General features: G+C 34.9%; 5 protein-coding genes across 12 annotated transcripts in view; 3 read left to right on the forward strand and 2 right to left on the reverse strand.

Annotated features, from left to right (window-relative positions):
- Positions 1-8,450: 8,450 nt before the first annotated feature.
- LOC127879485 (pyroglutamyl-peptidase 1-like) lies at positions 8,451-23,271 on the reverse strand. Its single transcript, XM_052426337.1, has 5 exons — positions 23,112-23,271; positions 16,695-16,757; positions 13,222-13,391; positions 12,654-12,886; positions 8,451-12,258 (listed from the first exon to the last, which is right to left on the reverse strand). The coding sequence occupies exons 2-5, from the start codon at positions 16,735-16,737 to the stop codon at positions 12,093-12,095; spliced, it is 612 nt and encodes a 203-aa protein (XP_052282297.1). The 5' UTR covers positions 16,738-16,757; positions 23,112-23,271; the 3' UTR covers positions 8,451-12,092.
- Positions 20,174-21,688, forward strand: LOC127878594 (uncharacterized protein K02A2.6-like). Its single transcript, XM_052425120.1, has one exon. It carries the CDS (start codon positions 20,174-20,176, stop codon positions 21,686-21,688), a length of 1,515 nt encoding a protein of 504 aa, XP_052281080.1.
- Positions 23,224-50,768, forward strand: LOC127879478 (poly(A) RNA polymerase gld-2 homolog A-like). Of its 4 annotated transcripts, none has more exons than XM_052426328.1 (14): positions 23,224-23,375; positions 30,979-31,124; positions 32,370-32,538; positions 33,310-33,424; positions 38,149-38,263; positions 39,059-39,150; positions 40,219-40,282; positions 41,618-41,684; positions 42,297-42,373; positions 44,808-44,936; positions 45,656-45,702; positions 46,490-46,620; positions 48,497-48,609; positions 50,126-50,768. In XM_052426328.1, exons 2-14 carry the CDS (start codon positions 30,986-30,988, stop codon positions 50,263-50,265), a joined length of 1,398 nt encoding a protein of 465 aa, XP_052282288.1. In that variant the 5' UTR covers positions 23,224-23,375; positions 30,979-30,985; the 3' UTR covers positions 50,266-50,768. The 4 variants fall into 4 exon arrangements, with proteins under 4 accessions (XP_052282288.1, XP_052282290.1, XP_052282291.1 ...); XM_052426330.1 differs by having other exon boundaries at positions 45,659-45,702; XM_052426331.1 differs by having other exon boundaries at positions 32,376-32,538.
- Positions 50,769-56,435: 5,667 nt separating this feature from the next.
- Positions 56,436-72,089, forward strand: part of LOC127879488 (uncharacterized) — a 43,590-nt gene continuing 27,936 nt past the window's right edge. For 2 of the 4 annotated variants that reach the window (XR_008049119.1, XR_008049118.1), the window contains exon 1: positions 68,509-68,676. Coding sequence is in view for 1 of the 4 variants with exons in the window: in XM_052426339.1 (XP_052282299.1) it covers positions 62,461-62,494 (34 nt within the window). In the remaining 3 variants the exon portion in view is untranslated. Of the gene's footprint in view, positions 56,734-62,331; positions 62,495-68,508; positions 68,677-72,089 lie in introns of those variants that run through there. The other 2 variants (XR_008049120.1, XM_052426339.1) reach the window with 2 other exon arrangements.
- LOC127879482 (alpha/beta hydrolase domain-containing protein 17B-like) lies at positions 57,864-66,764 on the reverse strand. 2 transcript variants are annotated; one of them, XR_008049114.1, is made up of 3 exons: positions 65,826-66,764; positions 63,406-63,958; positions 57,864-63,095 (listed from the first exon to the last, which is right to left on the reverse strand). XR_008049114.1 is itself a non-coding variant. In XM_052426334.1 (2 exons), the coding sequence occupies exons 1-2, from the start codon at positions 66,470-66,472 to the stop codon at positions 63,739-63,741; spliced, it is 867 nt and encodes a 288-aa protein (XP_052282294.1). In that variant the 5' UTR covers positions 66,473-66,764; the 3' UTR covers positions 57,864-63,738. The 2 variants fall into 2 exon arrangements, 1 of the variants encoding a protein (XP_052282294.1); XM_052426334.1 differs by having other exon boundaries at positions 57,864-63,958.

Raw genomic sequence — 72,089 nt, forward strand, 5'->3', positions numbered from 1 at the left:
GACCTTGACCTTTGACCTAGTGACCTGAAAATCACAAGGGGTCATCTGCGAGTCATGATCAATGTACCTATGAAGTTTCATAATCCTAGGCATACACGTTGTTGAGTTATCACCCGGAAACCATTTACTATTTCTGGTCACCAGGACCTTGACCTTTGACCTAGCAACCTGAAATTCAGTAGGGATTACCTGCGAGTCATGATCAATGTATCTATGAAGTTTCATGATCCTAGGCATAAGCGTTCTTGAGTTATCATCCGGAAACCATTTTACTATTTCGGGTCACCGTGACCTTGACCTTTGACCTAGTGACCTGAAAATCAATAGGGTCATCTACGAGTCATGATCAATGTACCTATGAAGTTTTATGATCCTAGGCCTAAGCGTTCTTGAGTTATCATCCGGAAACCATTTTACTATTTCGGGTCATCGTGACCTTGACCTTTTACCTAGTGACCTCAAAATCAATAGGGCTCATCTACGAGTTATGATCAATGTACCTATAACTTTTCATGATCCTGGGTCTAAGCGTTCTTGAGTTGTCATCCGGAAACCATTTTACTATTTCGGGTCATCGTGACCTTGACCTTTGACCTAGTGACCTGAAAATCAATAGGGGTTATCTGCGAGTCATGGTCAATGTATCTATAAAGTTTCATGATCCTAGGCATAAGCATTCTTGAGTTATCATCCGGAAACCATTTTACTGCTTTAGGTCACCGTGACCTTGCCCTTTGACCTAGTGACCTGAAAATCATTAGGGGTCATCTGCGAGTTATGATCAATGTACCTATGAAGTTTCATGATCCTAAGCATACACGTTGTTGAGTAATCATCCGGAAACCATTTACTATTTCGGGTCATCGTGACCTTGTCCTTTGACCTAGTAACCTGAAATTTAGTAGGGATCATCTGCGAGTCATGATCAATGTAGCTATGAAGTTTCATGATCCTACACATAAGCGTTCTTGAGTTATCATCCGGAAACCATTTTACTGTTTCGGGTCACCGTGATCTTGACCTTTGACCTAGTGACCTCAAAAGGGGGTCATCTGCGAGTCATGATCAATGTATCTATGAAGTTTCATGATCCTAGGTATAAGCATTCTTGAGTTATCATCCGGAAACCATTTTACTATTTCGGGTCACCGTGACCTTGACCTCTGACCTAGTGACCTGAAAATCAATAAGGTTCATCTGCGAGTCATGATCAATGAACCTATGAAGTTTCATGATCCTAGGCATAAGCGTTCTTGAGTTATCATCCGGAAACCGTTTTACTATTTCGGGTCACCGTGACCTTGACCTTTGCCTTAGTGACCTCAAAACCAATAGTGGTCATCTGCGAGTCATGATCAATGTACACATAAAGTTTCATGATCCTAGGCATAAGCGTTCTTGAGTTATCATCAGGAAACCATTTTACTATTGCGGGTTACCGTGACCTTGCTCTTTGACCTAGTGACATCAAAATCAATATGGGTCATCTGCGAGTCATGAGCAATGTACCTACGAAGTTTCATGATCCTAGGCATAAGCATTCTTGAGTTATCATCCGGAAACCATCTGGTGGACGGACATACGGACCGACATGTGCAAAACAATATACCCTCTCTACTTCAAAGGGTGGCATAATAATACAATAGAATGGACCAACAAGGGAGGCAACTTGTTATGTCACAATTTGGCAGTGTATAAAAAGTGGTACTTGATTATCTCGCTTAACATGAGTCTAAATTATGTTTAAAAGCTATTTTCTGATTGGATGAAACAGTCCGAAATCATCCAATATCTAAAGTCGAGATATTTATCTTGCCGAACATGCAATGCCATGCCGCATGCAAGCTATTTATAATGTAAATATCGTAAATCAAAAAGTTTGTTATGTTTTTTTTTCGCGGTCATAGACAGTGCTCCTGGCTGAAAACGATGCAATATTACTTTTAAATCATTCATGCATTAGTTTTTAGCAAGAAAGAGGTAGAATATTAGTGTAAAACATATTTTTTTATTTAAACTTGTGTCTGCTATTTTAACGAGTGGTTACGGAAATTACCGATTGTACAGATGTATCGACAGACATATGCAAAACGAAAGAAAAGCTTGCATATTTCAAGTTTATCAGCCTTGAAATTACCTATTAATCAAGTAAGAATCGAAATTATTAAAATATAAACCAGTAATGTTCATTAACACCAAAATCTTTGGGCACAACCATCATATTTTTGGAAACCGTGACGTATTGTTTTTCAGAAACCGACGATCGGTAATTTCCATAACCATATGGAAAATTTCATCACTGACAAGTTTCGTTTCTAATGTTTTTCTCAAATATTCTACCACAAAATTATTGTATACCATTACACAAATGAATGACAAGTAATAATTCCTTGATTTTGGGGAGTGACACTGTCTATAAATGCTAAAACAAAGCATAAAGGCTAAACTTAAGTGCATACAATATTGAAAAATAAATCATAATTCAAGTGTAGACAAGTGTTTGTTTTATCCGATATATTCATTCATCCACATTGCTCAGACACTCAATTACGGTATAATGGAAAATATTAAGAATATCTGACAAAAACTTTCATTATTTATTTTTATCTTTAAACTTCCATTTCATAAATGTTTGTTTTTTTGATAAACGTCGTCAATTATTAATTGTATATAGATTGCTCTATAGTTTGAAAAACATTTAGGCAAATATTTCTCATGAAAGATAAAATGAAAATAATTAATAAAATATTCCCTTTTAATCAGTATGTTGGTTTATCGGTCAATAACAATATCACTTTGAACATTGAATTATTTAAAAGTTATAACAAACATTAAATGTTCTCCGAACAAATGATTCATAACACATATTACAGATTGATAGGAAGATATGAACAAATCAAGGTTGCTAGGTTGCCCGCCTAGAATGGTCCTGTTAGTATGAAAGTACTTGATATATAAATTTATTAGCCTGTCGGTGTTGTAAAGACATAAAATATTTTATGAATGTCTCAAAGTAGAATTATTTTGCATTTAGTAAAAGAAAGGCAACATATAACCCTTAAGTGGCTGACAAGAACTTGTGGCTGAATACGACTATAAAGAGGCATTATGCTTCTTGAAAATAAAAGTAAACATCATTATATATGAATTTTCTGATCAAAAGTGTTATTTTTAGTGAATAGGGGAAATACATTTTCAAGAATAAACAATATAATTATAAATGTTTTGGCGAAGTGCATTATAGTATTATCATAGTACCAGTTTTGGTCTAAAAATCCAGTAACATTTTTAAAATTTCATGACCCCTTGTTGCAAAAAAAAATCATGAAAAATAGAATTTTCAGAGTAACTTATTAAAATAAAATAAAAAATGCTTTATTAGACCCTTGATATTATTTTTGCAATCATTTTTCATCAATTACAAATGTTTAAAAAAAATTGTTTCATGCTACTCATGGTACCAGTTGTTTGTCGGAAATTAATTACATTTTTTAAAAATGCGTTACCCCTTGTTGCTAAAAAATTCATAAAAAAATATAATTTTCAAAGATATCCTTTAAAACAAAAAGAAAATGCCTTTTTAAACCGTAAATATTATTCCTTCAAGCATTTTACATTAATAATTATTTATGTTTGAAAAAATCATTGGTTCATGCTAAATACTGTTAGATATACTGTAAATAATGTAACTACACATCCAAGTAGTGAGTCCATCAAACTATTGCAACCGAAACACCTGGTGTGCCAAGGCACCAGCCGAAGTCAAATGCCTTCAAGTGCATTTTACTATTAATATTTGTATGCATTTGTATATGTTTAAAAAAATGTATAATCTTAAATGACATCTTCTGACCATGCATGTCCTAGATTTCAAAATCCAGGCCCTGGTCCGACACATTGGTAACATTAACGTTAAACTGTTACCAGGCTTCTGAATTTAATTAGCCAGGTCACAGGAAAAGGGCAGTCTAATCAGTATCCAATTAAACTATTTGCCATTGTCAGAAAACCGCTCTTAAGCAAACAGCTTTCAAGCAACTGCAGGCTGAACTGGATCTAAACTGGCCACAATCGCCTTAATGTCTCTTTTACTGGGATACAGTTCATTTAACTTTAAAGGGATCTTTTCACGTTTTGTTAAATTGATAAAAAAAGGTGAAAAAAATGTATCGGATTCGCAAATTTTCGTTTAGGTTATGTTATTTTTAGGAAACAGTATTACTGAACATTTACCATGGTCTAATATAGCCATTATATGCATCTTTTAACGATATAAAAATTATAAAGCGTTGCAACGCGAAACGATTGAATAATATGGAGAGTTATGTTGTTGTTGTTTAATTGTGTGAAACTACGAAGATTGCTTATATTAGGTATAAAATACGTCAACCATTTATACTTGGCAGAAAAGTCGAGCAGGCTAATGCGTTTGTACTCCAGGACTAAGGGGGTCACTGGTTCAAGCCCAGCGGCGGACTACTTTTTTTAAAAGAATTTTATTCTGGATTTTTAACTGGAGCTTTTAAGATCCAATGTTTACATTTATCAATATAAAGCATTTAATGACTAACTTCAAAACAGGTTAAAATCTGTGAAAAAGCCCCTTTAACATAATATCTACTCCTATAAATATGAGGTCGATATACATGGACTAAACGTAAATTTCGTCTAATTATTTGGACTATGATATCAACTACTTAAATAGAAAGAAGAAAGAATTCATACAAACCAGTAATTTGAGTAAAGAGTTAGTAATCAATGTTGTATTTCAGGACAGCTTGGTGATATGCAAATCCCATATGAGCTGTTGATATCGGGTATCATAGCCATTCAATAAGTCGCAAAATGCTCGAACAAAATTTATAAAGCAAAATGTGACTTAAATTGATAACTAAAAATACCAGTATCATCAGTATGCCAGTTTTGCCTTGTCAATCTGTCGAGATCCAGAAAGTGCTTCATTTCACATTGAATATATCCTTCGAATTCCATTTATTGTTGCATTACTAAATAGCGAAACAAGCCGATTTAAGCTGTAAGAAAGTTTTGACACGAGTGTTATCAAGCCTCTCATGGGCGAAGCCATTGTTGTAGAAAGTGATCTATTCACATCGAATATATCCATCGAATTCCATCCATTGTTGTCATTAGCGGAGATTTAGTGAATAAATAATTAATATATCATAAATGACAGCTTCTAAATAGCGAAACAAGCCAATTTATGCAGTAAGAAAGTTTTGAATCGAGACTCTCATGGGGGCGGCCATTGTTGAATGTTGAAACACGAACGACAACTCTGCTAGGAGAATGTTATCAATGAAAATCAGCGAGCAATCTCCTACGCAGTTGCGAATACCCAATGGAAGTAACTGAAAAATCGAGTTATCTGAATCGGACTGGCTCGGTCTTTTACATAGGTCGCCATTGTGAAGAATTTTTTGATGGTTATCATACCTTAGACGATGCTGTTACAGCATCGTCAAAAAGTGTGTTCATTATATATGCGATCACACTCATGTAGAGTTAATGTAAATGTGTGAAACTCCGTGTAAATGTTGGGATGATCATTTGCCGGTACAAAGCAGTTCACAATAAATGTCGTCTTGTTTTGCCAAAAGAAATACAGAGCTGGTGATGTTCCCAAATAAAAAGAATTAACGGCTTCGCACAAAACATTCCAAAATTACATGAAAAGAAAAAGCAAAAATGTGGTAGTTTCATGTTTTAGTATCAGAAGCAATATGCTAGCTAGTAAAACTTTTATCTTAACTATACCGACAGTTTACAAGATTAGTGAGCACTGAATACTAGTAAAAGGTATTAATTTCGTCATTCGCGGTTGAAAGTCCCTTTAATATAACAATTAACATTATCAGCAACTCCGATGTTGCATGTTCATGTAAAATGACCCAGTCTTCATTTCCTACCATAATAGTTGGTTTTGATTTTCTGATGCTTTAATTAACATATCTAATAAGTGAAAGGTTGTGTTTGTATCTGCCTAGTAATGCTTTGTCTGCTCTGTCAAGTCGAACATACAGCTATATATTATGTTTTTCATCATTCACCTTCGTTTAGTTTCCTAATATACGTTCCTAAAAATGTTCTGCATTCTCAGAACGGAATTGTAAGAGTCACAGAATGTCTTTTTCTCCATTGTTTATTTATTGTTATTTCTACAAATAAATATACCTGACACCGACATAAAAGCAACTTATCCAAACTAACGTGCACTACATTTATCATAGATGCACTGTGAATAGTATTTGACACTTATTCGTGTATTTCTGCTTGAAACTTTAAGGTAGCGCACCTCTAATGGGCACATATCCAAATATAATTTATTTAATTATTTTCCTAATCAGCATCATTTCACTGAACAACATGCACATTTGTAGGTAGGCTTTCCATGCTTTTATAAAAAATATACCGATTTTTTTCAAAACCACCATCACGCTCGGCTTTTGTCCAGTTTATTTTCACCCCTGGGGTATATAAAGTTCCATAATTCATTCAAATTTCCAAATATGGGCATGCAGTTGGTGTGTACAGATGCAGTAAAGGTGTTTAAAGTTTAAACAAGATGAAATAAGTATTATTTTACAGACATTTATTTTTTACAAATTTTAATCTATGGAATAGCGCCATGAAATGTAAGTGATTTCAGCCAAGTAAACATTGGGTCGGTTAAAAACAAAGTGTCATAAAATTCAAAATAGTATCATTTAAGTTATATTTTAAACTTAGTTTTTATAGAAACACTATATACAGCAAAAAAACCAAAAAATAGACAGATTTACTGTTTACTTTTTGAAATAAAAATGAAAATGCAACATGCATCATTCGCATTTTCAGCAGTAAATTAATCAATTTAGCCATAACGTTGTTTTAATTTTAAAATTGAAGGATGTACAATTTTCAACATATTTAACAATAAACATAGCTTATGTGCTATAATAATCAAATTACGTTAGAAAAGAAATAAACCGCGTCGCAAAAAGTATGCGATGTCGGCAGGAATCGAACCTGTATTCCCAAAAGATTTATAGTCCATCGCCTTCACCACTCGGCCACGACAACTTCAAATCAGCGCAAATTTAAATTAGATATCCATAAGTAAACAGATAAAAAGGCTCACTCGATCTTTGAAGAAATCGCGAAAACGTATTTTTCTGATGATAATTTGATCAAAGTCAATATTTATAGTAAAAATAATGTATTCTAAATGAATAAGTTAAACATATATCAAAATTTGGAGTTTGAAAAAAATAAAATGCATCTCTCGGAAATAAGCGATCATTGAAGATCGGCAATGATCGTAAAATAAATCGCGGGAAATCATTAGAGGTGCGCTACCTTAATACTGAACATCTCTTATGTCAACACGGTCTATCTCGACCATCCATGTCCACATTACCCACCCCAGGGCCATTGATAAAGGTAAAGGCAGCTTGGTTCCCGTCCTCTTTCAAATTTATCGAGAGGTCCACGGGTACTACTTCCCCGTACCCCCAAATTTTTTTTCGTACCCACAATTTTTCGTACCCAATTTTTTTTCGAACACAATGTATTTTCTGTGCCCAAATTGTTGTCGTATCCAAAAATTTTCGTACCCAATTTTGTTTCGTACCCAATTTTTTTTTAAGTACCCAATTTTTGTTGTACCCAAATTATTTCGTACCCAATTTTTTTTTCGTACTAAGTTTTTTCGTACCCACATTTTATTTCGTATCCAATATTTTTTTGTATCCAAATTTGTTTTTCGTACTCAAATTTTTTCGAACCAAAATTTTATTCCGTACCCATGTTTTCTAACCCAATTTTTTTTTCGTACGCAAATTTTTTCGTACCCACATTTTTTTTCGTACCTTAATATTTTATCATACCCAAATTTATTTTCGTACCCAAATTTTGTTTTGTACCTTAATATTTTATCACACCCAAATTTTTTTTCGTACCCAAATTTTTATTCGTACACCAAAAAATGTGTGCCTAAATTTTTTCGTTCCCAAATTGTTTTCGTACCCAATATTTGTTCGTACCTTAATTTGTTTTCGTACCCAATTTTTTTTTCGTACACTATTTTTTATTGTACCCATTTTTTTTTCGTACCCAATTTTTGTTTCGTACCCAATTTTTTTTCGTACCTTAATGTTTTTTCGTACCCAAATTATTTCGTACCCAAATTTTTTTCCTACCCATTATTTTTCGTACCCAAAATATTGATTTAGCATAACTTCTTCATTTATTCACATATTAACTTCAATTTAATACTGAACATCTCTTATGACAACACGGTCTATCTCGACCGTCCATGTGCACATTACCCAACCCGGGGCCTCACAAGTATAGGCCCCATCCAAAATTGCCTTTAATATAACATCTTTTCGGCTTGGGGATACGCGTCAGCCTCTTCCGCACCACTCCTATTGTTAACATTAAAACAAATATTAAAAATACATTAAAATTTAATTTGGTCGTAATAAATGGTAAAACGTAACACATACATGATTTAGACTTAATATAAATAATAAATTGTTTTGCTTTAAAAACTGGATACTAAAATATTTACAACAAACCACGTAAAATGCATTGGCAGATATCCATTTCATTGTTAGTCCTATACATACAAATTAGTGAGTCTATTGGCATTCAAGACTGAAATATGTGAAGCGTTTCCCATTCGCACTGCATCTCCGAAGGCAAACTATTGTGTACGATGCTGGTGTACGTTTTTTTCAGACGAGAACAAGAAAAAACTTAATTCATTGACATAAAAGATAACTTTTTAAGAGTAGTTTTATTTAACAATCCGAAACATTTACTCGTACGTTGCTAAGAAAACTTTAACCTTTTCCTACTCAGGAAATAATCTTATATTTTTTCGACATGCGTCTTTTATTATTTAGTCTCTTGTTCTTAATCGGCGTGATTTTATTTTGAACATAAAAACAATACAATTTTAGTAAAACACAATTTACAGCAATTTACATCTTCGAAATCTTGAATTAGTTATAAAAACACGACATAAAATTGTGTGTTTAATATCTGCGTTTCATAAATTATGCATTAAGTCGCCGTTAATAGAAATAGAAAACCTCACTGTGGGCCCTATGGCAGAAAAGTGACCAGCAAAGCAGCCCCGAATAGTATATGGAGCGAACTTTTTTTGTTCAGATAAATGTAAATAGGAATAAAAATAAATAACACAATATAAGTGCCATCAATATTTATCCGTTACTACTAAAAATATGTAATGTATTAATGTGTTGTGCGCAAGCGGAATTTGGACAAGAGAGAGAGAGAGAGAGAGAGAGAGAGAGAGAGAGAGAGAGAGAGAGAGAGAGAGAGATAGAGAGATAGAGAGAGAGAGAGAGAGAGAGAGAGAGAGAGAGAGAGAGAGAGAGAGAGCGAGAGAGAGAGAGAGAGAGGATGAGTTCGAAAATAATTATGTTTGCTTGAAAAACATGGCTTCCAAGCGGCGGGGCATTTTCCTTATATGGCTATAGTAAAATCTTGTTAACACTGTAGAGGACACATTTACTACCCGATCTTCATGAAACTTGGTCAGAAGATTCATCACGATAATATCTTGGAAGATTTAAAAAATGATGCGGGTTGGTTGAAAAACATGGCTGCCAGGGGGCGGGGCATTTTTCCTTATATGGCTATTGTAAAACCTTGTTTTCACTCTAGAGGCCACATTTATTTTCCGATCTTCATGAAACTTGGTCAGAAGATTTGTCCTAATAATATCTTGTTATATTAGATGAGCGACTTTGGGCCTTTCATGCCTTCTTGTTTAATTTTCCCAATATATTGATAAAATAAACAATCTAACCCAATTTTTTTTAGAGGTTGGATGTGTTCTCTATAGTGCTTACAAGACATTTTCTACGATTTGAAATTGTGATTGATTTTGTGAATGCACATGACCCAGATTTAAAATCGACCTACAAGTAGCTATTGTCCAGATGATCATTCTAACTTAGTTTCGTTGAGATTTGAATAAAACTATTGTTGAGTGTCTACAAGCTGAAAGATAACAGACCACAACTAAGGACATTGGGTGACCACACATCATGCTCCTGTGGGCTTAACAGTGAATATTTATTTAAATATTTGTTGTAGCAATGGTTATTATTAAGATGGTGCAGACAAAAGTTAGCTTTGAAAAATATTGTGTACAAAAAGAGAATAATTCTGCCAAATTGCAGATCGGAGAATAGGAACATGGTCATTGAAGTTTAAATTGAATTCCTGAAGTAGCAACTTAATCTAACCATAAAAAATAAACAGAAACCAATAAATGACATATGTACCTGCAGTTTTATCATGGTGCACATGTGGATGAAAGTATGTCAACAGTAATGATTTTATAAGCTGTGTAAACGGTCCTTTTAGCTCACTTGGAAAATCACTAGCATAAGGTTCCGGACTGGCTGCACACTTATTGCCACTCAGTGATAAAATATAAATGACATTATTTACAGCAAAATCGAACCCATCAACCTTGATATAAATAATACACTTCTAATTGATCTTATTGAGCTTTACATACACCCTCTAATTGCAATTTGCATTGCCGCATGGGTTGGTTAATTAATTTCTGGTTGAGTTTTGGATCATGCATTTAAGCTGAATTCGATCATAGTCACTATGATTGTTATAATGTTTGGTTCATTAGATCATTTTCGCTAAATAAACTTTTATTCAATGAACTAAAATAACTAAAAAAGAAAGTTAGAGATCCAGAAGATTTCAGCATGTCATTGTCTATCCTTATTAAACGTATTAGAGACATAAAGTTATCATAAACAAAAAAGTTCCACGGAAATACCAACCCCTTTTGCAATGTTAGTGGAAACAGATGATGTTTTGAATAGGCCTAAAATGAATTTTTTAAAGTTGGTTTACATACAGTTATGAACTTCTCAAAACAATATATAGCTTTAGTATAGAGTGTACATGTGCATATGATCAATAATATAATGGTACAACAAACTATTACACATACAACATACAGTATGTGAGAAAGCTTTATTTTATTGTAACTTTTTGTCTGCATGCTCTAACCAAATTATTCTCATCTAACAAAAACAAGTTTTACCGGAGAAGTTAATATCTACATATCTCTAAATAATAGGCATTTATTTACATGCATATGATAAAACCATAAATAATAGAAAAGGATAAAACAAGGGCTGTTTGTAAAACATGCATGTCCCCAACATGGGCTGTCAGTTGTAGTGGCAGCCATAGTGTGAATATGTTTTTTTTTGTTACTGTGACCTTGATCTTTGACCTAGTGACCTGAAAATCTATAGGGGCCATCTGCCAGTCATGATCAATGTACCTATGAAGTTTCATGATCTTAGGCCTAATTATTCTTGAGTTATCAACCGGAAAACCATTTTACTGTTTTGAGTCACTGTGACCTTGACCTTTGACCTAGTGACCTGAAAATTAATAGGGGTCATCTGCAAGTTATGATCAATGTACCTATGAAGTTTCATGATCCTAGGCATAAGCATTCTTGAGTTATCATCCGGAAACCATTTTACTATTTTGAGTCACTGTGACCTTGACCTTTGACCTAATAACCTGAAAATCAATAGAGGTCATCAGCCAGTCCTGATCAATGTACCTATGAAGTTTCATGATCCTAGGCATAAGCGTTCTTGAGATATCATCCGGAAACCATTTTACTATTTCGAGTCACTGTGACCTTGACCTTTGACCTAGTGACCTGAAAATCAATAGAGGTCATCTGCCAGTCATGATCAATGTACCTATGCAGTTTCATGATCCTAGGCCTAAGCATTCTTGAGTTATCATCCGGAAACCATCTGGTGGACGGACAGACCGACCGACAGACCGAAGTGCAAAACAATATACCCCCTCTTCTTCAAAGGGGGGACATAATAAATAACAATCTAACAAGTTCTAAACAAAAACAGCATTTGGTATAAACATGTAGACTAAAATTATGTGTGTATGTTAAAGTGTACTTAAGTAAGTTGATAATGTAGAAAATCTCTGTAAATGTTTTTAGTTTCAAAGGTTTAAAGATGAAAGCGTTCACAGCGAGATCATGTCGACTGTTCCACTTGTTTTAACATTGCTAAGATGGCAATCCGTAGCCCTTCTGCCATCTCGTGTACTGTATATGGCGTGTTCAAGGGAGGCACATGCACAAACGCGCACCTGTTGCGGTCTATATGTAGCGATGAGTAGAAAGAAAAATCACAAAGGTATCTGAAACGGTAAAGTATGGAGCAGCAGACACTAAAAATGTTACCTTCATTGTAATCAGTCAGAAGTTAATTGCTGCTAACCATTTGCGATGTAACATTATTGGAGCAAATCATTGAGAAGTAAACTGCCAAGCAACAGCCTTACATCCAAATGACAATATATTTCAGTTCCAATAATATTGTTTGATATTAATTCATTACCAGCGGTTCCAGTCATGAATAAAAGAGAAGAAACACAGGACAGAGCTTGACCACGTACAGACAATTATAATTATGATATACCAGTAATGTAACGAATATACATTTAGTAAGATAAAACTAATATACAAATCATTGCCCATATTGAATCACAATATAATGTGATAAATAGCATTATGATTTAAAAATGATAATAACCTTCCTGCGTCATTTGATATAACGGCTTTAACTTTGATGTTAGCTTCATTCAGTTCTTGGCAGACGAGAGCCATATTTATACCAGACGTGATGCAATCGTCTGCACCATCAACACAACACATGCTGTCTGCTGGGCATCCATCTACATCCAGTCTGTGGTATCCGGTGTTGCGTGCCGTCTGCTCTAGTGTTAGCTCACGTGCAGAACCAGATACGCCTACGTGAACCACAAGCTATTAAAACAACAGCTATCAAAGTTAGTCATAAAAACAACATCAGTTCCGTTTTCTGTGGCCATCTTCCAAAATAATGTTCAAATTTACGCCATTGTGGTTTGGCTCAAATGCTATTGGCAGAAGAAAAAAAGAGCAGCATATGTCTTCAATAGTAAACTCATCTTGCAAGTTATCATGAAGACCTGTTACACAAGAAGCTTAACATAATGGTTTTCACACTGTATTAGACCAACGTTTATATATTAGTGTAATATAACCATGTATGATGGTTAACAATATAACATCTTAAATCATGTATGCTAAAATGTAAATTAACAACAATTTGCTCTTACATCCGGCTTGTGATCAGCCCATATTTCCGGAACTTTCTTCTTCACAATTGTGTAAACCACAGGTAGCTCATGAACAAATAGCCTGATGTCATCGCCAAGCGTCATCTCTTGAAGACATTTAACGCATTCCCAGCTGGCATTGACTGTGTGGTCTCCGAAAGGGCCAAACCCTGTAAGTTTAAAATAACATTTGCAGTTGTATGTGATGCTATTATGTCCTTATAAAAATGTTTTAACTGAAAGGTAAATCAAGCGTTCTTCATAGAACTGTACTAGCTCCAGGAATACCCAGAACAAAAACCAGAAAGATCAGAAAATGTTTGTGTTAAAATTAGAAGCAGTACTCTTTTAAAGTATCTCTGCCTTAGCTTTCACCAAGGTGCCTGTACCACGTGACTTTTTCGGCTATGTGTGGGACAATCGGATATCAACAAACCATCGCTTCAGGTAAAGTTTTTAATAATTTCTTCATAAATTCAAAACTATTTAAAAAAAAAAAAGACGAGCGCCCGGTCATTGTCAAAATACACAACTGTGTTAATTAAGTATTTTTTCCAAAAAGTGCAACCGCGCGTTTGAAAAGACACGAATAGAAATGCTATGTGTGGTATATTTTTTATTCAATCAAGAAAAACGTTCATTTTAATATTGTTAAAGGTTTAAAAAATAGGGCGGACATTGTAATTCTTCATAGAGAAGCTACATAAATTGTATGTTTGCACAAATACTTCTGATTCGGAGTGAGTGCTTAAAAATGCAATTATGCTATGTGTTGAGAATCAAAAGATTGACATAAACATCAATAATATTTTAAGTCTGTCTAAATAACAAAAGTTGGTCAATAAAACATTGTTGGTACTGTTTTGCGTGCTTAAAATATGATAATCACGACGTTCATGTTACTCAAAATTATCATGATTGTCGATAATTTATATTCATATTTTTTACTTGTAGAATGCCATTTGTTTGGGAACAGTGTGGTAGAGAGGTCAAAACACAGTCGGGACTCTCCAAACACAAAGCCACCCACGCACGGGAAGGAAAATATTTCTGTTGTGGCAAACCTTTTCTTGTGAGTTTCTATAAAATTCATTGTTACAAAATGTTAAATTTTCAGTGAATTGTTACTTCCAACAAAGGCACTTGTTTAATACACAAAATCGTAAGGATTGTTTGTGCAAGGTGTCATGTGAATATAAGTGTAACAAAATTACAAAAAGTGTTACTGAACTTATGGTTAAGTGCTTTTTATCAGGAATGAGTAAACATATAAGACTGTAACGAGAGTTATTAAATAAGCATAAAGAGATAATACAGCATTATTTAAACAAATAGACAAAAGGATCAATAACTTATTTTTCTGAAAAATCATGTATTCATATCTAAATCCTATTGAGCTATCTTATATATCACGCATGACAATTACATTATTTTATTTTATTTTTAAGTTTTACAGTTTATTGCATGTGTATTTTGTTCTTTTCAGGGAGATTAAAGTATTTTTGGAAGCGCTGCACCTTCAAGAGAGTACTGATATCTTGATCAATGAAAAGTTGTCAAATATATAGTTAATGTTCAAAAGTTTAAAAGACTGTTTGTTTTGTTACCAGATGGTGCAAGTATTGATGTGAAAGAAAACAATGAAAGTAAACATTAAATACACATTTGACAATTCAACAAATTGAACAACATGAATTGTTTATTACTTGGTGCGGTGGTAACAAGATCTTGCAGCCCCTTTCATGACCGGGTCGAATGAGTATTTTCATTAAACATCTAACACTATTTTCAGTTATTCAGATTTCATTTGAAATTGAGTTCATGAAGTATTAATACAATTAAATATGTTTGTTGGTATAATAAACCCCCAAAGCCTAGACTTTTTTGCGATGATCATTTGTTACGTGTTAATTAGACAATTTATATGTTTGTATAGCAAGATTTGTTACTTTGCGAATACTGATGTACTTCTTTATGTACTTGGTGCTTTAATTTCCATTGTAACATGTGCATGCTGGTTATAAAGCAATGTTATTATTAATGAAGTGTTTATTTTGATATACTTAAGATATTCATATGGAGATGATATTGGAAACTAAATGAACTTAATAGACCACAAACAATCATCATTGGATTTATATTGTTATTTGTTATGAAACAATTGTTTTATTAACTAAGATTTTATATTCATCAAATCAATTTCATTAATAACATTGATACAAAACACATAAATATACACAAATATCAATACATACACTTTGTTTTGATTTTGCCAAAATACATATTAAATGGTATGTTTGCATAGTTAGTTGAAATAGCTTTCCATAAACATCACAGAATGAAGCTGGGTCCGTCTCTGTCACTGTGGTTTTTATAATTAACTTGCCGCATAACACCTTCCATGTGGTTTGATGGTGTTCATCTAATTCTAACACAGCTTCGCGCCTTAAAGCGTTACAAATCCTTCAAATTATCCTTGTCAAGTCTGAAAAACAACAGAAGTAAAACCTATTTTAAAGCAAGTGCTTTTACTTTCTTTGTCATTCATTTATAAAAAAAGGACCGAATTTAATAATCAGGCAGAAATATTAATCATGATATTTATTTAAAGACAAAAAGTAAAAAAAAAAAAATATATATTATAGTTCAACATAACGTGTTTGTTAAAAAAGATCATTGGTTGGATAACAATTATGCAGTGTATTTTATTTAAAATTTATGTTCAATTTAACATAAATTGTTTAAACATTACACAATTACATGTACTTCAGTATTCCATCATGTAACATTTGGTTTATTTGATATATTTGCAGTACAGACTGAAGTATATGTTTTAGATTCTTACAAAACTGTGTTAAGATTAAATGCAGAACTGACAGGAACATTCTTGCATACCACACATAGCATTTCAAAAATGTGTCCCACACATATCATTATTGCATTTTTATACACAGACTCCGAATCAGACGTATATGCGCAAACATACAATATATGTAGCTTCTCTATGAAGAATTACAATGTCCGCCCTACTTTTTAAACCTTTAACAATATTATAATGAACGTTTTTGTTTGTTGATTGAATAACAAATATACCACACATAGCATTTCACTTTGTGTGTTTTTAAACAAGCGGTTGCACTTTTTGGAAAAAATACTTAATTAATTTTGTGCAAACTTAACACAGTTGTGTATTTTGACAATGACCGGGCTCTCGTCTTTGTTTTTTTATAAATGGTTTTGAATTAATGAAGAAATTATCAGAAATGTACCTGAAGCGATGGATTGTTGACATCTGATTGTCCCACACTTAGCCAAAAAAGTCACGTGGTACAGGCACCTTGTTCACAATACCTTAAATAGCTTGCACATACAGGATTGTTATTCTAGTTTCTACACCCTGGATAATAAAGTAATTGAAAGATTAGCATTTTTTATGTTTGTAGATACACAGGCAATATGAAATTTTGCTTCACCTGTCACAACCACGGTTTTTGATGGCATAGAATGGCTTCCCATTTCTGAAAGCTCAGAGGATTCTGAAACATTTTACAAGCGAATTAAAGGGTGCCGGTCAACTTGTACCAAAGTCAACTCCTACTGTGCTCAATGCGTAACTATTTTGGTGAACTTGTACCTATTCTTTGGTTAACTTGTACCTATTGAAGTCATCCGAAACACAAAAATAATAGAGACCATGTCTTCTTTTCTCTACATGTTTCCACTTGAATTAATAAGCAGATGTCAATTCAAGGCCAGATATCTCAATTCCTGTCATTGTACTCTAGTACCAAATGAATAGTTTGAATAAGGTACAAGTTGACTACAGTATGATTATGAGTTGACCAAAACTGGTACGTGTTATTAGGTACAAGTTGACTGTAAAAATGAAACAAATTGGAGCTTCTGGTGTATTCAACACTTTAAAAGTTAACAGTGTCTTGAAACATAGTCAGTCCTTTTATGTTAAGTAAAATTATACTGACAGGATCGAGTACATGTTTGGACAAATTAATGTTACATGCAGCATGTCCATACAACAAAAGACCTCTGCTTAAAAGGGCTATGACATTTCAGTTCTGTCATGTATTGTAATGTAAGGGACACAACTCGTATTGTCTTGTTAAAGCATGCAGTCATGAGTTACTTGTATTGAGATTTATATATATATGTGAATCTATGAATAAAGCCAGTTGTGAGTTACCCACCGAAGAGTTCAGAGTTATTACATGGTGTCAGAAATCTATTAAAAATCGGCGCAATCAGGCGATTGCATGACAATCGTACGTTGCAAATCTGTTGTTAAAGGTTCATTTTATACAACAGCGAAATGGCTTCGAAGGGAATCAGGCCATTACCGGAATTTAACCCGTCAGAAAGTGCATCAAGTTGGGAAGACTACAAACGGGACTTCATAATTCATTTGGACGCGCTAGGTCTGGACGACAAGCCTGGAAAAAGAAAGGTTGGTGTCCTACTTGCCAACATGGGGAGAGAGTGCGTAAAAATTTACGATTCGTTCGCGTGGGCGCCGGAAGTTGTTGCCAATCAGGATGCTGGAATCGCAGCAGTGCCAGCCGAGGATAAATACCATCTAGAAACAGTTTTCACAAAATTTGACAGACATTTCGGAGTGCATAATTACCGTAACATTAAAAGACAAGAGTTCCTCAACACAAAGCGTGGTAACCTGTCAATAATGGATTACATTTCGGAATTAAAAAGAAAGGCCGAACACTGTCAATATGGGGAACAAAAAGAAGGGTTAATATGTGACATGATCATTAATGGCGTGAATGACACAAAGTGTAGTGAAAAGCTAATGGAGATACCGGTTACACAACTTACCATCGAACGTGTCGTGCAGGTTTGTAGGCAAATAGAATTGACCGCGTCTCACATCAAATCACTGGGCGAAAGCCCTCACGTAAACATCGCTAGAACGCATCAAAACCCTCATAAGCAACAAAAATACTGTGCCAAGTGTTGCAGAAAACATGAAGTAAGGAAATGTCCCGCCTATCAAAAACAGTGTGACAATTGCGGTGAGTTTGGCCATTTCAAGGCATCCAAATTATGTCCTGCAGTCGGTGGGACATCGCATCAACAAAAGGAGATATCACACAGAGGGGCACGTGGCTATGGATGTAGACTGCGTCATCGCGGAAGTGATCGGGGAATCCACCGTGGATATCGGGGCCGTGGAGGTCAACGACGTGTCAACTACACCGAAGCCCAGGAAGACCAGGTCGAGGAAATGTTTAACCAGTTTGAACATGCGGATGTGAACGACGTATTTATCGCAACATCGAGTGAAGATAATCATGAATGGTCCGCTAACTTGAAAATAGGGTGTAAAACGATAAAATTTGAAATCGACAGTGGCGCAATGTGCAGTGTCATGTCATATGGAACAGCGAAGCTATTTGAAAAGGTTGCACCAATCAAAAGGAGTGATGTTATTATTAGCGGTGTCAATGGGCCAGCAGTGAAGGCGCTAGGAATGATTACATTGCTGTGCGAGCATAAAAATATCAAGCGTTCGGTTAATTTCCAGATTATGAACACTCCAAGAGGCATAAACTTGCTTGGAAGGAATGATTCAGTTGATTTTGGGCTGATCATGAGAATACACACCGCAAGACTTGAAACAGAATCTATCATTGAGAAATACATGACATCCCCTTTTCTTTCTTTCTTTTTTTTTTTAAATATAACATCATTGAGAAATATAGTGACGTCCTTGGGGAAGAGATTGGGTGTATACCGGGCGAGTACGAGATTAAAATCGATAAGTCAATAGAACCAGTAGTTCATGCACCAAGACCGGTTCCAGTCGCGATTCGTGAACAATTGCAAGCTGAACTAAAACACTTAGAGAAATGCAACAGTATTGCTAAAGTAACAGAACCTACGCAATGGGTCAGTAGTTTGGTGTGCGTAAGGAAGAAAAACGGAAGAGTGCGAATATGCATTGACCCCACAGATTTAAACCGCGCAATCCGAAGAGAACATTACCCAATGAACAGTTTTGATGATGTTGCCACAAGATTGAATGGGAGTAAATACTTTACAACGCTAGACGCGAATATGGGTTATTACCAAATAAAATTAACTGAAGAGAGCTCGAAGCTCACAGCGTTTAATACTCCGTTCGGCAGGTACCGATACCTGCGGATGCCGATGGGCGTGAAGTGTTCGAGTGAAGTGTTCCAACGGTCCATGGAACAGAACTTTGGTAACATTGACGGGGTAGAAATAATTGTTGACGACATTTTGATTCATGGTAGAACACTGGAGGAACATAACAGGCGCTTGGAAACGGTGCTTCAAAAGGCACGTTCAATTAATCTGAAGATGAATAAGAAAAAGTGTATGTTTGCCAAGCCGGAGGTGGACTATGTAGGTCACAAACTGACTGGAGACGGAATTAAACCGACAGATCAAAGAGTGAAGGCGATAGCAGACATGAGAGAGCCAGAAAGCTTCAGTGAGCTGGAAACCGTGTTAGGCATGCTATCGTATGTGTCTAAGTTCATCCCAAATCTCAGTGAGTTGAATGCACCACTGCGCGATATGAAAAGGCTAGAAACGTGGAGCTGGGGTGACGAAGCGAAGCGCGCGTTCAATAAAATAAAAGAAGCTCTTGTTTCAACAAAAGTACTTCAGTACTACGACTTGAAAAAACCTGTCACACTCACAGTAGACGCATCAATGAGAGGCCTGGGAGCCGCGATAATCCAACAGGACCGTGTTGTGGCATATGCGTGCGCTCACACCGACAGAGCAACGGTACGCTCAGATCGAAAAAGAAATGCTAGCCGTTGTATATGGCTGTGAAAAATTCCACAAACTGCTATATGGCCGAGATACTTTCCTAGTGGAATCTGATCACAAACCGTTGGAGTCGATTCTAAAGAAAGAAATACATAAAGCTCCGCTAAGGATTCAACGAATGATTTTGAAGCTTCAACCGTATGACTTCAACCTCGTGCACAAAAGCGGCAAGGACATGGGTCTAGCAGACTGCCTCAGCAGATTACCGTTAGAAAAACAAGATGAGAAAACTATCGATGAAGAGTTGATGGTTTTGAAGCTCGACACGTTGTCGTGTTCAAACCATGACAAAATTGCACGCGCAACGCAAGCGGATGAACAATTCCAAGTACTGGCAAAGGTTATCATTCGAGGATGGCCAGAAACGAAGTGCGAAGTTCCAGTTGAAGCCGTTCCATTTTGGGATTACCGCGATGAAATATCAATTTACAATGGAGTTCTGTACCGAGGGGAACGCGTGTGTATCCCGAAAGAAATGAGAACAGAAACGTTGAAAGCGATACATAAGTCGCATTTAGGGGTAGTAAACTGTAAAAAGAGGGCGAGAGAGTTAGTATTTTGGCCCGGCATGAACAAACAAATTGAAGATCTTATTGGCAAGTGTAGTGCGTGTTTAATGCATCGCAAGATGAGCCAAAAGGAGCCAATGATCATCCAACCAGTACCTGAGCTACCCTGGAGCAAAGTTGGAATGGACTTATGCGAACTAGAGGGTAACAATTACCTAATCATTGTAGACTACTTCTCCAACTTCATTGAAGTAGCACCATTGCAAAGAGACACTCGAACGAGCACCATCTTAAAACACATCAAGCAAAACGTGGCTCGTTATGGAATCATGGACTCAATCATCTCGGACAACGGTCCACAGTTCACCAGTGCTGAATTCCGAGAATTCATCGAAAAATATGGCATCACCCATATTACGTCGTCGCCTTTGCACCAACAAACAAACGGCCTTGCTGAAAAGGCTGTACAAACCGTTAAAAATCTAATTAAAAAGTGTAGCGAAACAGGGGACGACATCTACTTAGCCCTGTTAGAACTAAGAAACACACCACGCGATAACATCGGATCACCGATGCAACGTTTGATGGGTCGACGCGCAAAAACACTAATACCTATGAAACAAACATTGCGACAACCAGAAACAACCAGTGAATATGTCGCACCAAAGTTGTTGGAATTTCGTGAAAAGCAAAAATTCTACTACGACCAACACGCGAAGAGCAAGGACAATCTTCAGCCAGGGGACGCAGTAAGAATTAAAACCCCATCTGGTTGGAAACCGGCAGAGTATGTGAAACCGTCCGAATACCCACGATCACATATCGTTAAGGCAGGCGAATCGGGGCGCGAATATCGCCGAAACACGGACATGCTAATGAAAACAAAGGAAAGACCACACATTATCACCACAAACAATGACGTGTACATACCGGCACCCACAGCGCCAACAGAGACGGTAGCAGAACAACCATCAACAACTCCAAATCACAAAAACAGTGCTAGTGCGAGATCGAGCGAAACTCGAGACAAACCGGGGAAAGAGAGTGTACAAGACACTGTTAGAAAGAAAACGAGGTCAGGAAGAGAAGTTCACAAACCGATACGGTTAAATGACTATGTGTAAGATGTGAAGTGAAAAACATGTGTCATATGACTGCCTTATTGTAGTGCAAAATAAACTTATTAATTAACTGTTTAATAACTATCATTCGGTAATATTGGTATTTGTATAAGTAAGATGTATTGTGGTGGTAAATGCATAATGTTCTTGAAACTGTACTATCATAACGAGTAAGGAACAGTTTGTACATATTTATTTTTATCATATCAAACTCTTGGTTAAGGTTTAAAGATTCAGTGCCTTCAGCGCTTTGATTTTTCTTCTAACAACTAAATGTTCATGAAATTTTCTTCTCACAAAAATCCAATATTAATTATTTTTGGGTGTATCTACTTTCTAGCTTGTTTTCGGTGTTATAACAGTCTGTTATCATTTCCTAGCTGAAACCCGACATTTACTGTATCTGGCATTTGTCATTTTGTCCTGAACAAGCTTGAATCCGAGATAACAGAGACAATTTTTTGGAAAGTTAGCAAACATGTATTTTAGTGAATAATTTTGTCTTACATGTTGTTTTATTGTTAATTTGATTTTATGAAGTTCAATTGCATATTTAATTTATAAGAAGTTCTTCATTACTTAGAGTGCATTTTATTCATATAGAATATTCTATTTTCAATAACAATTTAACACTCAGAGATTCCCACTATGGTTTTATAAAAAGAACAGTTTATAATGTGTTACTACAGGTTATGTTATTTGCTTTCTTTCATAAACCTCTTCGCATATGTAACGATAGAGTAGTTGGTGTATCATGTGTTTATATTTTTTTTAAAAAGAAAGAAAAGGGGATGTCATGTATTGTAATGTAAGGGACACAACTCGTATTGTCTTGTTAAAGCATGCAGTCATGAGTTACTTGTATTGAGATTTATATATATATGTGAATCTATGAATAAAGCCAGTTGTGAGTTACCCACCGAAGAGTTCAGAGTTATTACAAGTTCTATTTCAAACAGCGGAGTAGTCCAGTCCTCCAGCTAGGACTTAATCGAAGGGCGCCGCGCCCTGCCCTCCCGAACCTCTGCCCTGCTCCCCCTCCCCTCCGCCCTGCCCCCCCTCCCCTCCCCCCCCCCCCCCCCCCCTCCCCCCCCCCCAAAAAAAAAATATATATATTTTTTTTTTTTCATTGTAGACAGTATATTTGAATGGTTTAATAATAATGGGATTAATACAATTATTTATAACATATAAGTTAACATGCAATAGGAAGCATTCCAGAAACACCCGCGCGCTCATACGTGCCCTTTTCACAAAATACTGCGCGTCGAAAGTGCCCTTTTCACAAAATACTGCGCGTCGAAAGTGCCCTCTTGAATAATAAGCCCCCCTGCCCTTTTCAAATCCTAGCTGGAGCACTGGTAGTCGTTTATGACATCAAGATTTCATGCAAACATCGCATTATGAAAACAGAAAATCTTATTACCCCACTAGCACTCAGTTATTTGTGTTCACTATTCAAACGAAACTTAGTATACAATTCAGTATATTGGCAATAATGAATTTATAAAAAGTACATAAAGAACACTTCCTTGTTTGCCTTGCGGTTTTTATGATGTAAAAGAATTTCGCACCGACATATTGAGCGAACAAGAAAGTGTGCGCCTGGCAAATTTTGTTTATGAATACTTTCAAACTTTAATCGTTTCATTAGCTTATAACTGAGTAAATGTATCTATAAACTCAAATCGTAAGTACATCAATTCTGTTGTTCTTATGTGTATGTAGTTTTTTGTTACATCAAACTTTTAACACTAACAGATGAAAAATAATAACTTTTCGATGTTGTTGTTTTCAAAATACAGAGCGTTGACGTTGTCGTTGATATGACTCGACGCTTTGAATTGAAGAATGTTTCTTTTGCAGTTACAGATAAATCAAATAAATGCTTTAAATTCAATTCGATTTGGTTGTTTGCCTCGCACTTACCATCATCTAAATCACAATGTATGGGATTCCACAGGGGAAACCCCTTAAATGATGATTATGTAGACCTTGGATTTTCAAAACAGTTAAGCAGAGCATAATAGAGTTTTTGTGAATTCTCAGTTGGGGAAAAGTCGCATCACTTTTTATGGGGCTTGATACTTAGGTAAAAAAAACAATAGACCATTTGAATGTTATTGTTTACATTCGGGATTTTCCGCGCATGCGCACTGACTGGTTGGCAAAAACACTGGTTACAGTAACGTAAAACATGTATAAAGGGCTTTTGTTTAGTCAATAAATTGGTAATAAAACCGAAATAAACATTAAAACTCTTAAAAAATAGTGCAAATATAATATTTAGTACCAAATAAATGTATATTCACAAATAAATTTCCTCTTCATAAAAATACAAAGTAATTATAAGCATAGAGTAAACGTGATCAGAAGACTTAATACTGACAATTCCACAAAACAAAACAATAAATTAGCCTTATTCTTTCTGATAGTAACTTACTAAGACTTAAGACTTAGTAAGACTTAAATAAATTATATTTCAACAATAATAAAACATATATTAATTGTATTATAAATTTATTATTATAATTTATGTGGATAGTGTTATTTTTCATCAGCGATCGATAGTGTCAGAGATGCATTTAATCAATTATAAAACAAAGCTCTAAAAAGCGGAATACATTTCAATTTTTTAATATTGTGGGTAATTTTATTTTACATTGAATGAATTTTCGTTTCGTTTACATTGAATGACAATATCAATACAATTTTGCATGCAAACGGAAAACCCCTGCATATTATGCAAATTGAACTCTCTTTGCATGTATATTGAAATCTCTTTACTAGTAATAAGGAGTGATAAAAATCTAGCGTTATATGACAAAAGCATATATGTAATTGTAATTTATTTAACGCAATGATTTTTTACCCTATTGTGATTGCTTGTGTTCATGATAGTGTTTCGTACACTGCAGTAATTAACAATCTTTACACGTAATAGCGAAGTTTACTTTTGCCTGTACCCGTTAAATACCTTAATTGTGCAGCAGTAAAATTGCAAATTATTTTAAATGTATAGTTATTAAACAATGTATTATTATGATCAGACTGGCTAATATGTATATATTTATATATATATATATATATATATAATAAAAGTAAAAACACGTGTCTGGGATTTTAAATATATATTGATTTAGCCAACGCGTTTCGCATAGCTCATCAGGGCATAATACAATATATTACAACGTCAAAATGTCATGGAGATAACGTCATATCAATTATGACGTCATAACGTCAATAAATATTAAATGACATTTAATTTGGGTTTAAATACATGTATAAAATGTTGTTCTTTTGCTAACCTAGCTGAAATATTGTTTGACAATAGCTTATAAAATGGAAATATTTTAAATTTTGGTTCATTATGTGAACATTCATCTAAATGTTTACTTAAAGGCATCTGTCTTGTTGAGGGGTCTCGCATTTGTTGTTCATGGACAGATCGCCTATTTCTAAGTTTATCGCCAGTTTGGCCTATATAATATTGTTTGCATCCATTGCATACTAATACATAAATCACATTTTGTATATCACATGACATATTAGTTTTTATTTTGAACATTTTGCCATTAAAATCAAAAGAATTCCCTTCAATAATATAACCACACAGGGCGCATCTAGGGTCATTACATTTGGATACTCTTGGTTCTTGAGATGAAAAGTAAGATTTGGTTAACAGACGTTTTAAATTAGGTGGCTGTCGCTTACATTTTATTATCTTCTGATTTGAAATTATTTTCTTCATAACCGGGTCTGTTTGTAAAATGTCAATGTTGTTTTTTAATACGCCAAACAGTTCTTTATTTTTTGGATTTTGTGTTGAAAGCATTTTGTGTTGTGTAGGTTAGCAAAAGAACAACATTTTATACATGTATTTAAACCCAAATTAAATGTCATTTAATATTTATTGACGTTATGACGTCATAATTGATATGACGTTATCTCCATGACATTTTGACGTTGTAATATATTGTATTATGCCCTGATGAGCTATGCGAAACGCGTTGGCTAAATCAATATATATTTAAAATCCCAGACACGTGTTTTTACTTTTATTATATAATATTCACAATCTGGATTATTACATTTTACTTATATAACTATATATATATATATATATACACACTAGTTCCTGTTAATCCATTTCCGACAAATGTATTCTCTTTTTATCCCCCGCCAGAGGCGAAGGGATATTGTTTTGGCGTTGTCCGTCCGTCCGTCCGGCTGTCCACTTTTGTATCCGGAGCCATATCTTGGAAGTGCTTTGGCGGATTTCATTGAAACTTGGTATGAGTATATATATGCATAAGAGGATGATGCACGCCAAATGGCATTGTACACCATCTGTTAAAAACAGAGTTATGGCCCTTTGTATCTTGAAAAAATGCTTTTTACTAGAGGCACTTTTGTGTCCGGAGCCATATCTTGGAAGTGCTTTGGCGGATTTCATTGAAATTTGATATGAGTATATATATGCATAAGAGGATGATGCACGTTAAATGGCATTGTATACCATCTGTTAAAAACAGAGTTATGGCCCTTTGTATCTTGAAAAATGCTTTTTACTATAGGCACTTTTGTGTCCGGAGCCATATTTTGGAAGGGCTTTTGCGGATTTCATTGAAACTTGGTATGAGTATATATATGGATAATAGGATGATGCACGCCAAATGGCATTGTACTCCATCTGGTAATAACAGAGTTATGGCCCTTTGTATCTTCAAAATAATGCTATTTTAGTGCCAAACATAACACTTTTGTGTCCAGAAGTATATAGGCGGGGGATATCAATTCAACGAATTAGCTTGTTTAATGTTAAAATATTTCATTGTAGCAACTGTTCAGTATTTTAGCTTTTAAATTTGGCTTAAATGACTGCTCAATATGCCAAGAGATGACATATGGAGGTATCATAATTTGTGTTTTATGACCAGACACTGATCTGCCACATGTGGTTTATGCAGGGACCCAAGTATAGGTCCCTATGTTTATGACACCATGTTTTCTTTGTAATTGTTTGGACTGTATCCGATCATAACGAGATAATCGGTTTGTGATGAACACAGGTGCAATTAAACACCGGGATATAAATGCTGAAACAAAGATTGTCAAAATTAGAGTGAACAATAAACAATTAAATAAAACAATTACATTAATCAAGAGAATTTAATTAATGTGTAACAAGGTTAGTTTTTTCCAAAGACCTATAAAATACATTTTATGGGTCTTTGTTGTTTTTTTTCAGACATATAAAGGTTCAAATCAGTTACCCTATGTTGCGTACATAAAATTGACCTATTGGTTGTTTTTTATCATCTTTATTTGTTTTCGTTCATTAAATTTAATTTATTCTGAAAGAATTTCAATTTCAGAGAATGTTTAAACTAAAAATGGTCGTGAATAAAGTGCCTAGTAGAGATTTTTGTGGTTACCACATATCGAGCTCTTAGATTGTGTTCTACTCCCGAGTTCGTTGTTAGTAAAAACAAAGAATAACAACAATATAATCGTTCCAATGATGCATTTTCTTGCATGCTTATGTTTTATTCAGACATAATTAGTAAAATTATATTTGATATTGTGCATGATTATCCTTAAAAACGATGATTTTGTCAACATTCTCTATATGCGCTTATATGATTTCTACCTCTTTTTTCCAACCAGTGGGCGGAGTCTAAACTTTGCAGGTGCGCGTTACGTCACTCGTCAACTGGTCTATTGGAGGTTTTGGGGATTCCGATAATTACTTCACGTTTTTCTCATGCTCAAATTTTGGCCGTCAAAACTGCGGCCATTTTTCTATTGCCTTTGATGATCGTGATAAGGTTACCATAACAATCTCTTATGACACATATTCGCGACCCTTTTTAACAACAACAAAATACTCAGAAATTGAAATTCTTCAGAATAAATTGAATTCAATGAACGAACACAAATAAGGACGAAAACAAACAACAAATAGATTGATTTTATGTAATTAACATATACTAGAAACTGATATGAACCTATATGTCTGTAAAAACTTACCTTGTTACAGATTAACTAAATCCTCTTGATAAATGTAATTGTATTTAATAGTTCACACCAGTTTTGACACTCTTTGTTTCAGCATTTTTGACCCAGTGTTAAATTGCCCCTTTGTTCATCACAAACCGATTATCTTGATATGATAGAATACTGTCCAGACAATTACTAAGAAAACAGGGTGTCATAAACCCAGAGACCTAGACTTGTATAGGTCTTTGCATAAACCACAATAATGTGTCTCGTCATTAAACACAATTTATGATAACTCCATGTCATCTCTTGGCATATTGAGCAGTCATTTAAGCCAAATACAGTTGATTTTATAAAATATTTGAACATATTTAAAAAATAGACATTTGTCCGAAACGGATTAACAGGAACTATAAAGAGTATATATATTAGCCAGTTTAAACATAACAATATAGTGTTTAATAACTATAAATTTTAAAATATTGTACAAATTTACTGCTACACAATTAACGTATTTAACGGGTACCTGCAAATGTAAACTCCGCTGTAAGGTGTAAAGATCGTGTGTTACTGTTACTGCAGTGTTCGAAACATCATCATGAAAACAAGCAATCACGTTTAATTAAAATAGGGATATAAAATACTTGGGTAAAATAAATTAAATGTATATATTTATGGTATCAAAAAATGCTATATTTGTATTGCTCATTATCACTAGTAAAGAGTTTTCAATATACATATGTCATGCCAAGACAGTTCAATTTTCAAAATATGCAGGTGGTTTTTTTTTTCCATTTGAATGCTAAAATTTCGTAATATTTTCAAATTCATTCAATGTCAGCGAAACGAAAATTCATTCAATGTAAATGAAAATTAAAAGTACATTTACAGATTGTAATGTATTACGCTTTTTGGGGCTTTGTTTTATAACTGATTCAATGCCCCTCTTACACTAAATTTCGATCTCTCATGAATAATAACACTATTGCATCCACAGCACTTATAATTATAATCAAATTATTATATGTTTTATTATTTTTGAAATATCATATATTAAAGACTTACTTTAAGAAAGAATACAGGTATTTATAGTTTTGTGTAATTTAGTCTTCCGACGACCTTTACCCTGATACAATTTAAATGGCAGCGATTGAGAGGTGTGACGGTCAATCTATTTTAAGTAACGGAAAACCCCTCTTGTGACGTCACACCAAAACCTCCTATTATTGAAAATATGTTACAGTCTGTTGTTAATAATTCTCATCTTCTCATGATTTGTTCAAGTGTTTGTTGGAAAGTAGGTCATGTTTATTACAGAGTGATGCTATGATTTTTAATTATGTTGTATGTTATTTTGTTTATAAATGGATTAATAGTAGTTTTATCAAATGTTTTATATGTTGTTATGTCCAACAATACACATTAAACTATAAATTGACATATAACACATGCGTGTTTTTGTATTTGTTCACTTCCAAAATTCATATGTATTCATTAAAAGAGCCAATACTACAGATAGACATGCTCCAAAACTTGTCATGTTAATTAACATACACAGAATTTGTAAGTAAGGACTGTACCAACCTAACATACAGAAGCGTATGTTTTAAACACTGCTTTAAGTACTACTGGGTTCATCTTGCTTAGTTTCACACTTGAAAGCCAGGGTTGGCATAAAACCCGGGTTTTATAGTATTGACCGGCCCGGGCGGGTAATTCTGGGAAAACCCGGGTTTTACTGGGCAATAGTGGGCAATACTGGGAAATAAAGATATTGCAATATTGTATAACTTGTACGATAATAATGAGTTTGTACATATTAAAAGAACATATCTATTAACAATTTTTAAGTATTAGTTACATTGTCAACTACTAATTCATGTGAAAACAATTCCTTCTCATTTTCATGAAAATGGAAATTCTTTTTCTTTGTCTGTTTGGATGGGCATTACTTGGGTATCAAAGATATTACACAATTATACAACAGCACAACTTGCATAATGATAATAATGATTTAGTACATAACGGAAAAAAACTATTAAATTTAGCAATTCTATTATATTATTTACACTGTTAACTTCTACTTCATGCGGATGCATATTAATAATTACTTTTTTCTGCAAAAAAAGGGCAATTCATTTTGTGTTTGTTTTGGATGGTTTGGATGGGCTTTATACTGGGTAATACAGATATTACACAATTATATAACTTATATACATGTAATTATTAGTCTCTATAAAAACATATCCATTAATTATTAATAATTAGAAACTATTTGTTACATTTTAACCAACTACATCATGTGGAAAGTTTGGAATCCTAATTTAAAATACTTTATTATTTTGACATAAATGAAATTCAATTTAATGGTCTTTATGGACAATACTGGGTATAACTTGGTATCTGTGTTTTATCTGATTTACATTTTATTAACTCACATTATTTTTCTAAAAAATATGATATGATATGTAACAGAATGGTATTTATGAAGGAAAAGGGAAATGGGTAGAGACATTATCATTCAAATAATTTAGTTGATCTTATATTGCATTAAGACTCATGCTCCTATTTAGTGTTTTAAATTATTGACACAGTTTTGTGTCATCATTTATGAAACACAGTTTGTACAACTAACAGTAACACTGGGCCACTTAGATAATCATTAGACCTATTCGGGCCACATAAGGGCCCTATTAGGGCCAGACAAAGGCCCTCTAACTGTTTAATAGGGGCCATAAAAGATACACAGACTAGTGCCAATCAGGGCCCTCCCATAAACTGTGAAAACATGCTTTGATTGCTACAGTAAGTGACAGAATCTGTTAATTGTGTTTCAATATAAAAAGTATTTCTTCAATGATCACTCATTATCAATTCTGACTTTATCGTTTAATGATATTGTAATTAATAAAACAACAGTCACTCTGAAGTCTGTATTAAAATTTTATCTATCATACAGTGACAATATGTAACTTCTATTTCAATATTATTGCCAACAGCATTTGCTCTTTTTTCTTTACAATAGAGGCTAGCAGAGAAGTAAGGATGATAAAAAACAATTAAAACTGCATGTTTAATGAAGAAAAAATAGTATTGCCCAGTATTGCCCACTTTCAGAGTATTGCCCGGGGCGGGTAAAACCGGGTTTTCCCGGGGGCGGGTTTTTCATGCCAACACTGATTTCTAGTTATATGTAGGTTAAACAATAAGTTATATTTGTTATAAGATATTGCATTAACCAAAACTAAATTATCAACTTGAAATTATCTAGGTAATATATTTCATTTCAGGCACATAATGTACCACCAAACATCTCTGCCTGGTACCAGCTACCAGCCTTACAGCACTTCAGTTCCATCACATTTTGTGTTCCAAGAGCCATATGTACAACGTCAAGTACCCCAGCGATTAATTGCACAACAATATCCAACATATGGTAATTAACAGGCCAAAAAAAATAGGTCCGTTTCTGGTCCCCCGACCGTGTCTCCCAAATCGGCGTCGACCCTCAACTTTTAATTGAGGACGCCAAAAAAAAAATGTGTTCATTTTTGTTAATATAATTCATATAAGATGTTATATCAAGCAAACAAAGCATATGTATACATGTATTTCTTATTATCAGCTTTAGTAGCCCTCCATTCTAGTACCCCCACACACAAAAAATCCCTACCTACTGACCCTGTTTTTTCCAAGGAGACCAGAAACGAACCTTTTTGAGGCAATAGTGTTACGATTTTCGAGGGGGGGGAGTTCATAACTTCACAACACAGTATATATACTCTACATTTTATTTACACACTACAAGAATGAATATATACACTAATAATGTTTATCTGTTAACTGTCTTCACAATCTAGGTAAATTCCATTCTCTCTCAAACTGCCACCAACTCTTTCTATACTACTAGTATCTTTACATCTCCACATCCAATTCTACTCTCCCTTAGCAGCTCCCTCACAGAACCTGGCTTTTCATACAAATCTGCCCACCCTCCCATATTTGGATGTGTGGAAAGACACTGATAGGACCTAACATTTTATTGATATTTATTATGGCAACTGTTGAAATATTTGACAAGCAGACTTTGCAGAGCAACACACCAGACTAGTCTTTATTATGAAATGATGACCACATGGTATCCTGTTCTGATAACACATGTCCACCATGCCCTGATGGCATCAAACAAAACAGTCTAAATTGAGTTCATAAACTAAAAATCACAACACTAGGAAAAATATAGAGCTTACACTGCCCTTTATTGAGGCTCATCAGGGACAGCAACTCTGTCTTAACTGGATTTTCATTTAGAAGAGACTTTCTTTCAACAAAAAAATCATACTAGTGTAAAGTTTCTCCGAAGATTAGCTTGTGTTAACTGCACAGGTAAATATTTGACAACAATCTACATACATGCATAGAGCCCACTTTCACAGAATGCATTGTTTCCATCAAACAAAGTATATTGTTAAAAGTTTCATTCTCTAAATTTTAAAATGTGGTCCTACTCTATTGGCATTTTATTTTATGCATGTTATCATTTGGACATGCATGCTTTTTATAAGCTACTGGTTTATATTATGTGTGTACTTTTGTGCTTTTTCTCTTGTTTATGTATCAATTTTAATGGATATGGGTATTAAACATATTCTTTGTAGTTAATATTTTCTTATGCTAATAATTTCAGGAATGCCTAGAGTACATCAGTGGAACAACCAGCCAAGTGTCAATTACCCCACTCCAGTTGTGTACCCACAAACGTCAGGGTTCCCATCACAGTCTAACAGAAAGTCTGCATTTATCTCACACCAGAGAGATGGCCCCAATCCTCTTGTTCACACGCCAGGAAAGTATGTGTATTGGAAACCTTATGACTTTTTTACTTTATCAGGGGCTGAAGTAGGCCTATTTCCATATGTCAATAAGTTTGCAATGATGCATTTTTCTCCAAATTTCAAGTTAAACATAGAATTTAAGAAAATGTCTTCCCATTCTCTCAGCTCTCTTGATGAAATAAAATTCTCCAAAAGGGAATGCAAGGTTCTCTCCTCAGATCAAGAAAAAGACCTGACTGTATGAGTGTGCAGGCTCATATGCAGTAATCAACTTTCAGTGGCCTTGGAGCAGTACTCTGATACTAGTTGGCTAAGCAAGAGGCAATTAAGATTTTTTCAAAAATGTTGCATGGCAGCTTTTGCCTTTAAATGTCCTGGGAAAAACACTAGCAAAGGGTAGATTTTGAGCTTAAACATTAAAAGTGGCATAAAAATTGTGATTGTATATGTTGATATTAATGTGAAAAGGATGTGAAAGATTCTGTAGTTACTAAGTATTGTTCAATTGAGCATTATAAGAAATTATATTTTTAGATATTTTTTTCTTGACAAAAAACTATGCAAGATTGAATTGTGACAAGTACCCCCACTATAATTATCTTACGGGTATTTGTTCTCCCTTCTTACAATTTCTTAACGATATTTGGACATTTCTAAAGGTTATCATCTAAAAACGGGAGCTCTGAATTCAGATTCAGTTCATTGTTTGGGATCATTACCTTAAGCAACTAAACAGAAAGTATTGCAGTAACATATTTATGGAAACGAAGCTTTGTTGATTTGCAGACGATCACATGACAGAATATCTTCTAGTACAGTAAAAATTACAGATGAACCAACATTAAAGAAGAAAAGAACAGAAAGATTGCCGCCATCAATAAAAAACGACCTGAATGGCACGGTAATCAAATAATTATACCTTTATGAACACAGTTTTGAAGGGTTATATAGGAGTGAGTTTGTCTGTCGGATAGTTGTCATGTTTTCCGGAATATTACTCAAGGATGGCTTAAAACTGTCAAACTATGTTTGGTACATACAGTCAAAACTGAGAACAGTTGTCAGTCAAGGGAAATCAGTCAAAGGCTCATTGCCAATAACTAAGCCTAAGCATATTAACATAAATAATTTCTATTTAATAATACAGAATAATGTTTTATAAATTGATTTAACAGTGTTTTTTTCATTCAAAATCAGGTCCGGTAATCAGCCATATTCCCAATTGAAAAAAGTATATATTTTTCCCAAATGGAAGCTAAAAATTCCCAATGAGAGGTTTCCAAATTTCATTTTTATTCTTTTATGCCCCCTTTCGAAGAAAAGGGGGTATATAGTTTACGCACTGTCCGTCTGTCTGTCAGTCTGTAACACTTTTCGTGTCCCCTCTCTAATTCAAATAGTTTTCATCCGATCTTTACGAAACTTGGTCAGAAGTTGTATCTAGACAATATCTAGGTCAAGATCGAATATGGGTCATGCCGGGTCAAAAACTAGGTCACAGGGTCGAAAAAACAAATCCAAGGGAAGTAATAAGCTTTAAATGGACATAATTATCAGACCTGCCAAATTATATATTTTTGTTAAATAAATCAAAGCGGTGCAATAGGCGGCATTGTGTTTCTTGCAAACACATCGTGGTAAAAGGTCAAGGTCATCCTTCAAGGTCTAAGGTCAAAAATACAAATCCAAGGGAAGTAATAAGCTTTAAAGGGAGATAATTATTCAATATTGAACATAGCAACTTGATATTTGGCATGCATGTGTATCTCATGGAGCTGCACATTTTGAGTGGTGAATCTACAGTCACCGTAGTGGCTTTTAATTATTTGCTACTAAAAATAAAGATTTGTTAGAGACAATTATTTTCAAGGGAAGTAATTTATATAATTATAAGGATGGAAGATGAAAAGTTCTTTTCACAGATACTGTACAGATGTTTTATTTTGATTAATTATAACATAAATGATTGATTTGTCAAAGTTTTTTTTATGTCCCCCACCATTATAGTGGGGGACATATTGTTTTTGCCCTGTCTGTTGGTTGGTTGGTCTGTTGGTTTGCGCCAACTTTAACATTTGCAATAACTTTTGCAATATTGAAGATAGCAACTTGATATTTGGCATGCATATGTATCTCATGGAGCTGCACATTTTGAGTGGTGAAAGGTCATGGTCAAAGGTCAAATATATAGCTTCAAAGCGGCGCAAAATGGGACAAAGTGTTCCTGACAAACACATATCTTGTTAAATGATATAATTATCATTTCTTTCCTGTACTCAGGGTTCTCAATAACTTTTAAGCCAACATGCCAAAATGTGAAACCAACAGGCCTTTTAGAGGGGTTCGGAATTGTGCGCTTGATTTCCTGCATTTTGGGCCAATTTATGGCTATTTTAATGGTCAACAAGGCACTTATATTTGAGCATTTTTTGTGCATTTTATGAAGTTTAGCTTTTTAAACTAACAACACTTTTGTAAAATTTTAACTCATATAAAATGCAATTTTTCACGAAGTGTATCATAATTCGGATACATACGACTTTCGGTTACGTAATTGCACTAGATTTTTAGGGTCAATTTTTATGGGTTTTTTGCACAAGGTTCCAATTTGGACATTCTATTCTGATAAGAAAAAAAAATCGATTTTGGATTGGGAATTGGGCCTAAATTGGGCCCTACAGGAATGGGGAAAAGGCCTGATCGTCCTTCTGCCATGAACATTTTGCGTGGCACTTCTTGTTTGAAACGTAACTGAATTAAAACAAACTTTCACAACAACAAAAACTTTGCATTAACACAAAGAACACAAGCAATCAGGAACAAAAATTCACCATGTGATGAAAAGAATGTCAAAATATTTTACTGGTTTTTGACCGATTCCAATTTTCGCCATTTCATTGTTGTTGTTGTTGTAATGCATTAAGGGAGATAATGAAGCGAAGTCTTTGCTTAATAGCAAAAAGGAGCAAAATTACCAAAAAGACACGCACATTTTGGAAAGTAAATTGCCGATTTTCCGAATCTGAGCGATTTTCAACCGGCCAAAATCTGATTTCTAATGGCTGATTTTGCCGGCGGCTGGCTCTTATTGAGAACCCTGGTACTAATTTGTGAATGGTAGGGTTCATTACATACTTGTGAACTTATGTCCATAGATACATGATGAACTCTGGCTATGATCTCTTTGATAAACCACGGGCCTTGGTTGTCAGTGATGTTTGACTTGGTCATTCTTGACTGTCTACAGACCCCCCCCCCCCCTCCCCCCCTGGTTGGATTGGACAAAATCCAAGGGATGTAATAAGCTTTAAAGGGAGAGGATTCCTATACCTGCAATATGATAAATAGAAATTTTATTTCAAAGCGGCGCAGTAGGGGGCGTTGTGATTCTGACGAACACATACATGTATCTTGTTTAGATCTCAATATTCTGTTCATCTTCCATCCTTATAAGTTCAACCTTAGTAAATATAATGCTGAAAACATGTGTATTCTCACTTTTGAAGCATTTTTAGCAAAACAACCCTAATTACCCAATTTTAGTCAAAATGTTACAAATTTTTCCAATCCAAAGGGACCGAGCCTCAAAATGGTGAGAAAAAAAACACTGTTTAATTTCATAACTTTAAAAAACTGAATCTATGACTTTATCAACGATAGAATTGTTGTTTACTCATGCATTTCGTTTGTTAAGTAAATCCGACAGTTCGTATTACTTACCTTTATTGGGAAGTAGGATTGTCATGTGTCATTGACGTCACGTCCGAACAAATATAAAAGCTGATTCGCTGTCATAAACCGAAAGTACGGTACGGTATAAATATATCGTTCTAATTCGAAGAAAAAGACGCCAAAATCTTGTTACAAAATATTTAGTTTGTTATAACAGTTGCAATGCAATGTCAAGGTTTCCAGAACAGACGATCACGAATCCTTTTATAGCCTTCTAATAATAACACTTGCCAGCTTGGTGTTGTTTTGAACACCTTATCAGCAACAAAGATCTATTGACTTTGTCACGCGCTCATGCTTAGTCATCATGAATGCAGCCGATAATTGCTACTAATACACATTCTTATTGTTACGTGCACCTGTTTCAGTTGTGTTCTTGATTTTCACAACTCAGTCTGAAGGAGGGCATATATTGATTGGACCGTCCGTCTGTCTGTCTTTTTGTCACACTTTGCAATTAGGTTTTGAAAAATGCTCATAACTTCTATGTCCCTTCGGATAGCAGCTTGATATTTGGCATGCATGTGTTTTTCATGGAGCTGCACATTTTGAGTGGTGAAAGGTCATTCTTCAATGTCAAAGGTCAAATATATGGCTTCAAAGAGGCGGAGAAGGGGGCATTGTGTTTCTGACAAGCACATATCTTGTTTCAGTTCAAACATGACTTAGGGAGTGAAATATGCTGGCTGTTGGCTGTTATGGATTATTTACCGTTATTCTCGTGTGTAATATAGAGTTTTTTTTGTTGGGGGAATCCAGACTGACCGTTGTCTGCAATTGACCGTTATTTTCAAGTGACTGTTAGGTCAGTTTTGACTATACCATCAATAATATTATCAAATGCAAGTCAATTTTGATTTTTCATGATAAAACATCAAATAATGAATGTGTTACAAACAGTTTGTAACTTTCCTGAACAGAACAGACCTGGTGAACTTCTTGTTATCACCAGTCGTCTGTCATTTACCATGTGAACATTCTAGAGGTCACATTTATTGCTCAATCTTCATGAAACATGGACCCAACATTTGTAACAAAAAATTATCTATGATTGTTTTCTGAAGCCTACATTTTTCTTGGGCTGATGGTTGGTTGGTATTTTTGCATTTCTAAAAACATTACAAATAACAGACTTGTTTGCCCTCTTGGATTTGGGTTTATCATTTTAATTTCTTCTTCAATATTCTTGTATTTGTAAGTTTTGTGCATTTTTTAGCCGACTATTATATATGAAATATATATAGTGGAGCTATCCTACTCACCCCAGTGTCGGCGTTGCCGTTCCCATTCCCGTGTCCATTTGCGAGCAAATGTTAAAGTTTGCATACTACCCCAAATATATTCAATGTCCTTTGACATATTGCTTTCATATTTTGCATACTTGTTAACAATCATGACACCAACCTATAAACAAGAGCAGACAACTGTATCAAGCTTTTTGACTCTATGTTAAAGTTTGACGAAACAACACTTACCTTACATACCACAATGCACCAATGCACTCTACCCAAACCATCCCCCACGCTTCCCCCCCCCCCCCCCCCCCCCCCAAAAAAATAATGTGTTTTCTTAATTTGAAAGATCATCTATTAAATGATCACACACCCACATTATACAAATATACCCCCCCCCCCCCCCCCTCTCCATGATGGCTTACGTTATACTGTCAAGCACTCGGATAGTCGAGCACGCTGTCCTCTGACAGCTCTTGTCTTTGAATCTTATAATGTATGTTATGAAATTAATTCTGTATTATTATTAGTATTTCAAATATTATCTATATATCATGTAAGTGCACAAGACAGACCAGATATCTTAAGCATGCTCAATACTCCATAGTTCAAAGTCTTGTTTTTTTGTGTGTCAAATCTTTTATTTGTATCAATGCTGCAGATAACATCTGAGATATGGCGATACTTTGAACAGTACAAACAGTCAGATGAGAATTACGAACACAAGGTGGATCTGAGGAACGCTTTGTATGCAGTCTTCAAGGAAATATTCCCATGTAAGAAAACAGTAGAAAAAAAACTAGAAAAAACAACATATTTAATGACAGATAATTTAACCGAAAAGTATTAAAAACTACAAAACTCTAATCATTACTCTGTAACTGTCTAGCCTAGTCAGCATTATGAAACTTATGATCATTTGAGTTGTGCATTGTAATGCTGATAGCGCTCAATCCATTTCATGCCTTGAAATATGCCAAACTAAAACACAATTAATTTTAGTTTAAACCTATTTATTTTAGCTTGATTGCATCAAAAGCCAGAGGCTTATTAAAATGCTCAAGAGTCTGTTTCCTCTGTAGAACCAGTACTTGGTGTTTCACGAGTCTGTTTCCTCGGTAGAACCAGTACTTGGTGTTGAGTCTGTTTCCTCGGTAGAACCAGTACTTGGTGTTGAGTCTGTTTCCTCGGTAGAACCAGTACTTGATGTTTTTAGAGAAATATCTAAAGAATAATCACACAGTGAGGATCTAACCTGTGACCTCACAGTCACTAGTTGTGTATGATATACGGTACACTGTATGAAATGTGTGACACTGTATGGTATATGTTACACTGTAGTGTATGTTAATTGGTTCACTGTATGATATGCGGTACTCTATATTTTATGTGGTACTTTGGCTGTTATGTGGTTCTTACTAACTTAGTATGTTAAATGGTATTCACTATTCTGTATGTTATTTGGTACTCTGTATGTTATTTGGTATTTTGTATGTTATGTGGAAACATTTATGAAGTGTGTGGTGTTCTGTATGTTATGTGCTACTCTGTATGTCCAGTGATCCTTTCAGTCTGTGGGCTGTACATGGTGGGATCCTCCATGAGTGGGTTTGCCACAAAGACCAGCGATATGGACCTGTGTCTCATGGTCAGCAATCAACAGGTAGGAACCCAGCAAAAGTGTCAGCTGAACTTGTGATATTTTGTTTTGGATATCGGACTTTCATATTGAGTGCATCTTAAATAACCTGAGGCATCAGACTTTCCAATTATTTGTATGTGTTTAGCAATTTTAAAATGTGTACTGGCACAAGAATAATGTGTGAATTTGCTTATGGTTACCAGTTTTTAGCGAGGCTGTTTTCGAGAGAAAACCCGAGCTATTGTCATAGCCAGCTCGTCGTGTCGTGTCGTCAGCCGGCGTAGTGCTAAAACCTTAAAAGTGGCTCTAAAATCAAAGTGCTTCCACCTTCAACTTTTAAACTTCATATGTAGATGCACCTTGATGAGTTCTACACGCCACACCCATTTTTGGGTCACTAGGTCAAAGGTCAAGGTCAGTGTGACCTCTAAAAACAAAAAAATTCTGACAAGCTTTCGCAGCCGAGCGTGGCACCCGTTTTGCGGTGCTCTTGTTCAATTGAACTGTACTGAGTTTGTAGCAGTATGCATACAAAATTAGTTTTGGGTTAACACCCATTTTTGGGTCACTAGGTCAAAGGTCAACGTCACTGTGACCTCTAAAAAAAAAATTCTGACAAGCTTTCGCAGCCGAGCGTGGCACCCGTTCTGCGGTGCTCTTGTTCAATTGAACTGTACCGAGTTTGTAGCAGTTTGCATACAAAATGAGTTTTGGGTTAATGTCTTGCCTTAGATGGTTTATCGCATCCTTCATTTCACCCACAACTAATATAAGTTCAGTCTTATATGGCCACAATGTGCATATTTTGATCCCAAATTGTTGGACGGAGAAGCACTGTACGAAAGATCAGTGGATTGCAAGTGCATTCCTGGCCTGGCTTGGTGTGGAATAGGTCGTGCAATTCTTTTACGGCAATTTTATCCCTTCATCTCATTTAAGTATGACAGTTGTCAATTACTTGCATAAATATGTGCCCTTAATACTGTTTAACACACTAACCCAGTAAAAGCGTGCCTTAATAGCCGTTTTATGGAAAATCCAACTAAACAAACTGAGTCAAAAGTGTGTCTACTGTGATTTGTTCAACAGATTGATGGTAAAAGGGAAGCAGTGGAAATCCTGATGGCAATACAGACAGCGTTGAGACGATCAAGTAGGTACTGGTAATATGTAGAAGGAAAGGGAGACGATCAAGAAGGTACTGGTAATATGTAGAAGGAAAGGGAGATGATCAAGTAGGTACTGGTAATATGTAAAAGGAAGAGAGATGATCAAGTAATAACAGGTAATATGTAGAAGGAAGGGGAGACAATCAAGTAGGTACTGGTAATATGTGAAAGGAAGAGAGATGATCAAGTAGGTACTGGTAATATGTAGAAGGAGGGGAAGACAATCAAGTAGGTACTGGTTATATGTAGAAGGAAGGGGAAACAACAAAAGTTCATGGAGATGAGTTATGGACTGTAGGACTGCGCTTGTGTTCGTGTAGGTGATGTATTTAGGTTGAATTGGGTCTTTTCAAAACTGTTTTATCTTTCTTCAATCTGTGGACATAAGTTTTAACAGATTGAAAACATTTATAAATATATTTGAGCTGTGCTATTGGAAAACCATTTTAAATGAATGTGCATATAGTATTGCCCAAGATTTTCGTGTGATGTCTGCACAGGCTAATCAGGGACAAGCCAGTTCGCCTGAACTGGATTTTCTTTTCAGATTTTCCTATGAAAATTTCCATAAAAAAGGGAAAGTAGAGTCCCCGGTCATCCTGTGAGGACTTCATTATACTAATCTGAGACAATGCTTAAAGCCGTGCTTAAAGCCCAATTTCCCAGAGGGCGTCCTCATTTGGTTTGTAGGCTAAAGGAATGACTAAATGATATTGGCATAACAAACTGGTTTAAGTCTGTCTGAAATTTTAACTCTTCCACAACATTCTATTACAATTTATATGAATGATAAATACAGATATTCAATTTGATGTGAACGCATGACATCATACACATAATGTAAGGTCACTTACTCAGTTCATATAGGTCGACTGAAATTTAGTATAATCCTGCCTCTTGTTGTACTTAATACTTCTACTGACCTGGTATTCATTTGCTGTATATTGCAAGGTTATGAGCTGCGTCGTTAATTTTTTTTTAGTATTTTGCCTTGTGAGGCCTCCCTGTCCGCTATGAAGTTTCCTATAAAGGTTTTGTTGTCTCATTAGTAACCATTATGACTCCTCATCAGACTGTACAGGTGCCGAGGCATTCCTGGAGCTGTGCTGTTCAGATATGTATGAGGTCCATTTTCCACGACGCGGCTCATGCATAACCCATAAAGACCACAAATCTTGCATGACTTTATGGCAGATACAGTAGCTCCTGACATGACTTCAGTAATAGGAAGGCTGGTCTAGAGATATGCTGGCCATGTAAGGCAAATACCCTTTTTGCAAAATGCGGCTTTTAAGTCACTGATTGCACCCTTGTTTCAGAGTTTGTACGCAAGGCACAGGTGATAAGAGCTAGAGTACCCATTCTCAAGTTCGAAGATTATTTACAGTAAGATTAAGTTCTTGTACGCATAATTAGTTGAAACATTTTTTTTTAGTTTTATTAGGTGCCTTACCAGAAAGTTGTTTGAAAGTGTAAAGGAATCGACATAGATTTCTATCCATCACTGTGTGTTGATTAATGGTCTACACTGCTGGTCCAATTGTGAGAAAACCTTTATTTTAAGCCAGTTTCAATTACATAAATTTATGGATATTAAGAACTGTTTTTAACTTGATACTTTTGTATAAAATAGCTTTTATGATTTGTGTTTCTATATACATACCTTTCATATAAAGCTTGTCATGTGAAAGTTTTGTGTTTTTATATTGCAAGTGTAAAAAAATAGAATAAGCTTATCCTTTTAAAACAAACTCATCATATTCAAGAAACTGTGGCCATTGTTTTACAAGCTGGTGAAGTTGATAATTCAGTAAAGTGCCATTCAATTGCCATCCCAATTAATGATTAAAAGTTGAATTTTGTATTGAATATAATATTCTAATGTTTTCATGATATTCTATGCAAATTATCAACATATTTTACAAAAAATTTCAACAGTATTTTTTGTGTGGCTTTGCATCTAGGAACATGTGTACTCATCAGCATTTGTTTTTCTAGTGGCATAGAGTGTGATCTCAACATCAACAATTCCGTTGGAATCAGAAACACACACTTACTGCGATACTACGCAGCCAGTAAGTACCAGTGTTCTTTCAGAATGTGTATGCCCCGGATCGAAAGATCGGGGGTATATTGTTTTTGGCCTGTCTGTCTGTCTGTCTGTCATTGTGTCAGTCAGTCATTGTATGTGTGTGTCACAAACTTTTACCTTGGTTAAAGTTTTATAACTTTTGCAATATTGAAGATAGCAACTTCATATTTGGCATGCATGTGTATCTCATGGAGCTGCACATTTTGAGTGGTGAAAAGTCAAGGTCAAAGGTCAAATATCATTGTATTTTTCGTTCCTAAAACTTTAACCTTCGTTAAAGTTTGGTCATAACTTTTTGAATATTGAAGATAGCAACTTGATATTTGGCATGCATGTGTATCTCATGGAGCTGCACATTTTGAGTGGCTAAAGGTCAAGATCAAGGTCATCGTTAAAGGTCAAAGGTCAAATTTATGGCTTCAAAGTGGCGCAATAGGGGGCATTGTGTTTCTGACAAACACTTCTCTTGTTATTAGCTCATCTATTTTTTGAAAAAAAAAAAAGAGCTATTGTCATCACCTTGGCGTCTGCGTCGGCGTCCGGTTAAGTTTTGCGTTTAGGTCCACTTTTCTCAGAAAGTATCAATGCTATTGCATTCAAACTTGGTACACTTACTTACTATTATGAGGGGACTGGGCAGGCAAAGTTAGATAACTCTGGTGTGCATTTTGACAGAATTATGTGCCCTTTTTATACTTAGAAAATTGAAAATTTTGGTAAAGTTTTGTGTTTAGGTCCATTTTATTCCTTAAGTATCAAAGCTATTGCTTTCATACTTGCAACACTTACTAACTATCATAAGGGGACTGTGCAGGCAAAGTAATGTAACTCTGACTGGCATTTTGGCAGAATTATGTGCTCTTTTTATACTTAGAAAATTGAAAATTTGGTTAAGTTTTGTGTTTAGGTCCACTTTATTCCTACAGTATCAAAGCTATTGCTTTCATACTTGCAACACTTATTAACTATCATAAGTTGACTGTGCACGCAAAGTTATGTAACTCTGACTGGCATTTGGACGGAATTATGGGCCCTTTAGACTTAGAAAATTGAAAATTTGGTGAAGTTTTGTGCTTTGGTCCACTTAACCCCTAAAGTATCATAGATATTGCTTTCATACTTGGAAGACTCGCAAACTATCATAAGGGTACAGTAAAGATCATCTCACAAATTACCACCACACCCTCACACTATACACCCCACCCCCAAATTTTAATTTTTTTTTTAAATGGTTAAAAAACACAAATATTTATTTTTATTATTTTATGTTTGAAATACCGTCCAACCATCGCACCCAAGAATCCCCCCCACCCCCCCCCCCCCCCCCTGAATTTTTTTTTTCTTTTCGCATTTTTGGGAAGATAGTGTAATAAATTCCACACCCCCACACTATACACCCCTCTTCACTACACCCCTCCCTCCTTTGTGATTGAAAATGAGAGTCCCTTCACCTTTAAAAAAAAAATAGATGCGCGGTCTGCACCCCCAAGGCGGTGCTCTTGTTTTATATTTTCACAGTATTTACAACAGTACCGTTTTTAGTATTTTTTAGTTGTGAAGATAGGTAAATGTAGGTAATATAATTTGACTTTCATATTTTAAGCTTTTTATTATACCAAATCATTGTTTAGTGTGTAAAACAAAATATTGATAAACTAAAATACCATACATAGAATACAGGTAAGTACATTTAGTATTGTTCTAGTAAGATGCAGTATTCCCAAAATAGAAAGTTTTGTTTTACTATGACATTAAAACTTCATAAGTAATTGTACACTACCTGCTTTTTCTTATGTAAAAGTGCTTGTAAAAATATTGATGGTCCACCTTTACTAAAGTATTTTTTTCTCAGTTTTACCCTGAAAGCATACACATATCTCCTATGTGCAGCACTTAACTCTTTCAGTGCTGGAACCGAATTTTGAAGGCCTTTGCAAACAGTCTGGATCCAGATGAGACGCCACAGAACGTGGCGTCTCATCAGGATCCAAACTGTTTGCTATTCTGATAGTATTCTTTGAAAAAAATTGAAGTAAAAGCTAATTTTAGAAATTCAGCAGAAGAAATTTTAGCAGACGACAAATTACCCAGCATGCAAAGGGTTAATAAAAATCTGGGAACAATGGGGCTTTATGCATGTGCGTAAAATGTCCCAGTGAGAATGTGCAGTCTGCATGTGCGTAAAATGTTGTCCCAGTGAGCATGTGCAGTCTGCACAAGCTTTTCAGGGACGACACTTTCTGCGTTTATGGAAATGTTCATTGTAGTCTCTACTTAACGAAAATCCTGTATGGGGAAAGTGTTTTCCCTGAATAGCCTGTGCAGACTGAACAGGCTAATCTGGGATAACACTGTACATATGCACTAAGCGCCATTTTCTCCGAGCTTGGTTTATATTTTCTCCAACTTAATACCAGTGGACTGGAGGGTGCGTCCTCTGATACTGTATGTGAAGAAGTGGGCACGGTTTCATGACATCAATGACGCCTCCAAGAAGACCATCTCCAGCTACTCTCTCTGCCTCATGCTGATCAACTATCTCCAGTGTAAGGCTGTGCTGTAGGGTATCAATGTTTTGTTTTCATCTTTTAGAGAATCATCTTATCTTTTTGGATTGGGAATAATCATGTTGTTTTCACTAAAATTGGAAGAATAATTTATTTATTTTTTGTAACAATGATATTTAAATTGAGGATTAAAGTGTTTTCAAAAATATATTTACTATTAAAAGGTTCAATGTATAGAGCTTAATGGGAGATGAGTTTCTTTTAATGATTTTTTTGTTGTTTGCTGGACACCTTCAATTTGTAATTTTAGGCTGTAATGTGGGGAAAATGTGTACTTTTTAAGATGGGGATTGGGGCACAATTTTGGCCCCAAATCTGACCAAGAAACTTATTGTTTGAATACTACAGTTTCAAATGGGGATTGTGCCAACATGCAAATATCCAACAAAGCATCGGCTTGCAAGCCCTTCTCTGGTTAATTTCAGACTGGGCTTTGCTCAGATTTTCAATTTCAAAACAGGTTTGTAACATTCTTGCTCATAAGTAATTACATAAGAATTCTGGCTTGCCTAATTCAGCTGCAAAATTTAATGAATTTAACAGTGTGTACCCCTATGTTTAAAACACAACACAAAGTACTTTTAATACGATGATACTTCACCTTTTATAGAGTTTCCTTTTTTTTTAACAGAGATAAAAGAAGCTTTTGTAAACCCTCTGTGTGTTGTATTAACACATAGTTGTATTTTCTTATTCAGCAGGTTGTGAACCGCCGGTGGTGGAGTCTGTGCAGAAACTGTATCCAGTAAGTGTTCCTCGCTTAATTGTCCCCTACCGGTGAAACCGGAGGGGACTTATGGTTTGCGCTCTGTCCGTCACACTTTCCTGGATCTTGCGATAACTTTAAAAGTTTGTCATATTTTTTCATGAAACTTGAAACATGGGAAGATGGCAACGTCAAAATTTCTGGTTGCTATGGCAACAAATTAATACAAAAAATCTGACAATGGTGGAGTTTCACCGGTAGGGGACAATATTGCTTGGCAATCTCTTGTTTACTTCATAGACTTATTCCATGTTGAAATTTTACTTATCTGAATGATGAGTGTTATTGTCTTCCATTGATGATTCATAACGTAACCCTCCATTACTGCTACCTGTTGTCATGCTTGTATTCAAATTTGAGAAGAGTCATTTTGTTGTCGATTTAAAAATTGTAAGAGAAGGTGTAGACACATGGTTTGTATGCATGGATACAGCTATGTTGCAGTTGTTGAATTGTTAGTGTATTTTTTTTATTTAAGCTGCTTGCAACATATTCATGTAACATTTATATAGCTAGACTTTTTGAAGAAATCTAGCTAATCTGCTTGCCCAGCCCTCCGCATAAGGGCTAGGTAAAAGCTTTTTGTAAGCTAGTTTCTCAGCAATGGATTTTCATGAATTGGGATGTGGGCTTGTGATCTCGCTGTATTTGTGTGAAAATGATTGTAAAAAATGATATTTTGACTAAAAGTGTCTTTTTAACGAAACTTGTTTTTAAATATTGCTTTTCTAATTTTGCCATGTCTTCAGTTTCTTTTTGTTTGCAGGACCTTTTTGAATATGGGGACGACATTCGGAACCTTCAGATGAATGTGAAGATTGAATTCAAGAGCAAGAACTCTGAAAGTTTAGGGGATTTGTTCCTTGGTTTCCTCAAATACTACAGTACAGAGTTTGAGTAAATAGATTTCTTCGAGTGTAAAGTTCATACCATGCCCCATATTTTGTCCCCACTTTTCATAGCTTACAACTTTGATTTCTAAATAATAGATTTTAATGCTACCTGAAAGGGTAGAATAGTATAGTCGCAATTTTGTGGATATGTTGAAATTCTAATTGTGATGGAATTGAAGTTGCATGGGTCTGTAATGCTCAATGTCCTTTCCTGCCTTCTGTCTATCCTTCCATCTTTCACACTTGTAGTCTTTGTGCAAGATCTCAATTACTGATGCTTGAAATTTGATGAAAGTTGACATTCAGTGTCCCTATAAGGTTGACATGTGCATCCTTGTAATGGTCATTCCATTGCAGTACTTGTTGATGGAGTGTTTCGATGTGGCCCTCACGTTTTCACACAAGTTGTCTTTCATTTATCATAAGAATTTGATGACCCTTGATATGCAGAATCCCAACAGAGGGTATCATTGTTAGGGCATTCCAGTCCAATTAATTTTCAGGAAGTAATTACAGTTTTATTATTAATAATATGTTGCTTTTTATTTACACTTTCAATCACAGACACTTAATGACCATATTTAATGAAAGTAGATATGCTAGACATAAGCATGGTTGCAAGGTTCGTCTGTCAAAAGATTTTTCAGGGAGGTATTGCCCTTTGAGTTTTTATATGTGATTTTCTTATGATCTCATGAAGTAATAATCAGAATTTCGTTAAGCTTTATACATGCTTCCCTTTAAGGGTTTACATTGGCAAATATTGTCAGATGGTTCAGCTCAATTGATTTTAAAGGGAGATATGGAATGTTAATAATAATTCCTTTTCACTTATGATCTTAGACACTAATATTCCACATTTTATAACACTTCATACCAAGCAACCCAATTGGCTCGACATGCGTATATTTTCAGGTTGTTCTGCTCTACCTATTTTTTAGGCAATCATTGCCATTTGGGTGATAATATAACATTTTCTACTGAATTTTACAGTTCTGTGTCAGAATTCTGGAACAAATCATCAGAATCTGATAAAACTTTATATGCAATATCTTTACATGGTGGAGTTTTGCAAATTGTCACGTCTTTCCACTCCTGTGAGTTTTCACTTGAGAGTTGTTGCCCTTAAACAATATTTTATTTTCACACTACTAGCCGTATAGTGATAAAGTTTATTATCTGTAAGCATCCATCATTTCACTGATGTTCTTGTTTTGGGTTAAATTAACTGCCGTAGTGCTTTATTGTATAGAAACTTCAGAACAACAAATAAAGGTCAGACTCCACAAGAATTTTAATGTATAAACAAAATGCAGAAAATAAAGCAATATTCAGCAATATCTACTTTGGTAATAATGTACTTCTTTATTGTCCCCTTCCGGTGAAACGGGAGGGGATATATGGTTTGTCACACTGTCAGTCTGTCACACTTTTCTGGATCCTGCGATAACTTTAAAAGTTCTTCATATTTTTTCATGAAAATTGAAACATGGATAGATGGCAATATGGAGATTATGCACGTCATTTCATTTTGTTCAAGATTTCTGGTTGCTATGGCAACAAATAAAAAAAAATAAAAAAATGGTGGAGTTTTACCGGTTGGCAATCTCTTGTTAATTATTCACAAGCAAACAATAAAAGCCTTGATTTCAATACATCAAATGGCATTTAAAGGTAGAACATGAAATATTAATATATCTCAGTACATTTAAATGGAACTCGCACTTTAATTAAAAATGACTTCACATGTTTTCTTCTATTCAGCTACACAATCTTCAATGTGCATGTCTGTTGAACTTGGCAACAAAGTAAAATTAACACCTAACCCTGTTTGTGTCCATTCAACATGACAGCCCAGTTTCTCTGTGTATATTTTTCAGTTTTGATCTTGATGTGGCCAGTGTGCGGCAGGGTTGTAGGCTGCCAATACACCTAGCCAAGACCTGGACACCATCAACTGAACTCTCCATGTGGAAGTGCCTCAAAGTGGAAGGTGAGCCGACAACTTTGGCAGTCTTAAAGAATTGTATGCTCATGATTTCCTTGCATAAGGGTGTGGGTTCCCTCCTTTTTATGCCCCTGAAGGAGGGCATATAGTGATCGGACTGTCCGTCCGTCTGTCTGTCAGTCTGTCTGTCCGTCACACTTTTGCGTTAAGGTTTTGAAAAATGCTCCTAACGTCTATGTTGCTTCAGATGTAACCTTCATATTTGGTATGCATGTGTATATGGACAAGGCCTTTCCATACGCACACAAATTTTGACGCCTTTGACCTTGAACTAAGGGTCTGCGTTTAGGTTTCGAAAAAGCGTTTTTCAGGAGCATATGTCTTCCTATGGAGACAGCTCTTGTTACATATTTTCTCAATTTCAACTTGGGCCTCCTGTTTCCTTAAAATAAAATGAGCCATGCTTTTTATTAGGGATGGCATCGAATACCAATATCGGTATTCGAATGTTCGCAAATTCATTCAATCGAATATTCGCATAAAACGGCTGGATTGATTTTACCTTGTTATGTGTTAATTTCCAGTGGTTTGTAAGTTATATCCGTTTGCTAAATACGAGGCTGTTTATTACCGTTGCCATCTAAAAATTGTACGCTGTCGACTAATACTATGACCGATACTGTGATCGGGCACAAATAGAATGAAAAACATCGTGTCATAGAATTTTATTTTTTATTGATTCCACAGATTTGTAGCAGACCGCGCATATGTAAAACTAAGTTTACACACATTACACGTTGCGGTCTTCTTATCCTCAGACCGTGTAAAGTATTCCATACTGCAGAAGGGGCTGGTGGCATTTTCAGATTTGAATTATGATTCCTTGATGATTGTTTAGTTTATATCATCTGTTCCTTTTGAGTAATTCACATATTTAAATGTCTGTTCAAACTGTGATCACAAAAACTAAATTATTATTCGCCAGTAAATTGAAGCCCTTAATTGGTACCTAATTGACAAACAACAGTTCGGTCCCTTTCTTATAGTAAGTATATTGCATTGCGCGATTTGAGTAATTCACACATTTTAATGGCTGTACATACTGTCAGCACAAAACTTAATTATTATTCGCCAGTCAATTGAAACCGTTAATTGGCACCCCATTGGCGAAAACAGTCGGGGCCTTTCTTAGAGCGTGTATATTGCATTGCGCAATCAACACTGATACGGGCGGCGTTATCAGTTTGACACGAAGAACGTCACGTCAAACATGTTACTTCCAGGTGATTTCGGTTGCTTTTTAGTAAGCGGTTCGCAGGTCATTAAATATTGGTGAAATTACGTTTGGATAAAATGCGAATATGCGAATATCATTTTTAATATTCGAATGCTGACCATTCAATCGAATATTCGATTATTCGAATAATTTTGCCATCCCTACTTTTTATCAAATAGGTAAAGATTCTCTGAAATTTAGGTAAAACTCACAGGTTAGTTACCTTATGTTATTAAATAATATTTGACAACAGGTATCAGCATATATGTGTGATTACTATTCCAGAGCCATTTGACAGAAGCAATACGGCGCGATCATGTTTCGATGAGGCGACATTTGCACGAGTGATGAGGGTGTTTGGTCGAAGCTTTCGGGCACTGAGCACAAAAAGAGATCCTATCGTCTTGTTTAACGAACCATTCTGATGCCTGTGCACTGTGATAATTAGTGACCTGCTTTGGATACCCGCTATGTGGCGACCAAAATTGCAATACTGAATAAATTGGTCAGCATAGCATTACATGAATATTTATGAACTATGAAAGCTGACTTTGTTTGTTTGTTCTTTTGTTATTTACATGAAGTGAGTGAAAGTGTTTAAAAAGATGGGGAAAAAAACAACTTGTGAGGATTCAGGAAGACTGTAACAATCATATTGCAGACATAAATTGCATAGTTTTTGTTCATTTATGTAATTTTTGCTGATATATTTTGGATGGTATGGGTTGATGCCAAGGAAAAAGTATCAAGTTGAAGTGTTTTTTGTTCTTCTTTTGGTTAAAAATAACACACATGTATAATATTTTGTACAGGTTTTTTTTTTTAATGTGCCGGCCTATGCTAAGCAAACATGTGTACAATGCTTTCAAATTTGTTAATATTTAACAAATAACATTGTTAATACTTTTAAATAAATATTATTTAATTATTTTGGTAATTGAGTTGTCCTATTTTTGTTGTACAACAGGAGCTGTTGTCATAATTATTGTGTAAGGGTTCATTTGGATTTTTGTTTCCATTCAATAATGTCTAGTAGCTGGAAGGATTTAAATGTTACATAAATTAATATTCTCCAAGGTCAGATGTGTCGAGTACATGTACATGGCCCATTCTTCTGTCAGGGGTTATGAACCCAATTACTAGTCAATGTAATAAAAATTGGTTCCATAACCTCAAACACTGTAGAAGTCACATCTCATGCTCATTCTTCATGTAACTTTGTCAAAATGTTTGTCTTAATGATATGTTGGTTGGGTTCAAAAGTGGTTCCGGTCCGTTAAAAAACATGGCTGCAGTGGGCAGGGCAGTTTTCCTTATTTGGCTATAGAGAAACCTTACAAACACTAGAGGCCACATTTCTTGTCCGATCTTCATGAAACTTGGTCAGAAGATTTTCCCAATTATACCTCGATCGAGTTTGAAACTGGGTCATGCTGGATAAAACTAGGTCACTAGGTCAGCAAAAAGGAAAAACCTTGTAACACTGTAGAAGTCACATTTCATGCCCAATCTTCATGTAACTTTGTCAAAATGTTTGTCTTAATGATATGTTGGTTGAGTTCAAAAGTGGTTATAGAGAAATATTTGGCTATAGAGAAACCTTGTAAACACTCTAGAGGCCACATTTCTTGTCCGATCTTCATGAAACTTGGTCAGAAGATTTGTACCAATGATACATCGATTGTGTTTAAAACTGGGTCAAAAACTAGGTCACTAGGTCAACACAAAAGAAAAACCTTGTAAACACTGTAGAAGTCGCATTTCATGCCCAATCTTCATGTAACTTTGTCAAAATGTTTGTCTTAATGATATGTTGGTTGAGTTCAAAAGTGGTTCCGGTCTGTTGAAAAACATGGCCGCCAGTGGGCGGGGCAGTTTTCTTTATTTGGCTATAGAGAAACCTTGTGAACACTAGAAGTCACAATTTGTGCCCAATCATCATGAAAATTGGTCAAAACATTGGTTTTATTGATATCTCAGAGGAGTTTCAAAATGGTCGAGATCGGTGAAAAAACATGGCCACCAGGGGGCGGGGCAGTTTTCTCTATACAGTGAATGTATATAGTGAAAACATATGAACACTCTAGAAGTCACATTTTTGGTCCAATCTTCATAAAATTTGGTCAGAACATTTGTTTTCTAGATACAAGAGTTGAGTTCGAAAATAGTTCTGGTCCGTTGAAAAACATGGCTGCCAGGGGGGATGGCGCATTTTCCTTATATTTATATAGCTTAAAAAAGCTTGTGTACACTCTAGAAGTCACATTTTTTGCCCAATAATCATGAAACATGGTGAAAACATTGGTTTGATTTATATCTCAGATGAGTTTGAAAATGGTCCCGATTAGTCTAAAAACATGGCCGCCAGGGGGGGGGGGGCAGTTTTCCTTATATGACTATTGAGAAACCTTGTGAACACTCTAGAAGTCACATTTTTTGCCTAATCATCATGAAACTTAGTCAAGATATTGGTTTTATTGATATCTCGGACAAGTTGGAAAATGGCTCAGATCAGTGGAAAAAAAAACTTTCATGAAACTTGGTGAAAACATTGGTTTGATTTATATCTCAGATGAGTTTGAAAATGGTCCCGATTAGTCTAAAAACATGGCCGCCAGGGGGGGGGGGCAGTTTTCCTTATATGACTATTGAGAAACCTTGTGAACACTCTAGAAGTCACATTTTTTGCCTAATCATCATGAAACTTAGTCAAGATATTGGTTTTATTGATATCTCTGACAAGTTGGAAAATGGCTCAGATCAGTGGGAAAAAAAAACTTTCGCTCACCTGATCGCTCAGGTGAGGTTTTAGGATCGGTCTTTGTCCGTCCTCCTTCCGTCCGTCCACATTTGGTTTGTAAACACTCTAGCATTCTTTATCAAAGTTGCTGAGAAGCTATATGGCCACACGTTTTCAGTCATGTTTGATATTGAGCAAAATCGCATATTAAATATCAGAATTATTGCACTTAGATTGTCAAAATTTTCATTATATTATACAAAATCCTTGTAAACACTCTAGAGGCTACAATTATGTTTCAGATTTTATGAATCTTGGTCAGAATATTTATTTTTGTAAGCAAAGTTTGATGTGGTCATGAGGGTTCAAAATGTAGGTCAAGTTTGACGTTTGGAAATGTGGGATCAAAATCTTGGTCATGAGGTCCAAATCTTACAAAAACCTTGTAAACACATGTAGAATTAGCATTACTTGCAAATATTTGCATTGCAAAAAACCCATGCAAATGGACAGTACTCAATCAGAATTAATCATAGTGTTCACACTGCAAAAGTAAACAGAAGAGAACCAATCTAATATGCTCGTACTGAATTTTCAACTAAGCAATGAACAATCCCTTGTAAAAAAAAAGGTGAGCAAACTAGGGCCATCTTGGACCTCTTGTTATTTCTTCTGTTCAATTGTCTATGTAGGTCAAAATAGCTAAAAATAGATTGACAAAATTAAAACTTTAAATATTCTTAAAAAACACAAGTGTTAGGGATGTATTATTTGTGTAACACTGTCTACTGGTCCTCTATCAAGCATGTTCAAATCATGCACTTGGGGTCAAAACTGGCCATTGTCAAGGGGTCACATGATGTGTTTGGACTTGAGCAAACAAAAAATATTTGATGTGTAACATTGTATGCTAGTCCTTTATGAAGTGTGTTGAAGCAATGCCCCTAGCTAGGGTCAAATTGGCCCCACCCTTGGGGATTACTTGTTTTTCTTATATGTCTTCAGTGAAAACTTTATTAAAAAAATTATTACCTGAAACCATAAGGCTCAGAGGTTTGTATTTTGGCATGTAACTTCATATAGTGGTCCTCTGCTATGGATGTTGAAATCTCGTCTATAGCGTCAAAACTGGCCATTCCGCAGGGGTCAAATGATATTTTTAAGACTGTTGAGGGTTTTAGTATTTGGTGTGTAACATTGTCTAGTGGTTCTCTATTAAGTTGTTCAAATCATGCTACTCAGGTCAAAACTTGTTATTCCCCAGGGGTCACATGATTTATACAGACTTCTATAGTTAATAAAAATCCATTAAACAGCTGGGTTTGGGGATTTGTTATTTGGCATGTAAGTTCATGGTCCTCTGCAAAGTTTGTTTAAATAATGTTTTAGGGTCAATATTTGCTATTGCCAAGATGTCAAATATTATGTAAAGACTTGTATACTTTATTTCTATAAAAGTCAAAAATCTTTGAAACCACAAGGATAAGGGTTTAAAATTTGGTGTGAAGAATCTACTTAACTCGCTCAAATTATGTCCCTCTGGTCAGACTTGGTCACAGTCTAGGGGATCTTGTTTTTTTTTATATATGTTTACAGAAAAAAAGTCATTGTGTTCTAATATTGTCATGCCACATAAAGTCTGTGTCATACAGAGTAAAAAAAACACTAGATAAACAACACAAAATGTGCACATAACAGGTTAGTGTTACATGTCCCACAGGTAAGCAACGTTTATGCCATCTTATTTAAAAGGTAGTTGTAAGCATGGACTCTCAAATTTTTACATTGGCTTTCACAAACCTTAATCTACTTGTTTTGGGCCAACAGGCAACTGCAAATTTCTTTCCCAGATAAACGTGACAACAAATAGCAGGAAATCTGAAATATCTAATATAGTTTGCTCGAGAGACATAATACTAGTAACCAGTATTATTGATTACTATTATTATGATTGCACCATAGCCTGTGGAGACTGTATTAAATGACAAATAGCTGAGTTGTCGATGCTCTCGGTGCATGCTTCTAGATCATTACCATAGTCTCACAATTTTTCTGTTAATCATGGTACAGTTCCCCAACATCAGGCGACAATTTTTTTACAAGAAATTTCTGGTAACTGTACTGGCCAGTAAAAAAAAAAGAAACTACCGGTAACTTACTTATAGTATCAGTTGATAATGAATTGACAATTACGAATATAAACTGTTTTTTTATGCCCCCAAAAGAGGGCATATAGTGATCGAACGGCCCGTCTGTCTTTCCGTCACACTTTGTGTTAAGGTTTCGTGTTTAGGTTTCCATAAATGCTCATAACTTCTATGTCGCTTCAGATAGTAACTTGATATTTGGCATGCATGTGTATCTCATGGAGCTGCACATTTTGAGTGGTGAAAGGTCAAGGTCATCCTTGAAGGTCAAAGGTTAAAAAAAATCAAGGGAAGTAATAAGCTTCAAAGGGAGATAATTATCTGTACCTGCCTAATGATACCCAAAAAAAATCAAAGCGGCGCAGTAGGGGGAATTGTGTTTCTGACAAACACATCTCTTGTTTATTTATTTATTTCGAATGCAAATATTTAAGTAGCTGAGCTAGGATAAATGTCTTTAGCCTGTTAAGTATTAACTGCAAATCGTGCATATTCAACTCTTCAATAAGCATGAGATAAGCATCAGTTCGCTGAAGCAACAAATCGTGATAGATCAAATCAAGTCATTCATGCACATATGTAGATACATGTATATGTGTGTGTGCAATCCATTAGCATAGTTAGACGATCTCACATGATGTTATTAACCTACCTTTTTAACGCCCCTGTAGAAAGGTAAGCTTAAATTAAAGTATTGTACTTAAAGTAAATACCTACGTTTGTCCCAAAACGTGTACTTAATTCCAATCTAATAACTGTGAATTGCACTTATTCCATTTATGCCTAGTGGACTCTCCCATCCTTCTAAATTGGATCAATTTATTTCCAAAATGAGGGATGTCTAGTATATTTATTTCTATATTAGAATATTTCTTACAGAAATTCCTATAAGCAAACAGCGCAGACCCAGATGAGACGCCTTATCATGTGCCGTTTCATCTGGATCTACGCTGTTTGCCAAGGCCTTTTTTCTAGACGCTCGGCATAAATGGGTTAAAGTTAAACTTTCAGTCTATTGACCTCAACTTGTTTATGATCGGATGGAATCTTGACTGCAACCAGTTTGGGCTGAATTATGACCATTTGTCTTTGTTCCAGTGTAGAATATAAAATGTATTTGTTAAAACATTTGTTGGACGGGGGATGGGGGGGGGGGGGGAATCAGTGTCTGTGAAAATTGCAATTTGTTACATTCAGTATGACTGTATTGTTAGTTATATCCATATGAGAAATATTTCTTTGTACTTAAAAATTATTCCATGTAGGTATTTTTAATAAATTTTTTACGATTTTTAAATAATGAGTGATGTTAATTTTGGTCTAAAATTTTGAAGAGTGAACATGTGTGTTATTTTGGACAATTTTTTTTTAAACTACTGGAACAATTTTCAGACTCACCTTGCAATGATTTTTCAAATTGAAACCACAATAAAATCTGTTAAAATCACAAATCTTTGATAATCATACAAACACTATCCACTGACTGCAAACTGTATAAATGGTGTTCATCTGACATATAAACAAAGGTCTTTGATGTGAGATCCCAGTTTATTAGGGCAAATTCCAGGAAGCTTTAAGAAGGCTATGTAAGAAGGCATCAATCAACACTAGTGTACTGCAACAATGCAAGCATAGGTATAAAAGAGTTTTAAAGAGTAAGATCAGTGAATGAAAGGTCTTAGAAGATTCATATGTAACACTTCTTGTTGTTTTACTGGTTTTACATCTGTACATAACTAAACTGTATATAACTTGAATTGTGTTTGACCTCCAATCATGAATGCATGGCTTGTCAGGAATGCACTCTTTAATCCATTCAGCCACCTTCTTATCAGCAACTAATTTATTCTCTATTGACTGTGCCTGAAATGTGCTGGTACAGTAGTATTCATTGATGCCTTTTGAAATGGTAATGTGATTGTGTAATAGGCTTGCAGCTTAAATGCCCAGTCCCTAGAAATAGGCCTCAGCTGGGAAATTGTTATGGCACACAGTTTATCGATGAGGTCAGTAGCTTTTGTGTAATTACCGGTATCAAAGTTTTGTGTTGTAAATAGGGTTGATTGTTGTTTTAATTTGAAATATCATTGCAAGGTGAGTCTGAAAATAGTTACAGTTTGTTTAAAAGCAAGGCCTTGAGGTGGGTGGCATATTTCTTTTATTGCTATAGTGAAACATTGTGAACTCTCTATAAGTCATATTTTAGTTCAATCTTAATGAAATATGCTGAGAACATATGTTCCTACAATATCTTGATTTAGTTTGGAAATGGTTTCGGTGCTCTGAAGAGCATGGTTTCCAGGGGCGAGCAAATTTCTTCTTGTGAACCTTATGATTAAATATTTGTTTCATGAAGTACTTTATTTTTTTATTATTTTGAACTCCACCTTCCCAGAAAAGTTTAGTTCCTTCAATCTCAGGTGAACGCCTTAGGGCCCATGGCCCTCTTGTTTTTGTTTAACTACAGTAGTTAGTCATAGCTTCATATTTGCTATGGACGAGACAAACACCAATATCTGAATAAGGTTCAATGTACCAAGATGTAGGCAAATTGTGTGTGCATGGCCTAAAAGCTGCAGCAAAAGATATTAACCCTTTCAGTGCAGGAACCATATTTTGAAGGCCTTTACAAACAGTTTGGATCCAGATGAGACACCACAGAACGTGGCGTCTCATCAGGATCCAAACTGTTTGCTATTCTGATATTCTCTGAAAAAAATCGAAGAAAATGCTAATTTAAGAAATTCAGCAAACGACATTTTAGCAGACGACAAATTTCCCAGCATGCAAAGGGTTAATGTTTTATTAACCCTTTCCCTCTTAGATAGGTATTTTCACGCATTTGCAGTCCCTTAGAAGGTTATATTTAATTGAAGGCCTTTCTCACTAAATTCAAGTTTTAAAGGCTTCATTTCCGACCCTTAAGTTACTGATGAGCAGCAAACAGCACAAAACCTGAACAGACTGTGAGTTACTCGCAGGCTGTTCTGGTTTTATGCTGATTGCAAAATCCATTTTCATTTTGCTTCTTATGGGGGAAAGGGTTAAGGTGAAATTCATCACTGGTATTGTGACCCCACACTGTATTTCACCACATCTGAAAGTACCATGTTGTCCCCACAAAACAAGTACACTCTGTACTGTAACATTTTATTGTCTAAATTCAGAGTAATTGGCATGTTACATAACATTTTATGGACTAAATAATCAGAACAATACAAAAGAAATGCAAACATGCAACATAAGGATGATAAATCAAATAAAGGTATAAGCATAGTGCAACAGATAACAAAGTGCTAATAGCAGAGTTATGTGCTGGGACCTCTAAACTGCACTCAAAATACCTTTGGTAAAATGGACAAGTTCAAACCCGAAACACATAAACATGGAGCAACTGAATTCATGAAAGACAAACTAATTCTGATTGAAATTAAGACACATGGAAATTAATGAAACAATTCTTGTAGATAAAATCGATGTACTCAATTATAAGCAGCTTAGTCAATCAAGTTTAGCTTCTTAAAAAAGTTTTAAAATATATTGTCATTTCTGTCCAGTTTGCATAAGATTTATTTGTGTAAGTTTTTGTGTACGAATTTACATAAATGTACTTTTTACTTAAAAAAAAACACTGGGCCGGTCCAACAGCAATTGTCCACAGACTTTCACCTGAACAAAAATAGACATAATTTGATCAGTTATGGACTTGTTAGCAGAATTGTTAGTATCAGTCCTAATATAGCAAAAAAAATACAATTCTGTCAACACCCTGCATTAAATAACTGAGCAGAGACTTATGTAACACATATAACAACTGAGACAAACAATAGATAATTCACAGATAATGTATATCTATTTAATACATTGCACATTTAATATTTACATATATTTTTATTTTTGTAAATCAAATATTGTAGTTTACAAAATGTTCAATACAATAGAATTCAACGGTCCATTCACAAAAATAATTCCAACTAAAATGATGCATAGCAAGTAAATTAAGCAAATAAAATCTAATTTGAGGAAATCTTTGGAACTTTATTATACCTTAGGTTTTTCATTTGTTTACATTCTATGTTATACAACCACCCTGTATTACATCAAGTACAGACTAAACTGAGTAAAGTTTAAAATGTGTACCATTCCTATAGCTACATGTACATTGTGTACATATAGAGCATCATATCCGTGGAACAAAATATATACATAAATAGAAAAGTCAAGAATAACAGCAACTTGTGTTGAAGTACCTACAGAGGAAATGAATTTCAAAATTAAAAAAACATCATTTAAATATAATTAACAGAACCAAGCAAATTGATTTTAAGACCACAATAAATTAAATACATAGGCATTAATCCCTGGTTAAAGTTGTCTAGCCAAAGACTCCAAGCAAACTTTTCATATAACCATGTGACATTCTTTCCCACTGGAACAAAAACCCATCATTTGTCTGATAAATGTTTAGTGACAAATAGTGACTGGTTAACTACACAGCGTTTTCATTTATGCAATCAATAGTGCAATCATGCCATAGACCTTAGAGGGATGTAATAAACAGGTTTTCTTAAAGGATTCACTTAAAGTTATTGTTCCAATGAACATTCAATAAATAAATTTGTATTTAAAAAACAAATAATCAAATCAGTGAATAGGAGGATTTTGACGAAAGTAAATAATCATTGTGAAACCCAGATGACATCCTTGCTCATTTTTTCTTAAATGCTTTTTAGTATTTAAATAACAATTCTATTTACTTAAGTTATTTCTTTAATACTGCTGAAAGAAGCTTTAAAATTTTGCCATGGTTATTTTCAATAAAAAGTACATGCTTCATACTATTAAATAACACAACATCAAACTAAATGAAGTGCAAAATTTGAGAATCTACCCTTATAACAACAACCAACTCCATTTGCTTTTTATTTAAATTAAATACAGCAGATAATATGGAATGAGGTTTAACACAACATTCTATGAAGTCACATCTATGTACAGTAAGTTAATGTAAAGTGACTACAAACACCCACAAAGTTCAACAGTTTTAACCCTAGGGATGAGCACAAAATATAAGACATGTTTCAAACCAGAGTTACGAAATGAACACTTATTTTTGTTTATTGATACAAACAATATAATCTTAAAACACAAAACAAAACATTATAACATAAACAAACCAAATGCAAAGCATAGTATGAAGCTCTGTACCGGTACATCTTACAAATAATTCAGCACATTTGAAAACTAAATGTCAAAATGGGTCTTATACGATGTGCAACCAGTGAAGCTCGAGTACAGCCTTCGCAATTTTGCAGTGTGGTCAGGAGCTACACTGTCTTTCTCAAAGTCATGTACGGTTTCACAGTTTCATGAGTGGACAGTGTAGCTAGGCTGACCGCATATGGCAGAAGACACATTGTAAAGTAATGCCGCTCATTTTACAGATATATCTTTATAACATATTCCACAAATGGAATATACTTCTAAAGTATGAAGAAACTGCTCACATTGCATGCGAAATTAATAAATGTATACTAAAAATATGAACAAACCATCCCACAAACTTTTATGTTTTCTGATATGTATGGTAACACAGAACAACCTATTTGGAACATGGTTCACATGTATGTTCTTTTTAAACTCATCAATTATCTTTAACTGTTGAACATAATATTAGTGGACAAATATTCCTCTTATGACTTGCAGCTGTGTCAAGATTCAGTCAAGAAAGCACATGAAAGTAATATTTTACGGGTGAGCCTGTTCTATACTGCCTCGTTTTTTATATTAACTATTCTATGTTATAATGTATTTGTGCTTAAAGTTTTTTTACAATTTGTTCATTGTTAAGTAAACTTGTATCTATTAAATGAAGATTTAGAATTGCGCAAAAAGATAATCTTCATCAAGTATGTGCAAGTCATATGATACATAGTAACATAAATCAGAAATGATATCAATTACACAAAATGTAAAGTTGACACCATTGAAAACTATATGTATATGTGTAATTCATGCATACATAGGTTAAAATTAAAAATTATGCAATACACAATAAAGTAATAAATGTTCTACTTTCCTGTCTACAATATACATGTACAAAACATCTGATTCAAATTAACTTGGGATAAGATTTACTGGCGAGAAAGGTAAGTTAAAAAAAAAAGGTTAAGTAACAAAATGGAAGAAGAAAAGCTGTTTGAATAATCTGCAAGCTAACATTCATTTTATGAATATAGTTATATATTGTATTCTTTCCGGTAGATTATAGAGAAATATCAGTGAATTAAAACTGATAATTTCACTGTTTAAACAGTGAAAATTAACAGTGAAAATTATCGATAAAACTGTTTACTGTGAAATGACGTCATTTTTTTTTTACGAAATGACGTCATTATCCTAGCGAAATTCTTTAGTTAATCTCTTTAACAATGCTCTTTTATTAAATATTTCGGCCAAAGGCCTTCTTCAGTAAACGATTATTATGACAACTTTACATAGCGTTTTCTTCTGTCGATCACAACGGAAGTAAATACAAAAATACAAACAAGTTTGTGTGAAGTTTTAATAATTTCCTCCCTCTGGAGATCCAATACATAGAGATCTTTAACAATGTATTTGAACTGTGAAAAAAGCATTAAATAAAAAGAAAATTTGTTGGATACTTGAACGCCCGTGATAATAGAAAATATATATTTTCACTCGTGGCAGCAACACTCATGAAAATATTATTTTCTATGATCACTTGTGAATTAAAATCGATAATCCACCTAATCCAACAATATCCTCAATTTCTTACATGTGTTTCAATAATTATTACCAACGTTTCTGTTATATTGTTTAAGGTTTATATTATCAAATCCGTCACAAACTTCCATGTGACATGTACATCAAATTACACTTAACCTGCTTAGGAATAGATTTGCATTCCAAACACTTAAACAAATATTTTAAATGATGTAACAGGTTCGCTGCATTACAATGATGCATTTTTACACAGTTGTTATCAGTTTTTGAGCACTTGGTGCCGAATGAAAGATGCATGTAAAAATGAGTATTACTCCTAGAAAAATGCTTTTGGTGTGGGAGTTGAAAAAATAAACGTATAAAAGGAAGCTTATTTGCTGGAGGGATTTTATTAAATACCCATTTATTTGCATGGATCAATTTTTCAGCAACTGTAATCATTGCCTTATAACAAATAGTCTTCTTTTGAATAAAAGTTTACTTATAAATACATTTTCAGTTTTTTTCTCTGATGTTAAAAAGTATAGGAATTCTGACTTGCTCGCCCAAAACAACCACTGGTATTTTCAAAGACCAATAAGACATACAACGATAGTCATATATTATGTAGCACATTTTTATACAGGCTACATTGCAACAATTCTTACTGGTGACCGCACTGTTTGTTGAAGCACTTTAATGGTAAATATAACATTTTACATGCATTGAACTCTAGCATGTATTATTGCTGATATAATTCTACACACCTGTACATACTTTATGAAGGAATTCAAACATTGATCTTATCAGTACACTAAAACCATACGCCTGTCTCATGTAAACATATGCACATTCATAATGTGCAGTAAGACATTATCCAGACATGACAGGAGTACAATGCAGGTTTGATAGAACATCGGATAAATTGGGAACATTCAGCCTTCAACTGAGTATAAAGTAATTAGTAAAGCACTCTCATCTGTAATGTGATAATTACAAGTACAAGTATGCAATTCATGATGATGTACATGTACACTGCAGGTAAGAGTAAATAAAAGAAAAAGACCTGAATTTCCTGGATAAATATTTGACTATTTTGAATTGTCCAAATTTTGTATTTGTTACATTTTGATTTATTCTTAAAAAAGTGCAGAAAATATAACAAGGCATTCAAATTCCTTTAACACAATTAAATTTTAATTAACCCCAAAAAGCTGTCAAAATAATAAATAAAATTTTCTAACAACTCGATGCAAGTTTTTTTTAAATAACAAATAGCAAATAGTTACACCAGTACAAATAAAAATGTTCTTATTTTGCAATTTTTACACATACCAAGTACAAGTATAAAAATATACCAAGAAAATTAAATATTCAACTGAGTGAGACTCAGTGAATTAATGATTATTCACTATAGTAACTATAGCAACAAGATGTGTTTGTGAAACACAATGTCCCCCTATATGATGTTTGACCTTGAAGGATGACCTTGACCTTGTGAAGGATAACCTTGACCTTTCACCACTCAAAATGTGCAGCTCCATGAGATACACATGCATGCCAAATATCAAGTTGCTATCTTCAATATTGCAAAAGTATTCATAAAATAAGCGATTTGGGCCACATATATTTGACCTCTGACCTTAAAGGATGACCTTGACCTTGACATTTCACCACTCAAAATGTGCAGCTCCATGAGATGCACATGCATGCCAAATATCAAGTTGCTATCTTCAATATTGCAAAAGTATTTATAAAATAAGCGATTTGGGCCACATATATTTGAACTCTGACCTTGAAGGATGACCTTGACCTTGACCTTTCACCACTCAAAATGTGCAGCTCCATGAGATACACATGCATGCCAAATATCAAGTTGCTATCTTCAATATTGCAAAAGTATTCATAAAATTAGCGATTTTGGCCACATATATTTGACCTCTGAACTTGACCTTGACCTTTCACCACTCAAAATGTGCAGCTTCATGAGATACACATGCATGCCAAATATGAAGTTGCTATCTTCAATATAGCAAAAGTTATTGCAAAATGTTAAAGTTGGCGCAAACAGACCAACAGACAGGGCAAAAACAATATGTTCCCCACTACTATAAAGGGGGACATAAAAATCATTGATACTGGTAGTAATTTATTCACAGTTGATAAGGACACAGCCCGGCTTTGCTGCAATAGCTGCATCACAAAAGTGTTTCCAGCTCCGTGACCAAATCTAACTGGGCAACAGTTGCATTGTTACAATCCCCACCCTCTCCCGTCTGCTGGCGTCAGTTGACAGCCAAGTCCACAGTCACAAACTGTTTCAGTCGCTCAAGATATGGCCCAAACAATTCCACATCGTTATGTCCAGCTCCCTCTACCCACAATGGTTCAACTGTACGTGGGCAGCGTTCAAATATTGCAAGGCCGTGGGAGAAATCTATCACTTCATCTTCAGTTCCATGAATCACTAGCACAGGTGATGTTATTTTCTGTACTTTGTCAATGCTGCAAAACAACGATAAAGATTTGTTTGAGGGAGTAAATAATGGCTTATAACATACAGCAGGGCCCTCATTTGGCATTTTTTGGGGCCGAAATTCAGCCCTATTCCCCCCCTTAAATAGTATACTTTTTTCCCCTTTTCAGCTAAAACTTCCCCTCTAAGAAAAATAATATTTTATTTACTTTTATAGATATTCTACGATTCCCATTTTCGCCCAAAACAGCGCAAAATTCCCCCATGTAACTGTTAGGACCCGGCCCCAATCCCCAGTTTTATTATTTCACTTAAGTTAAAATTTACTAGAACTGAGCAAGTCAGTGTCAGCTGCATGATTACCAACCGCTTAATCCTTTGGGACAAAAAGCCCAAGGAAAATACCAGAAAAACCTGTTTAATAATAATAAAACAAATACTCTTACTAACCAAATGAACTTACACCTGCATCAAGGTTACTATTTCTTCTTTAAATTGTATCAGTCTCCCACATGTTCTAACATAAAATCTATATTGTTGTGAGACTCGACATAACACCATTAAACAACTCCATATTTGCCAAAACTAGAAACAATAACAGAAGACAAGATATTATTGGGTGAATGCTCAGATTTTGAAATGTCAATATGACCCAATAATTGATATTAAATCAGCCAAAAAATGCCTAGAAAAGAATAAGATCTTTATCAATTAAATAAAGATTCTGAGGCTATTGGTCCTAGATCATTATGTTGAAAAATACAACATTTTCACTATTAAGAAGTACTAGAATTAGGACATTGAAAAAAAAAGCATGAAAATAAATAATGGGCAAAACTATGCAAGAATAATGTAAGTACAATGTAATGATAATTTGCATTGTTAAACTGTAATTAATGATATATCAATACATAACATGCTGCCAAAATTTATTAATTAATGAAATTATAAATAAATTAACTCTACAAACAAGATACATTATATATAAAATTAGATCAGCTGTTGTCATCCTTCAAACAAAAGATTGTAGACATACAGTACTGTCTACAAGTTTTCCCAAAAAACTTACTCCCTCTGGGGGCTTTGGTCTGCTAGCGAGTGCTTCCGCTGCAGTGAAGGCAAGGTGTACGCGCTTAAACGCTTGGCTTTCCGCCGAGTTAGCTAATACCCGCGACATGTATTACTTTAGCCTAGTCGGTAAATGCAGACGATTTCTTTTATCAAGACACCGCCGGGCAACACCGCGGTAGCAGTGTGCTACTGTGCATGCCATAATATAAAAACATTGTAATTAATTTTTTTTTAAATACTGTGGCTAATCAACCGAATCGTATCGATAAATGTATACATACTGCTTTTCTAATGTTCACATTTATCTGATAATCCAATATAATTACATCACTTACGAAAAAATAATCTTAAACATTTATGACGATAAATATGTTTAAGAATTTCATAAACACAACCTTATGCCTATGCCATTTTTCATTAGTGTAAAGAGTACAGTGCATTATGGGATGCAGCTTTCATTGGACGAGAAAATTTAAATTTTGATTAAATGCAATACGATCATGTACAAAAAATGTTTTATTGCGTCATACGCAGTATGTACAAAAACTTGTAATAAATGAAATTTTATTTAAATCAGGAAGTCAAGCAAAGTTAAATTGATCGTTATCTCGTTAAACACGAGTTTCCTCCGCGTTGCCTACAACGATGGCCGCCGCGTCGGCTTATCAATTTGCCGATTGTTAACCTCGGAGACCCCAATCAGGCAAACTCCAAGTATCACGGGATGTTCTTAATCTCCCTCCATAAGCGTGCCCGCGGAGTAGCGAGGAAAATTGGGGAAAACATGTGGACTGTACTGTAAACAAATGCAATATCATTTATTACCTTGGAAATGCATCAAAAAACCATGTGCGTTTTGTTTCTGGGAAAGCCACTCTCATTCCTGACATTAAGGGAGAGTGCAGTACAACAGCAGCTACCTCATATCGGGCGGCAAGATCTACAGTGGGAACTGTCCCTATACTTTGTCCATAGAGTATAATGTTTTGAGGGCAAATTCCATATCTTGACCTAAGCGACTGCCAAGCTGCATCAATGTCTGCATACAGATTTTTTTCTGATGGCTTCCCTGTACTAGTACCATAGCCTGAATAATCATAGCTAAAAATGTTACAATTTATTCGGGTTCCAAGTCCAATGTAGAAGCTGCTCATTTGCCCCAGATCAACAGCATTTCCATGACTAAATAACAATGTGTACCGTGCATTGGGTGAACACTTAGCGTACATGCACGAGATCCTATTCCCCTTTGAGGTTCTAGTTTGAAAGACTTCTATTAAGTCCAGTTCACGTTGTGAATACTGCCATTCGGCGCGGTCTGTGAGATGAAAACTGTATCTTGAGTTTGCTTCATCGTGGACCAGTGAGTAGGTTGGATCCGGAGGCAGAAACGCCAATTTCGCAGCAATTCTGGATGGACATGGCGGACAACAAAACAAACAACACAACTCACTAAAGGATAGCCCGTTCATTTTAGCGAGTCACAGAAGACTATTTTGTAGAAACGAACAATATGTATTACCGCTATCTAATTGACATGACTGAAAAGATGCTGATAATTTTCATAAACCTCTCCCAGATCGATGACAATTCCTTTGATTTCCGGTGACGTCATAGAAGGAAGTTGTCTTTTACTGTAGTTTGTTCTATCTGCAAGTGTTTCCAATAAATAATGTAATGTGTCAAAAAAAAAGATAGATTTTTATTTTTAGAAGCGATTTTACTTCACTCAAAACATCTTCGTAAAGATATTTTACGAATTGTGAATACAAATGCACCAAATAATCGATTAGAGGGTTACTGATAACTACATTTTGTATATTTTGACGGTGTGTTACGGTTGATATATATATTTGATAATAATGTCTAAAAATTGAATGAAATTTCAAAACATTGTCTTTTTTTCAACTCTACATTCATATCAGCGAATTTGACAAAACAATCGGCCATCCTTTTGAGTCTAAACGTATCAAACAATATATTTATTGAGGGTCATGCAGATCGACCGACGGACGAACGGACGGACCGACCGACCGACTGCATCGATTTTTTATATTTATATTTTTACAGACGTTAAAATAGTCTAATACTAATTGCAAACAATTATTATAGTTTAAGTGTTTTGTTTCATTTCAAATTAAAACCCATGTGCCGTAGTGGCACTGTTTTACGATACCGAAGTCAAGGCCGCACGCAGGAATTTTTGACTGGGGGACCGAACCGGGGAGGGTGCAGTAGGGGTCTCCCGGCCCTTGGACTTTAAAAATTTCTCTACAATAACTGTTTTCCGGAGGCTTTTTACGAACCTCTTTCATATATTGAGCTGGTTTTGATGCCCCCGATAGAATGGCATATAGCAGTTGGACTCTCCGTCCATTTGGTCGTCCGGCATATCATTTTCCGGAATTATTTGCAAAACACTATAAGGTCTACCTACATTACCTACAAATGACGTATGAGTTTCGTTCCGGTCCATTGATTTTTTGCGAAGTTATGGACCTTGGACTAAGACAAAGATGTGTACCTTTTCAAAAAATAACGAGTATCAATACCTATAATTAATTCTCAACATTATTTGTTCAAACCGCGTGTATTAGTTACTTTGATTCGCTGATTCTCTTTCCTTGACCAATCAAAAGACGTGTTACATCAATCATCGATAGATAAAGCATCCATGATCACAAGGGGTAATTGACTGATTGAATATGTGGGGCAATTGCACTTTACCGGTACGTAAAAAAGAACGGAAAAGCGTACACTAACCCTAACCCTAACCCACAACACCGAACACTTACAGCAACACTTAATAATCCTTTTTATCCGATATATTTCCTTAGTATCGGGGGCTACCGCCCCCAAACCCCCGCTTTGTCAATAGTGGTTAACAACTGCGTACCGGTAAAGTGCAATCTAGCCGAATATGTGTGTACACGGCGATAAGAAAACATTGCCTTGGGGCTTATCTCCATAAGTAAGCGCTAATCCGCGCTAATCAGGGACAATAAAACACATCTGCTATTTTGTATTGAGAAAAGGTGTTCTGTTGGCCGTTTTATGAGAACAATTCGAAGAAGGCCCATTATTTAAAAAAACAAACATAACTCAACAGCCAGCTGGAGGGGGGGGGGGCGGGCCTCAGGGCCCGCAGCTGGGTACGGGCCTTAAGTAACCAGGTGTCATAGTAACTAGACCATCTTTAAAAATGACTTTGGGGACGTTTTGACCAAAGTGGGGCCGTTTTGACTAGTTTTGACTTGGGGACGTTTTGACTTGGGGCCGTTTTGACTCTAATAATTTACGCGGAATTCAAAACTGAGCTACGCGGGAACTGGAAACAATTGTATATAAAACTGACTTTTTATGTGTTAAACATTTATAGGGGTGTCGGTGCATCTGTTATTGTGTCGTTACTTGATCCTATTGTGCCACTCTCTTACACTGCGGTTCATGTTGAGGTACGAACGACAACTCTGCTTAGAAAATGTGTGTGTCTGTTGTTACTGCAGTGTAACCAGTAAGGCTAAAACATAAAATCGGTTTATGGGAGAGCAGGTCAACCAATAATGCCATCAAAAAACTTCCTGTTTATTATTTTGTATTGCACAAGTGACACAAAATAACCAGCTTCAAAGAGCATATTTGTGTGTACTCATTTATAAAGTAGCGTAAAATACAGGTATTTTTTCTCTTTATCTTATTTTTTTTATTATATGTATACACACAAATGTTGTCATTGTCCAATAGTATGTTTCAATAATTAAAAGGGGGGAAAATTGTTCGATCTGGCTGAGGATAATCTTTGTGGTCATCACTTGAAACTAAGAGGCAAGAATTCAAAAAGTAATGTAAGACTCAACACCTTTAGTCAAAGATCAATTCATTACTGGAACAGTTTGGAAGAATCAACAATCGCTGCCACAAGTGTTAATCAATTTAGCCTTCTTTCCTATACATTCGGCCTAGCTAAAGAAACTTCAGCGTACAGTTTATATAGTATTGACATACCTGTACGCTGAAGCCAACCCCCTTATTGAAAGTCAACCAGAGTTGTAACATATTTATGTCAAGCTAATATGATTATAGGTGCTACCTAATTTACGGGCAAAAGGTTTTTAAGTTTTTTTGATAACCATGTATTTTTAATAAATATATGGACATGATTGTGTTCAAAATATTATAATTGTTGCAATAATTAAGTAATGCATCCAAAAAAATCAATCTTAAAACGAGTTACATGTTCCAAGCTTACAGATCTAGCATCTGATATTTTTTTGTTTTCTAGCCATAGGAATTTATAGCTGGTTTGGTGTCTGTGGTATAGTGGATGGAGTGTCTGCTAACTGGCTTAGTCACTGGGAAAGAGAGGTCTCTGTATTGATCCCTTAAGTGGGTAATTTATACCAAATTATGCGACTATCGACCGCTAACTCATATTGTGCGTATTTGGTATAAATTATAATAATAATAATGTTTAATAAATACGCACAGTATCTATGAGTTAGCGGTCGATAGTCGCATAATTCGGTATAAATAATAATAATGTTCAATGTCAAATATCTCTAAAAGCAACAGACGTAAGGTGTCTTCTGATTGGCTAACACTCAAGGGTCGGTGAAAATTGTACGTCGAAGTACATTACTCTTTCTACCTAGTAGGTCTTGTAGACTTTCGACGTCATGGTACGTCATATACAAACTAAGTACTGGTCCTATCCAGGAAACAGTTTGTTTCATCAAATCTCTCAATTCAACTTGACAGCTTGCTAAAGCAGTTGCATTTAGCATACAGTACACTGATTTAACATAATCAAATTCATGTGATGTGTCAAATCAATTTTGATTGACAAATTTGACATGATTTTTTTTAATCCAATAAGTTTTAGACTGTCAAATCACACACTACGTATTGAAAGCCATACCTGGAGCTTTCGTCTGTATATCACTGACTTCATCAGAAGAATGATTTCTACTGTTGGGAAACGTTTACACCACTAATTGTCTTCTTATTTATTATCAATGTATAATTATGTGTAACAGCATAACAACATACTTGTTTTGCAATTAAAATATTTAATAAATATAGGTATCTTGCGCAGGTTTCTAAATTTCTTTCGCAAACTATTGTTGAATAGTTTAAATTTTGTCGCCACTAAAAAACTAGCCATTTTGTAGCAATTCTAAAATCACAGTCTAAACTGCATACACTTAGCTCTATAGTTACAATTTGAATGCAAATATTAGAATGCATCATGTTATATCATCCATATTTTTTAATTTAAACATTCAAATAACACATAACACAGAACATATATAAAAAGGTATGTGGTATTGTGTGGAGATACAAAATACTTCACATCATTTATTTGCACATAAAATAATAGTTACAAAATAAGTAAAACTAAAACACTGTCATCAACCTACATTTCAAGCATATTTATGTATATGAAATTACAAAGTGGTGTTATTGTATTACCTTTTACAAAATAACATTGCTGGTTTTGTACTAGCCATAAAACATTTATCATGGATTAACAAGTAACAACCAATTTATTAATTACACAATAGAACGAAAATCATATTAATTGCATTATGCATTTACTAAACAAGCTATTTGCTACTGTTTAGAATTACACTATCTTACTAAAAATGATCACTGGTACTTAGTGCTTTTACATACTTGTGGTAAGTTTTTGTATTACTAGTTTGACAATTATCGGCAGACACTTGTCGATATACAGACAAAATTTGCATGGGAACTTTCATATTTTTTCAGCATAATTGCCTTCAAATTGTTAATTTAACAACCCTTTGACATTGTTTGCACATCTGATCTTATTATACCATAGCTGATTTTTGTTTATAGATAAACATATATAGACTTTTCAAAGTTCTATAAAAGTTCACACATGTTCCATCCAAGTAAACAAACAGAACCAATAAAGATCACCATAAATAATAACTGTGCGTATAGCTTGGAAATTTTGATAGTTCAGGAATCCCTCCTTTGTTGATTTTTGTAAACCAAAACTGTCAGTTTTGCTGGATAGAATGACTTGTATGATGTCCAGCTCTTGCCTTGGCAATACAGCTTCTAAAAACGGAAAACCAACAAATATCTTTAAATTTGATCAATAATGCAGACAATTTATAAATGTCTTGTTTTTTGTTGATTTCGAATCTGGAAGATTTTTTTTACGTAAGATTGTGGTACGAAAATCCAAAGGTATCGGATTTTGTGGTTTTAGGCCTAAACTAATTATAGTGATATGTAACCTTTCGGGATATCGGTAAAGTGCGAGCAGACGAGGTGTAAATACGTTAAAAATTAAAGCTAAAAGACTAAAAAGTTAGATTGGAATATCTTTAAATTTTGTGAATAAATGTGTTTCTGGTGGATAACAACGACAACTTACCAGAATATTGCTCATGATCACACGTAAAACTTCTTTCTGAGAGCGAATGGAAAATGCGTCACAAATTCTGACAAATAAACAGTAGGGTGTCGTTATTGAAATACCGCGAGAATACTGGAAGAATAGAGATGCCAACTATAATGTTTAAAACAAATATTTTTTACAAGCGTTTGTGATTTGTCAGGATAATAATAACAATAAGATATCGAAAAGACCAAAGCAAATAAATTCGACAGAAATCTGAGATTCGGCAATATATTAAAGACGGGTTATGTTCACCTAAATTGTGTTTGGTAAAGACTGTCACTGTATGTAGTGAACCAGTCTTCGGCTTATACCCACTGAAGAAGAGCATTCAGGGGAGATAATTGAGTAATGACTTAATTCTGGAACGTTTGCGAAGAAAAACAAATAATGCGAGAATATTTAGTGCGATCCGCTACACAATTATGATGTCATTGATATAACTTTTCCTGAGGTATGTATTTACATGTGATTTAGCATATGTCAAAGTGTTTTTGATTTGTTTAAGTTCATAAATAGCATCGCGAAAATATATGTCGCGTGGCAAATTTTTTTGAGACGTATCCATATGTGGTATTCTTATGTAATTTTATGTTTAAATTCCCATATGTATGAACGGTCAACGCCCGCTTCGCAGGCTTTTGCCCGTATAA

Source organism: Dreissena polymorpha, chromosome 4, assembly GCF_020536995.1.
Source record: "Dreissena polymorpha isolate Duluth1 chromosome 4, UMN_Dpol_1.0, whole genome shotgun sequence".
NCBI lineage: Eukaryota > Metazoa > Mollusca > Bivalvia > Myida > Dreissenidae > Dreissena > Dreissena polymorpha.

What these genes read in the sequence shown, in the direction of transcription:
- LOC127879485 (XM_052426337.1), bottom strand. Translation starts at nt 16,737, where the DNA reads ATGGGAAGCCATTCTATGCCATCAAAAACCGTGGTTGTGACAG. An exon ending in AAAAACCGTGGTTGTGACAG is followed by an intron (nt 13,392 to 16,694) that starts GTGAAGCAAAAT and finishes TTAAACTTACAG; the next exon opens with GGTTTGGCCCTTTCGGAGAC. An exon ending in GGGCTGATCACAAGCCGGAT is followed by an intron (nt 12,887 to 13,221) that starts GTAAGAGCAAAT and finishes TTGTTTTAATAG; the next exon opens with CTTGTGGTTCACGTAGGCGT.
- LOC127878594 (XM_052425120.1), top strand. Translation starts at nt 20,174, where the DNA reads ATGATTTTGAAGCTTCAACCGTATGACTTCAACCTCGTGCACAAAAGC.
- LOC127879478 (XM_052426328.1), top strand. Translation starts at nt 30,986, where the DNA reads ATGTACCACCAAACATCTCTGCCTGGTACCAGCTACCAGCCTTACAGC. An exon ending in ACAACAATATCCAACATATG is followed by an intron (nt 31,125 to 32,369) that starts GTAATTAACAGG and finishes TTATGCTAATAA; the next exon opens with TTTCAGGAATGCCTAGAGTA. An exon ending in ACTGCGATACTACGCAGCCA is followed by an intron (nt 42,374 to 44,807) that starts GTAAGTACCAGT and finishes ACTTAATACCAG; the next exon opens with TGGACTGGAGGGTGCGTCCT.
- LOC127879482 (XM_052426334.1), bottom strand. Translation starts at nt 66,472, where the DNA reads ATGAACGGGCTATCCTTTAGTGAGTTGTGTTGTTTGTTTTGTTGTCCG. An exon ending in TTTTTTGATGCATTTCCAAG is followed by an intron (nt 63,959 to 65,825) that starts GTAATAAATGAT and finishes GTTGTTTTGCAG; the next exon opens with CATTGACAAAGTACAGAAAA.